Raw genomic sequence first — 71,630 nt, 5'->3', positions numbered from 1 at the left:
TTCGCCAGATCTGGTGCTAGCCAGTCTCTCAATACCAACTCTCCCATCCACACGGTCCTTCATGATCTGGTCTCCTTTTCATGAGCTTTACCAACTGCATCCTCATTTATACCTTCTCATTTTTTCTTTCTCCTAGTCTAGGTGGCACCTTATCTACTCTTTGGAAGGCTGAAGCACCCTGGATCTTCATCTTTTCTCTTTTATGTCTATTTTTATGGAGAAACCCTATGTCACCTTCACTCAGGCATTTGGCTTCTAATAGTCAAAACCAAACTTTTCTTGAAGAAAACTTTGGCCTTCAGCACATGTACTCTCTATTCTGTTTTTAAAAAATCATTCAAAACTGCAGCGGGCATCTGTTGGTTGCCTATCCTCCCTTCCCAACATTACCCTGATTTTCATTCAGGTATCCCCTCCTTCCCTGTGTAGCCCATAAACTGACCATACCTACAGCTCCAGGAGTAGGCCATTCTATTTCCCTGGCAACAGCACCCGTTTTGAGGATAGGCATGTGACTTATGCTAATCCAATTAGGGTGAATCTCAGGATTCTTGTTCGGACTATCAGGACAGAAATGTTCTTTCTCTCTTCAAAGGTGGATCAGGAAATATATAACCAAACTCAGGAAATTTGGCAGCCCTTTTGTTAAGGGAAACCAGACTGAGGAGGAAAATGAACTATACAGAAGAAAGAAGCCAAAGTCCTATTAAAGCCATGCAGGAATCCCATCCTCCTGCTGGACTCTTCAGTTACACAAGCCAGTACATCTCTATTTTTTAACTCAGTCTGTTAACTGCAACCAGGATATATTCAATTGAATTCTTTGTTCTGGGGTTGTTCTGGTCCTCCCTGGGGCAAATGAATGGCTCCATGAGGAATGAAGCCCCCCAAGAGAGAGAAAAGTCAGGGCAACAGGAAAAAAACCTTCAGGTTAATAGGTTTGGAGCTAATTCTGCAAAATGCATGCCTGTATATACACAGAACTTATGGGCAGACATAGAAAACACCAAAAAGAGATTTCTTTGGGGAGAAGGAGTAGGGACTGGGGTGAAAGACTCATTTTACTGACTTACTGTAGTGTTTGAATATTTTTTAAACCATGTGCACATATTACTTCTTTAAGTTAAAAATAACGAAAAATAACTTGCAAAAGAAAACTTAAAAAGCAGCTTTTTCTTGAGGGACTTACAGCATAGGCACAGTAGCAACATAAAGTGTTTTAATACTATTTTGCTCATATAAAATTGTTGTTGTTAAAAGTCCTGCTGTAGAACAAAAAGTCCTTAGTTGTTATCTTTCCCTTTTGTCTTTCTGTACACCATCTCTCGGAAACTGGCTAGAATCTTATTCTCTCTCTTTCGTCTCTCCTCCTGGTTAAAGGATGCAAGGGCTCTCTTCTCATCAGCACTGTAGATTTGGTTCTCTTTGCGCAGTCGCACAGCCTCCATTCTGCGATGCCTGCTACCACTCATAACATAACCGGAGCATTCAAATGAAGCAATCTCTTCACTTGTCAGCCCAATTTCACCTCTTCGTGGGATACGCTTTCCAGCTTTTACATACTCAGCCATAGCTGCACCTTCACCCGGGAGCAGAGCATGGCCATAGTTCAAAGGTTTCTCATCTTGAGAGGTGTGTATTACAGGTGCTTCTGGACCTATTAGAGCCGTGGTATCTGCAATCTTTGACTGCTTAATCCATATATGGTCTGGAAACTCTCCTTCTGAATCCTTACAGCTTGAATCACTGGAATCTTTTTTAGTCTTCTTATTCTTCCTTTTCTTGGTTTTTTTTGCTCTATGTTTCTTTTTCTTTTCTTTCTTCTTGGCTTTCTTGGCTCTCTTTTTATCATCAATGGAGCCAGAGTTAGTGTCAGAGTCTGAATCACTGTCACTATTATCGGAATATTTCCTATGTTTTCTTTTGGACTTTTTCTTTCTTTTTTTCTTGTTTTTTGAACGAATGGTCTTCTTTTTCTTTTTTTGTTCCAAGCTGGAATCTGAAATGCTGCTCTCCTGAGTCTTTACTTCTTCATCCTCAACTGGGCTGCGCTCATCAGAATCAGGCTCAGGAAACTTGGGAGACAGCCCCCACACCTCAGGAGCTCCCACCTCCCCAATCCTTTCTCGCTCCCTCAGCCGCCTCTGCCGATAGCTCTCCTCTTTATCCTTCTCGCAGTCCTCCGCCCACTGCCGGTCGCCCGCGTAGTGGTGGTGATGGTAGCGGTACCCGCCACAGTAGGTCGAAGATGAGGATGAGAAGAAGTAGTTGCGGAGCCCGGAGAGCCGCTCTCGAGACCCCGAGCGGCTAAGGCGGTGAGGGGTGTCCACGCCCGTCCCGCCCCACCGAGGCCTGAGGCCCTCGCGGCCGCGGGAGTGGGAGCCGGAACGGCCGCTCCAAGGGGAGCGCCTGGCCTGCGCGGACGGCGGGCTCCCGGACGAGCTGCGTCGCCGTCTCCGAGATCCCGGGGTGTCCTCGGGATAGCGGGACCCGGACGTTGGCGCCATGAGCAGCGCTTTCGCAGGCAGCCAGCTGGTCAACGGACGGCCGTTACCGCAGAGACCCGGCGGGCTTCCACTTCTCGTCCACGCAGGCGCGCTAGCAACGGTCCCGCGCGCGACTTCCGCTTCCGGCCGGTTGTCAGGCGAAGACCCAACCCGCGGGAGGGCCGTGAGGCGCCTGCCTTGGGTGAGGCTGTCTGGGGGCTTCTTGTTGGGAGTGGGTAAAGGGGCATGGTCGGATTTACATTCCCCAGACTGAGGCCCCTGGGAACATGAAAACAATTCATATCAATGAATCCCTCTAGTGTTCAAACACTCCCTTCTCTGCTTGGGTATTTAACCATCTTAGTACTTCCCTTCGTTCCTCCCATTCTCACTTCCGCCCTCTTTATCTTTACCTCTCAGTGGAGGTTCCTGCTTCCCACGCTCCTCTTGTTTATCCCTCAAAAAGGAGCTTGTCCACCATCTTCAGGGGGGAAATACGTTTATTAATAACTTCCAAACCCTGCTTATTCCTACTGGAAGCAAAAACCAGAATTTCTTTTGGAATCAAAGTTTGAGCTCAGCCTCTGAGCCAAGTGACGGCCAGGATCATGATTGTAATTCTTAAGTTCCCAGACTTTTCTACCCCAGCAGCACAGAGACGCATTCAACTCAGTCTTATCCAGTTACCTCAGAAACTTCGTGGTTTGGGAACCACTTTCTGCACACACTTTGTTTGCTCCGAAGCAGCAAACATTTTATGAAAGATCTTTTTCTCCTGATCTTGAGGTGTACATAGGCATTACGGTCATCTGATTCTCTGTAGTTAAATTGACCTGCTTGGTTAGTTGACAGACTTGGACAGAGACAGAAAAGTTGTCAGAACTTAGAAATGGTGCTTTCCTAATGCTAGGACTCTAAACAATAAAATGGAGAAATTAAATTGAATAGGACCAAATTAAATCATTTGATCTAACAAAAATTTTAGTAATGTGATTGAAGGACATAAGGACTGGCATGGTTTCCTGCCATAAACTACGCTAAGTTAGGAAGTGGCAAATAGGAGGGAGTATTATAAGTGAATAGTCACATGTATAGTGAAAATATCACAATGGATGTAGGACTAGAGATTCCCTATAAGTAAAAATGTCATACTTTATGTAAAAAAATTTTCTTTTGGAGTTATAAACTCCTTGGTGGGCCAATGAAATTAATCTGTAAATTTTACTTGAGATAACTGTAAAATTAAACCAGTTAGCATCTGACAAGGATTTCAAATATTAGCAAATTGATTGATGGAACATCTCTTTCAGGTAACATGGGAAAATGAGTTTTAGAATATATTTTTGTTCCTTAGGAAAACTATGACCTAGAACGAGGGTGGGAAAACTTTCTCTGTAAAAGGACAACAGTAAATATTTTAGACTCTGTGGATCATGAAGCAAAATTGAGAAGATTATGAATGTACGTATATATAACAAGAGAAAAAACAAATTTCCACACATTTTTATTGATAAAATATAATTATCTTATTATTCAAAATATAATAATTGAATACAATTTTTTGTAATACAGGTCATCTGAGGGGAAGAATAAAATTCTTTTTTGAGGGAATAACATTTTGCTTAATTGGCGTTCTGCCATTGTAGGACAAGAGCACCCACAGACAATATGTAAATGAATGAACATGGCTGTGTTCCAGTAAAGCTTTATTTATAAACACTGAAATTTGAATTTCATATAATGTTCACATGTCATGAAATTCTATTATTCTTTTGTTTTTTTCCAATCATTTTAAAATATAAGAACCGTTCTTCACTCAGGCCATACAAAAACAGACAGTGGGCCAATTTTGGTCTGTAAGCAGTAGTTTGATGACCCCTGACTTAGTAGAAAAAGTAGTGGTAAAAAGATGTGCTTATAGGAATAAAAATAAATACCTACCATACTTTTTTGGGAGGAAGGATCTTTCATTTTCTTAATTTTATTTGTAGATGAACAAATATTCGATAGTGTAGAACACAAAAATATATTTGAAGATCTTTAAGAAAATAAAGTTTTTCAAGTAGCAATACATTCTAATCATTAAGAAAAGCACCAGATGTTGAAAGCTCAGCTAAAATGAAATTGCTCTCACAGATAATATTTTACTGTATTTCTCAAAGTTTATCAAAGTTATTTTCCATAAATTTCCCCCAAATTTCTGTTTTAGAAACTTTCAAACCTACAGGAAAGTTGAATACACACCCATATATCCTTTACCTAGATTCACTAATTGATAAGATTTTTTTCTTACTCAATTGAAAGAAAGTTGCAGACATTATCATGCTTCACTCCTAAATACTTCAGTTATTGAGGCCTAAAAAGGGCATTCTCCTTCATAACCACAATACCATCTTTACTCTAAAGAATGTTACTATTATTATTAAACATTAGATAGTGTTATCTAATATGCAGGATATATTCAAAATTCCTCAATTTTTCCAATAATACCCTTAAAATGGGATTTTTAAATCCAGTTAAGGATCACACATTGCATTTAGTTGTCATTACTCTTTAATCTCTTTAATCTAGAACAGTTTCTCTGCCTATGCTCCCCCCTCCACTTTCTTTTTTTTATCACGTGACAGAGTGATATGTCCCACAAGTCGGATGTATCTGATAGTTCCCTCACAGCTAGATTCAAGGTATCCTGTTTGGCACATCACATAAGTGATATATACTTATTATTATATCTCATCAGGAAGCACATAACATTATTTTGTCACAATCTATACTTACTTTTAAGAAATTCCTAACAAGAAAACTATATGGCACTCTCAGGCAAGCTGGAATTAAGTATCCCTCCAAATTACTTTACATTGCCTTTACACATATATTTAGTGACCTTTACATACAAAACAAAATAAAGGCAGTGTTTTGCCTTATGTCAATTTGAGACATTCATTAATGAGAATCATTTTGAAGCACCTAAAAAAATAAATAAATAAATAACAGAAACTCTGATAAGTGGTAATGTTTATCAAGTTAAGTAAAAAATACAGAATCAACATTGTATCTGTTAAGTAATTAAAACAGTGCAAAAAATGTGTGCATTTTGGTGAAGACTAAATAGAAACATTTCTCCTTTTAAAAGATTTTAAGTCATTGATATTTGCACATTTATTTTTTTACTTTTTCTAAGAAAACTGTGTGATGAACTAATAATTATTTAAATGGTTTCCCAATGAACATGAATCGTTCAGATAAGCTTATTGACAAAGTGTTAATACTAGGAGCAGTCAATCAGGTTAGCCTGTGTGCCCTAATAGGGGCAGTTCAGGCGGTTATAGCAGCTCCATTGCATCACGAGTGGTCCAGGCTCCTTCTGTCTTTCTGCTTCAATATTCTCCAACAACTTTCTGCTTCCAGCAAATAGCTTTCATTTTTATGTTTACCTCATCATGGTGAGATGGCTAGTCCAGCAGTGGACTCCCTCTCTGAATTCCAGGAAGGAAGACGGTTGAAGGGCAAAAGATATGGGCTGGCTGAGTCATTCCTTTTTTTGTCAGAAAAAAATATATATATGGTCTTTCTGAAAACTCCAGTCAGTGATTTCTCCTTTCATTTTGTTGCCTAGAACTGGGTCAAAAAGCTGCCTCTATCTGTAGGAGAGTCTGGAGACGTCATTTCTTTTTAAGTGGGCACATTGTTGTCTGGACAAAAATATGTATCAAGGTTCTCTTAACAATACAGAATGGGAAACTGGACATTTTGTAGTCAACTGCAGTGTCCCTCACAGGAACTGACAGCTTTGAAGCACTGCCCGTGTTGTCACTTTACAGAAGTTATCTCAGTTACTCTTTATAACTTTAAGAGATATTGGAGCTTTATCATAATTCCACAATTCAGCATCCATCATTCAACATCTTTCGCCCAGCCTACCTCCAATTTCAATATTCTTGCTAGAAAAATCCACCCACTCTCAAAATACATGCAAAACTACAAGTCTCTACCTGTTTCTAGGAGAAATGAGAGAGAGGCTTGCCCCGTTTTGTCCTAAGCCCCTGTCTCCTGGGATTTCTTGAAAGCTACCTCTGATGTGAATTATACTGTAAAATCAGCCTGCTTTAGAGTGGAAAAACCAGGATGGAATTGTCCAGAATGGCTCTGGTTCCAGGATAAAAAACAGAAAACCGATTGTTTCCTTTAATTTCCTTTCCTGTCAGGTGGTGTCAAAGAAGCAGGAGGTGTGAGGCCCACTCAGTCCTGTTACGTTGGCAGCTCTGAGTTTCCCAAATGCCAGGCTCATTGGAAGATAGAAAAGGACCTGGCTCCCAGGAAAGGAAACAGGCTCCTGAGGGGAACCATGCAATTTGACCGTCTACTAAGCTGTGAGGTGGAGATGTCCCTGCTCAAAGCCCCTCTCCAGGGTCCCTTCCCGCGACGTGGCTGCCTAGAGTTCAGGACTTCAGTTTCCATCGAGAGATGAGTCCTCTCTTCTCCTGATGCCCCTTCGCACCTGAGCCACCATGGACCAACACTGTCATCTGCTACCATGAACCTCCTTGGCCCATTACCAGGTTTCTCTAGAACTGTTGAAGAACAGTGCTTTCCAACAAAAATAGAATACCAGCCACAATTTATATTTTCTGGTAGCCATATTGAAAAAGGTAAAAAGAAACAGATAAAAACTAATGAAAAAAATATATTTCATTTAAACCAATAGATCCAAAATATTATCATTTTAACATGTAATCAATATAAAACATTATTAAGATATTTTACATTCTTTTTTAAAAAAAGTACTGTCTACAAAATCCAGTGTGTATTTTGCACTTACAGCCCATCTCAGTTCAGAGGAGCCATATTTCAAATGCTCAATAATCACATGTGCCTAACGGCTACTGTATTGGGCAGTTCTACTTTGAAGTTGCCTTTTTCATTTCACACCATCACCACCAGCTGCTTGCTGTCCTCCATCCAAATTTGAGGGTGCTCTTTTTGGCAGGCACAATTCTAGGCACTAGAGATACAGGGGTGAACAAAATAAAAACCCTTGCCCTTATAATCAAAATAATTAAAACACAAAAGTAAGACTGCTAAATGCTAAAGAGAAAAACATTTTGCAAAGGGAAAAGAAATATGAATTACATATATGTGTGGAGTGGCGAGTAGTGGTAAAAACTTTAGGTGGGGTGGCCAGAGAAGACCTTACTGAGGAGGTAACCTTTGAATCAGAATCTAAAGGAAATGAGGGGTCTAGACTTGCTGATATAGAGGGGAAGGCCATTCCAGTAAAGAGAACACAAGTGCAAAGGCCTTAATCCAGCAGAATGTTCAGCAGGGAGGTCTGTTTCAAACAAATATCACAAATTTGAATAAAGATAGGATCAGTAATAGTGTTTTGCCTAGCCTTATTGGAGCCTGAGGCAACAGGAAAAATCAGTAATAATGATCCTAACTTTATTTAGAATTTTGATATTGATTCATTGTGGATTTATTGCATTAATTTGGACTTATTAAAATATTGTATTAAAAATTATTTATCTTGATTAATAAGTTGTTTGGCATCCCATTAGATTTTATACCTAAGGCAAGTGCCTCACTCACCTCACCTTAGTTCTGGGACTGCCTGTGTGCCTAGAGTGGAATGAATGAGGGAAGAGAACAGTACATAGATGCAGCCAGGGTGATTTTCCCACCTGAGAGAAACACCATGATAAAATAATGGTCCTTTCTGTGTCATCCCCCTGTACCCTACCCAAGACTCACCCTTCCCAACTTTCCTGGATGCAGCAGACCCAGGGGCAAGATACCAGTCTACATGTGTGGAAACACAACTCACTTAACACACCTTAAATCCTTTCTCAACTCTCATGTTTATTTTGAGTCTTGCCAACCCAGAATTTTGTAGAGTTGTTTAAAGCTAGTGTAGGTGCCTGTGTTTGGTGGGGTACTGGAAAGGGAGGGAGGAACAGTCTCGCTGTAGAGTTCCTGGACCAGCAGAAGCAGGTAGGTGGGCAACTGCTGCGAATAGCTGTAAGTGAGGGAGAGAGGAAGCTCCTGTTCACACCTGGGAACCCATGTCAATCATGCGTTTCTTGTCCAGTGTGTGTCAGCTCGAGGCATGACATTAGAATTAACAAAACTGAGGAAAGGCATATATTAGGATCTAATATATAAAAAAGAAAATAAAGCTGATGAGCCTTGTCGCTCACTTTTATCACACGAACAGGTCACACTTTTTCAACAGTAGATATTACTAGGACCATTCATAAGCTTCAGGGCTTCCACCTAGAATCTTAGAGTCACTGGTACTGTAGTAACTCTAGTTAATGACTTTGGTTGAAAAGCCACAAACTTATTCATGAAGGTCATGAACTCTACCACATAAAATTCCTTCCTTTTTCACATAGTCTAGTTTATGATTTGGGTATTAGGTAAAAATAACTAATATTTGTACAGTGCTCTGATTTAAATTTTACAAAGTGTTTTTCACAAAGATTTTCTCATTGGATATGCCCAGGATTGCCTACATTTCTGTTGAGAAGAGACAAAAACTTGTATTATGACTCTAAGACCTGTGTTCTCTTACCACCTCCACCCTGATAAAGGTAGATTTAATGGGACTAACTGAAGTACTGCCGTTTTAAAGTTGCATTCAAATACTTCTCCACACACTGCCATTTTGTGGTGTTAGTTTCTGTATTTTTAGGTCTTGCCTTTTAATTTCTCCCTGATAAATTTCTAGGTATCACAAGGTCAAGGACTACATTTTCCATATCTTTTGTGATTTCTCCCCAACTCTAATTTGTATCTGGTGTGAAATAAACAAACATGGATGAATGGTCATGTGCAAATTAATTGGGGACCCTCTCACTGTGGAAACAAGACTATTAGTTAAACATGCGCCTAGAAGTCATTCATTTACTTGTTCATCAAACACTTCTATCATGCTCTTGATGTGCTAGTACTTTCTATTTTCCAGGCACTATTTCTAACAGCTTTACAAATATAAACTCACTTAATGCTTATAACAACAACTCTACGAGCTAGGGACTACTATTATCTGAATTTTTGTAATGGGGAAACTGAGGGACAGAGTTTAAGCAACTTGCCCAAGGTCAGCCAGCTAATAAGTGGCAATGCTAGGATGGGAGCTTAGACAGAATGACTCCAGAGCCCATGCTCTTAAGCATTACTCTGTGCTCCCTCATTAAATATATTTGTGCTTTTATGAAAACTCTTTAGGAATTGGTGCTAAGTTCTTATATAATACTAATATCTTTTCTTATCTGAAAAATGAGGATAATAATTTCCAGCTTACAGGGTTTGGGGAACCAGTATATAAGATCACAGTATGTGAAATCACCTAACGCAGGGCTTAGCATATGGTGCGTCCTCATTAAATACAGGTTTCCTTCTGACTATTTGTAACTAATTAGTTTTCAAGTCATTTTCATGATCATTAGCTCACCTGCAGCTGAGAACGTCCCACATGCTCTATAAAGAATGAAGAGCCTGAAGCTAAGAGACTTGAAATGACTTTTCACTCTCACAGGAATCTGTCATCAATAGAAACTGCAGAAGAAATGTACCACTTGAGGGACTTTTAGAGACCTCAGAATATAATCAAAGATCCCCATTTATAGTTTTCAATGTAATGAAGAATTTCATGAATTATAAATGGGAGAAAATATGGGTGAAAAAAAAATGAGAAGCTTTGGGAAAAAGCAGAAGCTTTTACATCCATAATCAGTCATTTAGGAGTTAGGCACCACCAGTGAACAGTTGGCTCGCTAGCAGGTTTAAGTATGGGATGAAATAGGTTTTCTAGAAACTTTGATTCCCAGAAAACTCCCTCAGTGGTATGGACTTTAACTCTCCTCGTAAGGAGTAAGCTATATTGGGCATATTTTGGAGCCTCTGATATTAGCTCATCTCCTGTCTTTTTTAGTGTTTTGACACCTAAGTTTTGATAGAAGACATCCAAAACAGAGTGTTCTCCATCAACTTTTTTATGGTGAGCCAGGCTTGACTTTTTAATGAAGGCCTTTCTCCATTCTGTTGCAGTCATAAATTTTCTCTCCACTGTGGCATCTCTGATGTTGAATCCCACTGAAGGATGTCCACACTGACCACATTTATAAGGCCTCACTCCAGAGTGATTTTCTGATGATGACAGAGGCCCAATCATGGAGAGAAAGCTTCTCTGTACACTTTGTTTTTAAGAAGCTTCTCTCCCATGTGGATTCTCTGGTGCTGATGGGGTTTGCATTCTGGATGAAGCTTTTCCCACAATCATCACATTTATGTCATTTTTCTCCTGGAGGAGTCATCTGCTGATATTCTAATCTGATCTCAAGTGCATTGTTTTTCACACTCAGGATCCTAGTGAATGCTCCCATTTAGTATTCCACATCCCTCCCCATATAACTCTATATTTTCTGTAACATCCTCCTTTGGAGCTGCTGTCCTTTTATCAGTCCTGACATTTCCATCTGAAACAATGATCCAGTGAAAAGAATGGACCTTTCATAAGAGATAAAAATCTTCCAGATGAAATGCAAGAGTATGAAGTTTTATATATCTGAAAAGTATATGAAGAAGCCATAATATGAGGAGGTGAAATCTGTGGTGCCAGGGGCCCAAAGAAGATTTCGTAGCCAGAAAGTCAGAGAACATTTATGTAGGATAAAGAAGAAAAGTTTCAGAGAGTGGGCATCAGTCAGCAAAAAGAATGAAGATGGGCATAGGGACATATCCAGAATGGTACAGTATGGTTATGGATGTGTCAAGATTTAACAGTGTAGGGGAATTATGCAACGGTTAGCGTGGTATCTGTAGTGGATGGGGGATTATATGGCCTTTTCACTTTCCGTGTTATATACCTGTGAGCTGTGAATGTGCTTATCCTGCAGAGGCAATATGGACCCCCACCTCCCAATTGCTAGGGACGATGCCATGCACGTACACAAATGTGTATGAAAAATTTATTACTCACATCATGAAATTTTCTTGGGATAGCAGGGCAGCACCCAAGCTGGTCCAGAATCTCTTGAGTAGCTTAAGAGGGAGTGAGAGCTAGTTGTCCTGGTTTTCATTGTGCTTAGATGATGGGTCCAGAGAATAGTTCTCAGGCACAGCTAGGCCAGGGCTTGCACGGCTTGAACTTCCTTCAGATGCCAAGTAAGGAAGCACTTGGCTTTCTTATGAGCTTTCCCAGATGTGGGGCGGAAAGGAAGGGGAAGATGGAGGTTGAAAAATGTCAGGGATCGAGCATCAAAAATGGAGTCAAGATTTTTTAAAATTACAGCTGTTTAAAAAGAATCAATTCAGGAGATACTTTTACCATGTGATTCTGTTCTCTATGTCCTTATAAAGTAAGGAGTAATTACAAATTTAAGAACACAATCAATTTTTTAACAAATATGTGTAAACAGAAAAAATGTGTTAAAAGAATAAAAAGTCATACCTGTCTATTTGACTCACATCTGCAGAGTAGCTCAACTCCAACTGAGATCAGCTGAGGCTTTCTAGAAGACGTGAGCTCCCAGAGGCAGCCTGTGCCCTCACTAGCCTCTTAAAGGAAGTGGGGTTCACGGGTCTAGAGTTGAAACTTCAGGGATTTCTGAACTGTTTGGAGACAACAGTTCAAAACTGTTTTTTGCCCTTCCTGCCCAAGAAGATCAGCTGTGACCTAAGAATTATTAAGAACATTTAGACTCAAAAGGCTATCACTGTGGTAATGGTAAATTTTAATACACTAAGAACCCATGTATCTATCATATTTTCAAATGGATCTGAGAGCTAAACAAGGTTAAGAACCACTGATCTAGGAGTGGCGGAAGGACAAGATGGAAAGAAAGAATCAGTTGTGGTGAAGCCTATTCAGAAAGAACCCTCATTCACTCACTTTCATTTTGTGTGAAACACACACACAGAGTCCTACATCAATCTTCTCATCTGCTATCCTGACTCATCGAGTTCTCTCTCCAGATCCTTCAGAACAATCACTACCTCCTTTCTGCACGTTGGCTGATGTCCTCACATTCAGATCAGTTGCTAGTTATCCTATCCTTGAGTAGTCAACAAGATGATACCAAATGCAGCAGAGGCCAGTGTTTCAGGGGTACTTTTAAGGTATAGAAATAATTATTTAATACAAAGGAATTAATATCAGATAAGCTACAAGAAGTCTGTTACCAGGAGAGTCTCTGAAGCTCATATAGCAAGAAGTTAACTTAGAACTCACCCTACAATTCTGGAAATTCTAGATGTCTTCTACATTCTATTCACCCTTAGGAATCTTTCTTTAACTCACTCAGAGATAAAATGCAGGTATCTAGGGCAATGTTTCCAGGTTTGTCCCTACCCCCTTGGAGCAAGGTGAAGAAATGGAGAGAGAAGGAATATACTAGGCTTCTCTTGGAGGTCACATCAGAGGCTGGTTTTCGTCACAGCTCATGCTGTAGCCCTTTGCAGTGGTAATACCTATCCAAGTGCTTGGTGTCATTTACCACTTTCCAACTTCCTCAAATCCCATTATTTACTTTCCTGAATCTCTTTCCTTGGGTATGACTGAAATTGCCGTCTTACTGATGGGACTATAAACTCCCCAAGCCAGGAGAGTCACCCTTGTTACCTATACAATGGCTGATGAATAGTACAGGTGAGGGGCACGGTTCATGACACAGAATATGAGTGGGTAAAAGTCTTACTGGATAACCGAAGCTCTGGATAACAAAGCTTCTACTGCTAACCTTGCTACTAATTAGATGGGGAACTTGAGCAGTCCCTAAGTTTCTCTGTGCTTCAGCAGAGAAGTGAGTCTTTTAGGAGTCTTTAAAAGTGATCATAGGGAGGAGTTCACAAACTGAAATATTTTTAGAGGGTCTACAAATTAGTCATAATATCATGTCTTTAATTTTATCTGACAGTAAGGTGACTTCTCTTCAAGAAGTAAAAGCAGTGCAGGAGTTTAAATACGTCTATAGTGAGTACTGGCCTACTATGCCAACATATGTATATGTATTGAATGAATTGGAATTATTAAAAAATAGTTATGCATGCGAAGCTTTATCACCATAACACTGAAAGGGAATATGTAAGTCTAAAGAAGATTCTCCAAACCATGAGATGTATCAGTATGCGTAATCAAAGTCATGGACCAAAGAACAGATAAGACCAAAAGGGGCATTGACAAGGGGTTTTGGGTATATTTTCTCAGATTTTTTGGGTCTAGGATTTGATTGTACTCTACTAACAAGCTAATTAACTTAGCTTGTTATTGTTTCATGGCATATGGCATAAAATATGAGTTTCCTGGGTCAGAAACAATGGACTTTATATGATTCCAGGGAGGCCCTATGCTTTTCATGCTTTGCCTTCAGAATTTCACTGCCTTTCTCCAATGCATCAATGGTCCCCCTACTTAGCCACACTATTTCAAAGTCATTGTAATTGTTACTCTTTCTCAATTCCCAAAAACCTTATTAGGAGAGACAGTTCTCCTTGGGCTGTCTGTGCTCTGATGTATCTTGTTACTTGTATCAAGGATACAAGGCCTTGATCACTTTATTTTTGCCAGCCTATTTTTCATAGATAGCAAGCCTAATATTTATTACTCATAGATAGCAAAAAGCATGAGCGTCATCATATTTGCACCCACTGCTCTTGCCCCCAAGTCCCCAGGAGGTGACATGACAGGCACAGATGGATGCTATACCTACAAGTGTGTCTGTGTTGCATCCAGGGAAGCCTGAATTTAGGGGATCTGCAGCTTTTATAACAAGCAGTTAAGCAAGCCTGTTAATCATCCACGGGGATGCGTTATCACATCTTGCAAGATTACCAGCTGCATAAACAATCCTGAGGAATAGGCTGGGGGGAAAAATGATCAGGGTCTTGTATCCTGATTTTATTGTATTCTTTTATTTTAATCATTGTGCTCATAACTTTCTATTGAAATTTGTGTATTTATTCTGCTCATAGTTTATTTTTTTGTGTGTCAGCCCTCACTGGAATATAAACTCTATGAGGGCAGAGATCTTTGTCTTTTTGTCTCTGTTGTATCCTGAACACCTAAAACAGTTTCTGGCTCAGAATAGTGACTCAATTAACATTCTTGTTCTTGTACAAGAGCTCCTATAAGTTAGATAATTTAAAGCTATTGAGTGCATATGTATATTATTATCAACTTTAGTATATATTTTGAAATTGCTTCTTAAGATGACTGTACCTGCTTATACACCCATCAGCAGTGGATGAGAGTTCACAATTTCTCACATTCTTGCCAGCAAATACTATTGAAACACTGTAACATTTTGCTGAGGTGTAGGTATGAAATGACTTAAAATTTGCCTTTTCCTAATTACTAATGAGGTTAAGGATGTTTGCTTATGTTTATTGGCTGTTCCTAATTCCTCATCTGTGAATTCCCTGTGAGTATTCCTTGTCAATTTTCCCGTTTATTGGCTTTTTTCTTGTTTATTTGTAGAAGTTCATTGTATGTTCTGGGTATTGATCTTTGTTGATTATATGGGTTGTAAATATCTTCTGTCAGTCTTTTGTTTGTCATTTCTACTTGTTTCTAGTATATTTTGATGTAGTTTTAAATTTTAGTGATGTCAAATTTACTAATTTTTTCCTACACATTTTGTGCAGGTTGTGGATTTTAAAAGAAATCCTGCTTTACTCAAGAGCATCATGAACTTTTCCTGATTTTCTTCTAAAAATGTGAAAGTTATGCTTTTTGACTTTTAAGTCTTTAAACTACTGGAATTAATTTTTGTGCATGTGTAAACCAAATTTTTTCCCAAATTGGACATCAAAATATTACAGCACCATTTATCAAGTATACATCTACATGCCTACATTTATATTTATGTCTATAAGTAACTATAGATTAGGGGACATTGAGTTCATGCTGGCACCTTCGATTCCAATCCAACACTACAAGACTCATTTTGGCCTTTCGCTTTTCCATGTTTGTAACTCCGTCTCTGACCTGAGAAACCTGGCTCGCAATATCTTAAATATATTTACTTGTATTAATCCTTCCTGAGTGTCTTCTTGCTCATGTCTTCTCGCTCCTCTCAGTTGGGCTCAGACCTCAAGTCTTAAGGTTGCTGAAATTTGAATGGGGTCTGTGGAATAGATGGTAGTAATGTATCAGTGTCAATTTTCCTGCTACAGCGCCCTCCCCTCACCAGTGTGAACACTCTCCTCACTCCACTTGGACTCCTGACTCACTGTGGGTTGGGCTGCCACCTCCTCTTCCACTTCCTTTGGCCCCACCTAAAGGCTTTTGGACTGAATTATTCAGGAAGGAAGGTGGGATTTTGTTTAATTTCAAATAAAATTACTATGGAGAATTTCAAACATGCATAAGTGTAAAGAGACTATTACAGCGAACCCCCATATGCTTCTCACCCAGCTTCAACAACTATCATCTTTCTGCTATTTTCTTTGTTTCTTTCTCTATTTCTCTCTGAATATGTTAAAGCAAATCCAGACATATCAGTTCACCTACAAGTAGAAGCACAGCAGTATAAATTTCTAGCCACTGAGGACTTTTTTCCTAACATAACCATAATATCATTGGGGCAACTAAATTGATAGTAATTCCTTAATGTCATTGTGTTCTAGTTTTCCCAGTTGTCTCAAATACGTATTTTTATCGTTGTTTTGTTCTGATCAGGGTCCTAATAAGGTTTACAATCACTTGGGTAATTTATCTATTCAGTCTGTTTTAATCTATGACAGTTCCCCTTTCTCCTCTGTCTTTTCAAAAAATGCCATTTATTTGTTGAAAAATCTGGATCTTCTGTTCTGTATAATGTCCCACATTCTGGATTTCATTGATTGCATCTTTTAAGTATCACTTAATTCATTAATTCTCAAACTCACCTGCATATTGGAATCATCTAGGAAATTTTTTAAGTTATTCATGCTTGAGTCCCACCCTCTGACATTCTGATTTGATTGATCTTGGTTGCATCCAAGGTATCGGGATGTTTTATAACCTCCCCAATGATTTTAATGTGCTGCAGAGTTTAAAAACTCATACCTTAATTGGCTTCTGTATCTCACCTATACACGAGTATTAGGATCTAGAAATTTAACTAGATTCGGATTCACTTACTTTGCCAACAATACTTCCTGGCAGTGCCCGGTCCCTCCTGTGGCAGCTCATCAAGAGAAAAAACTATTTTCTAGTAATTTTCTTTTGTAGCAGCCTTTGGGACTTCTCATTTCTTAAGTTCTATCCATTCCTTATTATCCTTTCAACTGCAGAGGGATACACTGAGGGGTTAAAAACTCAGGCAGGTACCAGCATGGTATTTTCCACTTGGTAAACTTCTACCAAACTTGCATTTTCTAGGCTCTCCATTCCACAGGGTAGAAATGGGACTTACTGACATCTCAGGCCAGCAAAATAACTTTGCAGTCACTTTTGGCTTAAAATCTCCTCCTGTCTCTGGTTTAAAGGAATCTCCAGTCTTCCTTCCATTTGGGGCAGGCCTAGCTTATTACAGGCCAGGCATTGTTCTAAGCACAAAAAACACAGCTAATGCTCACAACATCCCTATCTACCATTACTATCTCTGTTTATAGATTGGGAAAGTCAGACACAGAGAGGTTAAGTAACTTACCAAGGTCACCCCACTAGTTAGTGGTAAAGCCAGGATTATGAACCCAAGTAACCTGGATGGAGAGTCTGTGGATCTAACCACTATGAGAGACTGTGAATGAGGGCTGGGAGGAAACAAAAAGAAGGAAAGCCAGGGAAAATAGAGTCCCTGAAGCCAGGGACTAGAGGGTGTCTGGAAATGGGGAACAGCATAAGCCTGGTTGCCTGAGAGGCCATGGAAAATGGAAAACGGTAGCTGGTGGGGCGCACTGCAGGAGGGGGAATCTCCAGCTGCTTTTGCAGGAGCAATCTCAATGGCTTTGTTGTCAGTTTGCCGCCTTCAATGTGTTAAGCATGAGTGGGAGGTGAGGACTAGAGTCAGAGATAGGCGGGTTTTCTTTCAAGAAGTTTGGCCTTGAAGGGGAAGAAAGAGAGTGCAGGCAGTTGGAGCCAGGCAAGGACCAGGGGCAGCCGCTGCTTTCTCCAACCAAGTGCCCAGGCTACGTTCTGCTTTTTGATGTTTCTGAGAGAAACTGAAGGTCCTCCTGCCCAGAGCTCTAAGGGCTCTGAGAAAGCCCTGCTTTCTTCTAAATTTTAATGTCAATTTTATGCCAGCTGTTTAGCACATCAGAGCATTGATGCAGTACCAGCATCCTACGGGATTTAAAGATTTAGCCTTATTTCTTAGTCTCTTCTTATTTCTTATGATGCAGAGCCTGTCGTCCTTTCTTTGTCCTTCCCTTATCCGCCTCCCACGAGCGGAGGCAAGGACATGGTTGCTAACGTGTTAACTCGGGGACAACCACCGAGAGGCGATTCCTAGAGAGCCCAGGAAGTGGTACTGATTCCCACCGAGGCTTCCTGTGCCCCAACCTCAATTTTTCTCCCGCATTTGGTGGGTATTCACTCTTCACTAGGACATCCTTTGAGGATACTTATTGTGGATTTCGGGGTGGGGTGCAGAGAAGGACGCTGCAAAGGCAAGGACTGCAAGGAGAAATCTGTGCAGCTGCGCCCCAGGGGTGTCCTGGGCATGGGGAAGGGGACCACTTGCAGTTTTACTGGCTAACACTGATTTCCCACCGTTCAAGAATTTTCTCGGGAAATACAGCTCCCAGCTAAAGTGAGGCCCAAGAACTGCCTTGACCCAGGATGGCCAGAGAATCGAAGGAAAGCGCAGCCTTGAACCCCCAATCTGCAGAGGACTTAACAGGGATCTTAACGGTGAAAGTGGAGAAGGAGGAAGCCTCCGCGTTGGCCGCAGAGGTGGGCGCACCCGGCAGCCCCGCTCCGGGCCCCGAGCGCTTGCGCCAGCGCTTCCGGGGCTTCCGCTACCCCGAGGCTGAGGGGCCCCGCGAGGCGCTGAGCCGGCTCCGGGAGCTCTGCCGACTGTGGCTGCGGCCCGAGATGCACAGCAAGGAGCAGATCCTGGAGCTGCTGGTGCTGGAGCAGTTCCTGACCATCCTGCCGGGGGACCTCCAGACCTGGGTGCGGGAGCAGCATCCCGAGAGCGGGGAGGAGGTGGTAGTGCTGTTGGAGTATTTGGAGAGGCAGCTGGATGAGCCGATGTCGCAGGTAGAGAGAACAGGTTTAGTATCTGAGAGGTGTGGTCTGTTTCTTGCTGAAATCTCAAGATCCAAGCGAGAGGCATTTCTTTAAGATCAGAAGTTCTCAATCTCTTTTTGTGTCATGAACCTCTTTGGCAGTAAGGTGAAGTCCAGGGATAATAATACTTTGAAATACATAAGGAAAATATAAAGGATTACAAAAGTACTCAACTATATTGAAATACAGTTAGCAAGGCATTAAACAAATTTATGATAAAGTTATGTGTTTTTAAAAATTAATGCATTAAATAGTAATATCTAGGGACAGGCCCAATAACTCTGGTACAATTTTAAAGTGGTGATGAATGACTTTGACAGGCATGAATGACTTTAACAATATTTACGTGGTTGTAACGTGATGTGAAAACGTCTGCAGTTTCTATTGGTGACAGATTCCTGTGTACTGTTTCTAATACCGTGGTTTGTTGCTTCCATTCATAACTGAAGGAAATTCATAAAGGAAGCTAAATTTTGCTTAAAGGCTAGTAAAAATAAAAATATTTTTCCTATTCCCTTTCATGGAACTCTTGAGAGGGAGTCCACCGACCACAGGGTAGGAACCCCTGGGTCATTTTTATCTGCATCTTCCTGCTTGTTGTATGAGACTCTTTTCCCTTTGCGTTATCCTGTGTCCTTGTGCCTTCTTTTCAGGGGATACATGACCAGAGTAAAGGCTTCTAACCCCATAACCAGGAGCCCAAGGTTCTTGAGTTGACATTAGTGCCCCCTAGCCCTGTGACAGTGAAAAATCATTTCAAGTCTCTTAGCTTCAGGCTCTTCATTTTTATAGAGGATGTGGGACTGTTCTCAGCTGCAGGTGAGCTAATGATCATGAAAATGACTTGAAAACTAATTAGTTACAAATATCCAGAAGGAAACCTGTATTTAATGAGGACGCACCATATGCTAAGCCCTGCGTTAGGTGATTTCACATACTGTGATCTTATATACTGGTTCCCCAAACCCTGTAAGCTGGAAATTATTATCCTCATTTTTCAGATAAGAAGAGATATTAGTATTATATAAGAACTTAGCACCAATTCCTAAAGAGTTTTCATAAAAGCACAAATATATTTAATGAGGGAGCACAGAGTAATGCTTAAGAGCATGGGCTCTGGAGTCATTCTGCCTAAGCTCCCATCCTAGCATTGCCACTTATTAGCTGGCTGACCTTGGGCAAGTTGCTTAAACTCTGTCCCTCAGTTTCCCCATTACAAAAATTCAGATAATAGTAGTCCCTAGCTCGTAGAGTTGTTGTTATAAGCATTAAGTGAGTTTATATTTGTAAAGCTGTTAGAAATAGTGCCTGGAAAATAGAAAGTACCAGCACATCAAGAGCATGATAGAAGTGTTTGATGAACAAATAAATGAATGACTTCTAGGTCCCAGGTGGTGACCAGGGGCAAGAACTGCTCTGTTGCAAGATGGCAGTGTTGACACCAACTCAGAGGTCACGAAGTACCCAGTTCCAGCCGATGAAGGCTCTGCACAAGCATGAGTCTCTGGGATCCCAGTCCTTACCAGACAGGGGTGAGTATTATCTTCTGGGCAGTGTGAATTCTGCAGACTTCATCCAGTTTCATTGAAGGATCACCTGAAAGACAGATCTGTTGACACGTCCTGTATATGCCCATCACAGATCTACTTGACTTTGAGACTGCGACTAAAAGGGAAATTTCAGACAACCACAGCCTCTTCGCCTGCAGTACGGGTCCCAGCTGCCTGTCCCCAGCAGTGGGGCCAGCTGGACAGGTGGAGCCCACAGGGACCCTCCCTGGAGAGCAAAGGACTCCCCCGGGTGCTAGCCAGGGAATCCTTGCTTCGGCTATGCTCTTTCCCACGCGTGCCTGAGAAGTAGGGAGGGGTGGTAGCCAGGCAAAATAAAGCCCGCAGCCAGGCAACCATAGCTTTCAGGTCTGGAGTGCATGGGAAGGGGAAAGACAGAGCTGAAACCTCAGTGTTTTCCTAAGAATATCATCTTTGGGGCAGAGGGAGGGAGATTTGAGGGACTCTGGAGAGAGAGCTGAGGTACAGAGTGGATGCTATGAAGAGCTAAAGGCTGCAGGGGAAGAAAGAGGCCTGGCAGGCCACAGAGGCAGGATCCGGGGCCTTTCTTTGGGGAACCTGGATGGAACCTGGGATCTCCTAGTATTTTATTCATTCCTCTTTGGCAAGGCTGGGACCCGAGCCTGGTCTTCTTACTCCACACTTATGTTCTTTACGCTCTTGGATTTCACCTCTAGGTATGAAGGAGCTGTGCCCACTAGCCAGGTCCATGGGAATGGGCATTATCTGTCAGTGCTGGCGTTGGTGTGACCAAGGGATGAGCCAGACAGCACCAGCATCCGTGCCTCCTCCACTTCCTGTGTGTGACCTGTGTTGGTCTTGGGTCAGCATGAAACAGCCAGCACTCACCTTAGGAGGCAATCTCCTTACCAGCTAAATGGGAGCTGCCTGATCCCTGGGCTCTTGGTTTGTTTGTTGGGAGTTACCAATAGACCACAGAGGAACTCTAGATTCAGAGTAGAAGAATGAGGACAGTCCAAGTAGAAGAGATGACTTTGAAAACACTAGAAGTGGGGGTCAGCGAGCTAGGATGAGGGAAACAGGAAAGAGATACTCCCTCAGGGAAAGCCTGTGGAGAGCTTTCCCAGCAAAAGCTGGAGATAGTAAATAAGACATTATTAAAATTGGTGATTTGAAAGAATTGATTTTTCAACATCACAGTGATCTCCATTCATTTAACATATATTTATGGAGGCCCCTATATGATAGCCAGTGTTGTAGGCACCAGGGATCGAGTTGTCAGTAAGATGGATTTCTTGTTCCATCTCGTCTAGTAGGGAAGATAGTAAATAAATTAATAATACAATTTTAGATATTGGTAAGTGCTATGAAGACTATAAGGCAAAATATGTAAAGCCAGCCAGAATATTCCAGAGACTGTGGGACTGCTGCACATCAGAGTATAGATCTTAACCCTCAGTGTGTGAGTAGAACAGGGTGAAAATTGCTCAGTAGGAATATGTTCCAGGGTGTTCTCCATGTGCTGTGAACATTTGGGCAGATTCCCAAGACACGCAGCACTGGGACACACCAGCCAACATGCCATCTTTATTTCTCAGCAGAGGTACCAGCCTAAACTAACTTGTTTTCTGTCCTTTGCAAAGTTCACCTCTTATAGGAAAACCTGAAGTTCCCCTTTACTTCTCTCGAATTCGAGCAAGTTCTGTATAAGCAGACTTCCATTTCTTCCTTTCTGGACCCAGCTTCTTCTGACTCCTCTTACTTTCTTAAAACTAAAGCAGAAAGCACCCTAAGAGCTACTCAGGAGATTTTAACAATAACAACAAAAATCCTCTTGTCCCCTCTCTTAGCAAAATTCAAGAATAAGGGATTTTCAAATGGGAAGCTTTGTTTTGTTTTTATGTTGCTTTCATTTCATTCTTCCTGCTGAGGATCCTGCCCATCGATTTTGTGTATCTGCAGGAGCACAGCACATCTCTTAGGCCCTAGGATTTGAACTGGTAGGGATCAGGATGTTTAGAAGGGAGCATACTCTATAAACTTCTTGGCAGGAATTCATCAATGCAGTGTTTGAACTTGGGTTCCACAGGGCAGGGAGGCCGAATGCCAGGGTAGATCTCATCCAGAGCTGCTTTCCTTCTTAGTTCTCCAGGTTCCTGGGCTTGCCGCAGGAGGGCGCTGCAGAGAAGATGCAGCCGGAGCTGCCAGGCTCTCCCCAGAGTCCCAGGTGAGCTGGAGCCCCTCTCCCTCCCCTAGCACTCAGCCTTTTTGCTTCTGTTGGATTCCTTTCTCCCCACTCCTCCCCCTTCATCCTAGATACATATGGAGTTTCAGTTTTCTCATCAATCCCAAGGCTTGTTATTGTTGGCCTTTATTTGGTGCCCAGTTAAGAGGATTTTCCTGTTTTACCTGTGGCTTGAGGGGGTGGGGGGTAGTCTGTGCTTCCCTGATAGTCTTTACCCCATCTGTTTGGTCAGCGCCTTCATCAACAGGATTTTCTTCTTCAACAAGGGCAATTTAGCAAATACAAACTGAAGATTTTGTTGTGATAGTGATTTAGTTTTGTTTTTTTTGAAGTGTCATAAACTGTGCTGTAGTGAGGGATATAAGACGTGCCCTCTGCCCTTTAGGAACTTACTCGGAGGAAGAGATCTGGCATGTTCTTTGGGTCTGAGGATTAATATTACAACCTGAACAATCTTTACTTAACTTGGATTTTAATTTCTTATCCAGTCTTTTATGTCCTGCTTGAAGATTTCAGTGTTTGAGGCTCTGTAATATTTATGTTTTCCCTGGTTATTTTCACCTCAGACCTAGATTTCATTGTATTTTAAAAATCATTAATATAAATGAACCCCCACTACCACTTTGCCAAAGCACACCACAAATCTTTTGGAAGGTTTGGATGTGGTTCCACTCCTTTCACTGCATTGGTCCTTGTTTTCCAAATCTTTTCACTTTCTGGACTGTTTAGATATTTATATGAAAGTACTTATCCTAATGTGTGTAATATTTCTTTCCTTTGATATTTACTTTTTGGACAAAGGTATTCTTAGAGACAGGAATAAGGGTGCCACTCTTGCTCTTTTTTAAAGAGCCCCTTTATAGAGGGTGTTCCTTCATTGCATGTACCCAGCTTTGGGAATGATTTTGGGCCAGAGGAACTAGGTATGATTACTTATTGTTTCAGGGGCTGCTGAAAATGGAAGATGTGGCCCTGACCCTCACTCCTGGGTGGACCCAGCTGGATTCACCTCAGGTGAACTTCTTCAGAGATGAAAGGCAGAACTGTGGCGGCCTGATCTCCCTGGGTAAGACTGATGGGCACTGATTTCTCATCAGGTTTCTTGGCTTCCTATGTGTATGAGAACCTCCTGGGCTGTTAGCAGCTGTTTGAATTATGTTTGGATTCAGAACCACCACTTCTGAACCCCAGCTCCTAACCAGCTGTGTGACTAGCTCCTTAATCCTGACCTTGCTTTCTTCTCTGCCCTGCCAGTATTCTAGTCAGTTTAAGTGGGATCAGGTAGGTATAACTCTTAGTACAGGTCTGGCTCATAGTAGATGCTTAGTAAATGTTGCTAGCCCTGACAGAAGAGGAGGCCTGAGGGGTCTCTTCAGGAAATGGGCCATGGGACCGTAGATGTGAGAGCTAGCAGTGACCTAGAGATTGACTACGGAGCCTGACATTAGAGATGAGGGTGCCTGACAAGACTGCCTGACTTGTCTGAGTTCACATAGATCATTGGTGGCACAGTGGGGGCTCCAACTCAGATTTCCCAGCACAGAAGCCAATTTAATTTGGGGGACTGCCTCTGGCTGATGCACAGTGAGAGAGGACTGCACTTTTCATTGGTTAGTGACTAATTTCTGAGTCCCCACTTTCCCTGTTTCTTACAGAAGGCTTCAGAAGTCCTTTCACTTGTCTTGTTTACTGTCACCTTCTGCTCAGCTCTTTTAGTATCTAGTCTTAGATGCATGGCCCTGCCTTACCATCATTAGAACTTGGAGCCTCTCTGTGTGTCCCCAGCACAGTCCTCAGTTCTCACCACCTTCCCTCCATTCCCAGTTTGTACCCTTCTTCCAGTGGCCCCATTCTCATTCTCAGGTCTCCCTCCTCCCCAGCACCCCTGTTCTTTCTCCCTCTTTATTTCCATCCTTATTCTTGCACCTCAATCTTCATCCATGGCCTATATAGACCTCTGTAATTCTTGCCTCCCTGGGACTCATCACAGAGCTTTCCTCCTTGGCAGAGCATAATTGACAGTTGCTGGCCATTTGTTATTTCAGGTGGTGAAATACAGACTAAGATCAGGGACTTGCCTCCAGATGAGGACCATCCAGAAGAGGAACCTGGGAAAATACCATCCCACCTGGGTGAAGCTGTTGGCCAGACTCCTACACGTGTAGAACCTGGTGAACAGGAGGGCAGGTTACAAAGAAAACAGAAAAATGCCGCTGGGAGTAGGCGGCACTATTGTCATGAATGTGGAAAGAGTTTTGCTCAGAGTTCAGGCCTGACTAAACACAGGAGAATCCACACTGGGGAGAAACCCTACGAATGTGAAGACTGTGGCAAGACCTTCATCGGGAGCTCTGCCCTTGTCATTCATCAGAGGGTCCACACTGGTGAGAAGCCATATGAGTGTGAAGACTGTGGCAAGGTCTTTAGTCACAGTTCAAACCTTATCAAACACCAGAGAACTCACACTGGGGAGAAGCCCTACGAGTGTGATGACTGTGGGAAGACTTTCAGCCAGAGCTGCAGCCTCCTTGAACACCACAGAATCCACACCGGGGAGAAGCCGTACCAGTGCAACATGTGCGGCAAGGCCTTTAGGCGGAATTCACATCTCCTGAGACACCAGAGGATCCATGGGGATAACAACGTTCAGAATCCTGACCATGGAGAGAGCTGGGAGAGTCAGGCTAGGATGGAAAGCCAGGAGGGACATATTGAGGCTCCCGTGTCTTATAAATGTAATGAGTGTGAGAGAAGTTTCACTAGGAATAGAAGCCTTATTGAACATCAAAAAATCCACACTGGTGAGAAACCCTTTCAGTGTGATGCATGTGGAAAAGGCTTCACCCGAACTTCGTACCTTGTTCAACATCAGAGAAGTCATGTTGGGAAAAAAATTCTGTCACAGTGACTCATTGTCTTAACATGCCAAAGTTGGTGCTCATTCCTACCGAACTGAAGCCACCCTGGAGCCCTTCTGACTGCAGAAATTGTGGGCTGGGGCTTAATTTACCACTACACGTCATCGGGTGTTTGTTTGAAAAAGATAGAGTCTGGCTGAGATGAACTATCTTCTACGTTCTATAAGGTGACTGGAAAAAAGCCTTGTTTGATAGGACGCTATGGGAGAGTTGTCTGGAAGAGGTAGGACCTGAAATAGTTTCTTCCTACCTACTGGACTTCCAAGGCGTCCAGACTGGCTCCTCACCCTCAGCCAGCACTTCATGATGTCTCCTGGGTGGAAGGCTCTGATTTGGAGACTGCTGCTCTGACTATTCATTTTGCCTATATTGAGTCCCTCACCAGTTGGTTGGATCGATGATGTCTTATACCCCCCATTGTGCCTTGCATATAGGTGCTATAAACATTTATTAAACAGACCAGTGAAATGACCTTCATAGCTCTGAAAATCTAACGTTGTCTAGATTTCTGAGGACTTTCTAACTAAGGCCATTGTGTTTGTGTCTAATTCTCTGAGTTCTACATTCTTGGTGAATCTAATGTATTTATTGCCAAGTACATAAGATAGTCAGAGTTGGGTGAAGGAGTCCATATTTCTTCACCAGCATAGTACTTATGGTAAGAATGCCTTAAACAGCTTCTTTATCATTAAGACATTGAGACTGCTCCATCCTTACCACTCCATTCTTTACTCAACATTAATCACGTTAGTTCACATTAATTTTGCTATCGTTTAAGGGGAAACCTTTCACATTCAGGTAAATAAAAATCAATTTATCAAGTCAGCTCAAAATGATTATGAATTGTGATATAAATTCTATGATGCTCAACAGCTTGTTTCTTAGTTATCTTGGGCCTAACCAAATGCCAAGACACCATCTTTATCTTTCTTTCCCAACTTAGAGTCAACTGTGTGTCAAGGCTTATGCCAACTAAGCTTGAACTTCCTCTAGATCAGAGGATTAACACCAAATATTTATAACAAGTATCATTCATGTTTTCAAAACTGCCCTATGGGTTGGGAATAGGAAGATGGGGTCAGAGGCAACCAATGAGGATAGGAACCTGAGTATGGGCGGTAGGAAAAAAATGTTTCTTTTCAGAAATACATTGGGAATCCTGAGTATCTGACCAAGATGATTCCACAATATCCTAAGTATCAACATAAGAAGACAAGGCTCTATGCTGTGAGTTAATCACAATAAGAATTTTGTGATAGCTCCTGTTTTCACCCAAATCACCTTCTACTGAGTTCTTCAGAGGCTATCTTCTTCCTAGATGCCTAAGTGTATCTCACCAGCTTCCAGCTTTACCAGCCTGTGCCGAGAATGGATTCTGCTTCTGATGGAATCCATAACCATGTTTTGTTCAGTCACCAGCATAGTGTTCTCTTCTGTTCCCAAATACCTTTCTGGATTCCTGCTCTGAAGTACCACAGCCGACTAGGGACTTTGCAAACCATAGAGCTCTCCCTTTATCACTTCCCTACAACCTTCCATTGCGTTCATGATCCCCTCCTTGCAGTCTAATTTAAAACTTCTGTAGCTTTCCAAAATCCTGTAGACTTTCTCCAGTTAATCTTTTCTAGCTTTTTAAAATTTCCTTTTAAATTAACCTTATTTTTGTTACTTTCACAAAGCTAGCCATTTCCTTTTCTCTTCTTATCTTTATTTTTCCTAAATATTTGCTAGTAGCCTTGATCTTAGAGGCTGTTCATTTTTCTTTGGTATTTAATTGTTTCTTATGTCATGTGAAGAGATACATGTGAAAGCCTTTTACAAACCAGAAGCATTATACACGTATAACTTACTGAGATTGAAAAAGGACCACTGTGCCTCCTTTCACTCTACTCCTGAGCCTGAAAGACTTCTCCTTAGAGGAGGGAAATATTGTAGAAAAATACTTCGGAGTGCCTGATAATGAAAGGGATAAAGCATACACGCACACGCACGTACATACTTGGGCTTAGGCTATAACCGAGTTGGTAACACTTGCCCGTAAATGAGGCAGAGCCATGGTAAATGCCTCATGAGTGGTCAGCTGAAGGCTGTGCATGTTCTGAGGAGGGAAAAGTTACTTCTGGCTGTGTGCTGCTGTTATTACACGGACAAGGTGACCTGTTTGAGAGCTGAAAAGACTAACAGAATTTGTCAAATTTAGTAAATACGGCAAGTTTGAAGAGGCGGATACCTTATAGGGGCCTTCAGTGCCAGAGCAAGGAGTTTAAATTTTATTCACTAAGTACCAGAGAGCCCCTGACATTTTATGGTCAAAATATTATCTGCGAAACTAACTGGAAGTATGGTGTAATTTCAAATTTAAAAATTATTTTGCAGATAGTCTATTTATAATAAGACACTTCACTTTTGTATAAAACAAAGGTGTGTTTATAAATAAGTGAATTATAAAATGAGTTTAATTCTAGCCTATTTAAAAGGATAGTAAAAACATATTATTTTCAGATAAAATCAGGTCCAGTAAAATAAGCTGCTTAAAGATATAAGCAGTATATGAAGTGGAATAAAATGCTGTTTTTCAAAATTGTTTTTAGGAGTTTTAGTGTTGATTAGTCAGCCATTCTACTTCAATTCTCCAACCAAAAGCAATGCAGAAATTCTCCATTTTCTTTTTTCTTCCTTTGTGTGAATAAGTAGCTGGTTATAGCATTTTTTTTCTACTTGGGTAGAATGAATAGTTACAATGAAAAGAGTTTTGATGAATAGTTCTCCTAGATGTGTTCTTAATTTTGGTAAACAGTATAACCCTGGAAAAGATTCTGTTTCTCTGCCTTTTCCTTTAGTGGGGAAAAAAAAAAAAAAATAGTAGGAGTGACAGCTTACCTCACAGCGTTGAAGGATCTGCTGATACTAATAAGAAGTGCTTTGTAAATAACCTGAAGATGTTGACATTGGTAGAGAAATGGAGATTAAACATTTTATTAGCTGAAACCTCTATATATTGGAATGAAAATTGTTTAATAATAAAGACTATCTAAAAAAGTGTCCTGTAACTACATGACAGTGTTGATCTTCTTATCTTGTAACGATGTCCCAAATCATCTGTGTGGTTCCATCTCAGTTATTCGTAATGAGAACTTTAACAACTAAGTAAACTCAATTATCTACTTTTCTCTAAACCGTTTTTAGTCTATCTTTTGTCTTTCCTGACAACAGCTGAAATTGGGTCTGACAGATTCAAATAAGGAAACTTTTCTTAGCTAGCTTTGTATACGTAGCATCTATTTTGTACATTTCAAATGGAATTGTTACTAAGGAACTATTTCAGGATGACTACTTTCCTGTGGACTTTTTTGTTAACACATGACTTGTATTGTCGAAATAGCCTTTCATTTCTGCATCTACTCACATTTCTCACTTGGTTTCTGGCATTAGCGATCCCTCTCTACTTACATCAAACTAAGACCTTGGAATGTGAACATATCACGATTTCCTGCTCTCCTTTCCCAATTAATAGCTGAACTCTATGATATATTCCTGCCTGTTCCATGTATTTTGTTTATGGGAATTGGGTCATCATGTGAAATCCTCTGCACACCTTTGCGAATCCCTGTTTTTATTCCAATTTTTAAGGTTGTTCAAGATTTTCAAAATCTGAACAATCCTTATGTAACTCATTTGTATAAACATAATAAACCATGTGGTTATTCCTTTCGTCTGAGTGAATTCTTAAACAGATAACGTGTTGCATGATTTCCATGCTGTCAGAAAATAACTGTACTTCAGTTATTAGCTAAAGCATTGAAACTTAACCATTTTCTCCCTTCTGCTCTCCCGCCAGCTCTACCCATTGGCATTAGGAGCCTGGGAAATGGAATCTGTAGCCTTGCAGACCCACTAACAGCACAGGGTATAGAAGGGCTGAGACATGAGATAAATGACCAGCTCGCCCATGTATCCTCAGCACCTAGCAGAGTTCCTATTAAATGAATGAATCTGGAAATTGATTGATTCAACTCGTTCTTTTGTACTATTAAATCAAGATTCCTTGCCACCTACTGCTAGAACCCAAAGCATGTACATTCCCACTTCCAGAAGTAACAGTCTTCTTTCCCTATTTCTAAACAAGTTTTTTAGGTATGCTTTTTTTTGGTGAGGAGGATTGGCCCTGAGCTAACCTGTTGCCAATCTTCCTCTTTCTTTTTATCCCCTCTCTAAAGCCCCAGTACATAGTTGTGTATCCTAGCTGTATGTTCTTCTAGTTCTTCTATGTGGGATGCTGCCACAGCATGGCTTGATGAGCAGTGTGTAGCTCCACACCCAGGATCTGGACCAGTGAACCCAGGCCAGTGAAGTGGAACAGATGAACCTAAGTGCTATGCCATCGGGCCTGCCCTCTAAACAGGTTTTTCACAACCATTCATTCAGCAAACCTGACTGTTTATGTCATGCCTGTGCTCAGACACTAAGGAGTTAAAGATGACTGAGACATTGCCTCTGCCCTTGAAGAGGCTGAGAGCTACTCTCTGTTCTTCCATGCTAAGTTTTCATGTGTGGCTCTACTCTTGAAGCAGATTTAGCAGCTGATCATTTCTCACCACCTCCAATGCCACCATCCTGGCTGAGCCACTATTCCTCTCCCAAGGTTACTACAATAGCCTGCAAATGAGTCTCCGTGCTTCTGCTCTCCTCCCTTTAGGCTCTTCTCAACATATCACTCAGAGCAATTATTTAAACATCTAAGTCAGATCACACACAGCATTCTTCCCCTCAACACCCTGCAATGGTTTCCATTTTTGTCCAAATTAACAGCCCAAGCCCTTACAGAGATCAGAAAGGCTCTTCACAATCTGATTCCCTACTACCTCTCTGACCTCATCGCCCACCCTCCCCCCTCACTCACCCAGCTCCAACCACACTGGCCTCCTTGTTTCCTGATCACACAAGCAAACACCCACTTAAGGCCTCTGCTCTAGCTATTTCCTCTTCCTAGAATAATCCAGTTAGCTAACTTCCTCACCTACCTCTTTTAATTCCACTCAAACGCCATCCTTTCAATAAGGCTTACTTCAACTACTTTGTTTAATACTAAACCACAAGCTAATACTCCTCATCCTCCCTATAGCCCGCTGTTTTTTAAGTTATCATTTCATCACCTTCTAACAGACTCTCTGATTTACTTATTTATTAGCTTCATTGTCTGACTTCCTCAACTAGAAAGATAAGCTCCAGAAAGGCAGGAGTATTTGTGTCTTGTTCATTGATGTATCCCAAGCACTTAAAATATTTCCTGCCACATGGTGGGTGCTTAATAAATATTTGTTGAATAAATGAATGAATGTAGCAGTGCTTTTTTTTGTTTTCACAGACTGTGATCAGGCTCAACATCAAATAACTGCAGAACACATCACTAGAAACTCTCTTACTATATCAAGCCTCAATTTCCTCTAACCTCTGGTTTTCCAGTGTAGTTGTGGTCAATTGTATTATTGTCATAACCACTCCCTCCCTCCCTCCACAATAACAGGATTGTGTTTCCAGGTGTTTGCCATGTGTCCTGCCTGCTTCCTGTAGGAATAGGCGTATCCATGTCCCATTGACTTTAAGCTTGGTCTTGTGACCTACTTTAGTCAATGGCATGTGAGCAGAAGTGACAGTGTGCTAGTTCTGAGCAAACTTTACAAGGCATTATGTTTCCACTTGCCTCCTTCAGTTTCTTCTCTCTACCAGGGGAATAAACTGCCCCCGGTCATGCTGATCCTCTAGAATGCATCCCTGAATGAGAAAACCAGTAGGGCAGATCTGAACCCAAGCTATAGCTTGGGAACAAGCCCAGTTGAGCCCAGGAAAGCTTAGTGGAGGCAAAGCAACCTGCACATCCATGAGTGAGAAATAAATATTTATTGTTGTAAGCCTTTGAGATTTAGAGCTTGTTTGTTACCACCTTCTTTGCCATTCAGCAACTGTGTAAACTTGGGACAGGTATCGTCTGTGGTGGTTTAAAAATGTACCTGCAAAGTATTTCACATTCCTCTTCTATAAGGTGGAATCGAATGCCTCTCCTCTTGAATGTAGGCAGACTTTGTGATGGTTTCTGACAAAGGAAACATGGCAAAAGTGAGGCTAGGTGATTTACAAGACCGAGTCATGAGAAGGATCACTTCTTCCTGGCTCTCTCTCACTCTTGAATTGCTCACTCTTGAGGAAGACAGCCACCATGTCTGAGGACACTCAAGCTGCCTGTTGAGAGGAGGAATTGAGGCTTCCTGCCAACAGCCATGTCAGTGAGAACTGCTGCCTCAACCAACATCTTGGCTGCAGCCTCGTAAAAGATCTCATGCCAGAATCACTCAGCTAAGACCCACAGAAGAGATAAGGAATAATAAATTACCTACTAAATTTTGACATAATTTTGTACACATCAATAGATAATTAATACACATTCTCTGAGGTTCTGTTTCTTATCTTCTAAATGGCAATTGATGTTGACCTTGCCAAGTTGTAGATGTTTTACTGATTTATTGAATGGTCTGAACCAAGTAGAGTACCAACGGGAAACACTTTTATTTTCCAGTTGAAGGCTTCAACCATGCTCTGATCTTTTCCTTTTCTCTGCATAATGTCTAGACATGTAAAGGCTGGGTTGAAGGAAATGTGCACTTAAAATATTTGACAGCCATTGCCAAAATGCCTTGCATGTTGGTTGTAATACAAATAGTGAATATTTATTGAGTGCTAAGTCTGTCAGGTGCTGTCTAAGCTTTATCTGGATTACATTTTTAAATCCTCTCAACAACCTTATGAGGTAGTTATACTATAATCCATCTTTTACAAATGATAAAACTGGAGCATAGAAAGGTAAATTACTTGCCAGAATGTACACATCCAGCATTCAAACCCAGCATTCAAAATGGCTCCCAAACCATTGCTCTCTACCATGGCTCCACTTATCTCAGTATAACATTGTGTGAGGCTGCCTGTTTCCCCCACAGCCTTGCCAACAGGGTGCTGTCAAGCTTTTACTCATTGCCTAGTCAATCAATTGAAGTTTTAATTAGAATTTCTTATCTACAAATGAGTTTGAGCATAGTTTTATATCTTTAAATTTTTTTAATTATTTCTTTTTTGTGAACTGTTTGTGTATGTCCTATGCTTAATTTTTTTATGTGGTTGTTGATCTTTTTCTTACCTATATCGAAGATGTGTGTGTGTTTATCCCTATGTTTTAGACTTACTCCCAGTATATTGTTTCCTTTATCTTGTTAATTGTTTTCTCTTTAAAAGTTCATTCATTAGATTATTTTTTACATTCTTATATAGGTTTTTAATTTTTTTTTCTAATTTTTTTTGGTGAGGAAGATTGGCCCTGAGCTAACATCTGTTGCCAATCTTCCTCTTTCTGCTTGAGGAAGATTGTCACTGAGCTAACATCTGTGCCAATCTTCTTCTATTTTGTATGTGGGATGCCGCCACAGCATGGCTTGATGAGGGGTGTGTAGTTCTGCACCCAGGATCCAAACCTGTGAACCCTGGGCCACCAAAGCAGAGCCCACAAACTTAACCACTACACCACCAGGCTGGCCCTCTACATTTATTTTTTAATTTTTAAAAAATGTTGCATTGATTATACATTCACAAATTTCAAAAATCAATATATTATCTATCATACCATATATTTTATATATTATATATATATATGGTAAAAACCTCTCTCTGTCCCCCATATTCCCAGTTTTCACCCTGATAACCTCTGTAAAATTTTTCTGGTATATCATTTCAGAGTTTCTTTATGCAAACATGAATGTCTATTCTCAATTTCCTTCCTTTTTTATACAAAAAGTAGTCTATTATTCCCACTGCTCTGCATCTTGCTTTTTTCCTCTTAATGTATCTTGGAGATCTTTTCATATCAGGATATAGAGAGCTTCCTTTTAGCTCCTTAGTATTCCATTATATGGATGTACCTTAAATATTTAACAAATCTCCTTTTGATACACTTATGTTGTTTCTAGTATTTGCTATTTCCAAACAATGCTGCAATAGGTCATCTTGTACATCCATCATATTGCACATGTGTAAGTATATCTGTAGGGTAAATTGCCAGTGGGAAGTAGGATTGCCAGGTCAAAGGGGATATGCATAATCTTGGTAGATATTGCCATATTGCCTTCCATGGGTATTTTTGTCAAACACATCCACCAGCAATGAATAAGAGTACCTATCTTCCAACAGCTTATATAAAAAATGTGGATTTGTTTGAATTGATGCCAATCTGATACATGAAAAATGACAGCTCAGTGAAGTGTTATTTGCATTTCTCTTATTCTAAATGAGAATGAGCATCATTACATGTATGTAAGAGCCTTTTCCATTTTATTTCCTTTGAACTGTTTGAATTCTGTGTCCATTTTCTTTTGAGATTATAGTCTTTTTCTTCTTGACTTCTAGGGACTATTTATATATAAGTAGCAAATGTTTTTCTATATTGTGTGTTTGTGCAGATTTTTTGCCATGCAGAAGTTTTTTCAATGCAATTAAATTTATGAATCTTTTCTTTTATGGTTTCTGGATTTTCAATACTAATATTTAAAAAGCTTTGTCCCCCTTCAAGATTATAAAGGCATTGTTCCATGTTTATTTCTAGCAGTTTATGGTTTCATTCTCTTATATTTAAATTTTTGATAAATTTAGAGTTTATTCTGATGTAGAGGTAAGGATCCAACTTTTTAAAAAAAGATGGTGACCCAATAGTCCCAACATCACTTTTGATGGTTCCTATTTTTCCTACTGATTTGATACAGCAGCCTCATCATTTACTAAATTATTTTAGGTATCTGGTCTATTTCTGGAATTTCTATTCTATTCTATTGGTCTATTTTTTCATATACTAGTGACACATAATGTAATAATTCATATAACAAACATATTTATATATGTTTTTTAAATTTTTAAACAATTTTGTGAAATATATATACAAAGGTATTTATAATCTTTTAATCTTATTGGGGTTTGTAGTGAGTTAAATGGTAGCTCCCCAAAAGATATGTCCATGTCCTAATTTCCAGAACCTGTGAACATTAGCTTATTTGGAAAAAGGGTCTTTGCAGATGCAATTAAGTTAAGAATATTGAGATGAGGAGATCATCCTGAATTACCTGGGTGGACCCTAACCCAACAATATGTCCTCATAAAAGAAAGGCAGAGGGATATTTGAGACAGAAAGAAGACAAGAAGATACTGACACACAGAAGAGTAGACAATGTGAAAGAAGCAGAAGTGGAGTGATGTGGATACAAGCTAAGGAATCCAAGGATTGTCAGCTGGCCAGCAATGGATTCTCCCTCAGAGCCACCATAATGAAACAACTCTGCCACACCTTGATTTTGGAATTTGGGCCTCCTGAACTGTGAGAGAATCAGTTTCTATTGTTTTAAGATGCCAAATTTGTGCTAATTTGTTACAGCAGCCTTAGGAAATTAATAGAGTTTCACTATATGAGGTCTTTCGCTGCCTTCAAGATTGTCTCCACGTAAAAAAATACCTGGAGACAAATGAAAATGAAAACAGAACATATCAACTCTTATGGGATGCAGCAAAAGCAGTGCTAAGAGGGAAATTTATAGCAATACCGGCCTACCTCAACAAACAAGAAAAATTGCAAATAAGTAATCTTAAACTACACCTAACAGAACTAGAAAAAGAACAAACAAAGCCCAAAGTCAGCAGAAGGAGGGAAATAATAAAAATTAGAGCAGAAATAAATGAAATAGAGACCAAAATGACAATAGAAAGGATCAATGAAACTAAAAGCTGGGGGGCTGGCCCCATGGCTAAGTGGTTAAGTTCACAAGCTCCGCTCTGGCAACCCGAGGTTTTGCTGGTTCAAATCCTGGGCACGGATATGGCACCACTCGTCAGGCTATGCTGAGGTGGCATCCCACATGCCACAACTAGAAGGACCCACAATTAAAAATACACAACTATGTACTAGGGGGCTTTGGGAGAAAAAGGAAAAAAATGTTTTTAAATCTTAAAAAAAAAAAAAGAAACTAAAAGCTGGTTATTGAGAAGATAAACAAGATTGACAAACCCTTAGCCAGACTCACCGAGAGAGAGAAGTTTAAATAAATAAAATTAAAAATGAAAGAGGAGAAATTATAATGGATATGACTGAAATACAAAGAATTATAAGAGAATACTATGAAAAACTATATACCCACAAATTGGATAATCTAGAAGAAATGGATAAATTCTTAGACTCATACAACCTCCCAAAACTGAATCAAGAAGAAATAGAGGATCTGAATAGAACAAGCACAAGTAAAGAGATTGAAACAGTAATCAAAAACCTCCCAAAAAACAAAAGTTCAGGACCAGATGGCTTCTCTGGAGAATTCTACCAAACATTCAAAGGAGATTTAATACCTATCCTTCTCAAACTATTCCAAAAAATTGAAGAAGATGGAACACTTCCTAACTCATTTTATGAGGCCAACATCACTGTAATACCAAAACCCAACAAGAACAACACAAAGAGGGAAAATTACAGGCCAATATTGCTGATGAACATAGATGCAAAAATCCCTAACAGAATATTGGCATATTGAATACAGCAATACATGAAAGGATCATACACCATGATCAAGTGGGATTTCTACCAGGGATGCAGGGATGGTTCAACATTTGCAAATCAATCAATGTGATATAGCACATGAACAAAATGAGGAATAAAAATCACATGATCATCTCAAAAGATGCAGAGAAAGCATTTGACAAGATCTAACATCCATTTATGATAAAAAGTCAATAAAATGGGTATAGAAGGAAAGTACTTCAGCATAATAAAGGCCATACATGACATACCCACAGCCAACATCATACTTAACAGTGAAAATCTGAAAGCCATCCCTCTAAGAACAGGAAGAAGACAAGGGTGCCCACTCTTGCCACTCCTATTCAACATAGTACTGGCAGTTTTGGCCAGAGCAATTAGGCAAGAAAAAGAAATAAAAAGTATCCAAATTGGAAAGGAAGAAGTAAAACTCTCACTGTTTGTGGACAACATGATTCTATTTTTGGAAAACCATAAAGAATCAATCAGAAATAACAACTACAGCAACAGTGCAGAGTACAAAATCAACTGACAAAAATCAGTTGCATTTCTGTAAATAATAATGAACTAGCAGACAAAGAAGTCAAGAATACAATCTCATTTACAATCACAACAAAAAGAATAAAATACCTAGGAATAAATTTAACCAAGGAAGTGCAAGATCTATACACTGAAAATCATAAGACATTATTGAAACAAATTGAAGAAGACATAAAGAAATGGAAAGATATTCCATGCTCATGGATTGGAAGAATAAACATAGTTAAAATGTCCATATTACCTAAAGCAATCTACAGATTCAATGCAATCCCATCAGAATCCCAATGACATTCTTTGTGAAAATAGAACAAAGACTCCTAAAATTCATATGGGGAACAAAAGACCCCAAATAGTCAAAGTAATCCTGAGAAAAAAGAACAAAGCTGTAGGCGTCACAATCTCTGACTTCAAAATATACTACAAAGATGTAGTATTCAAGACAGCATGGTACTGGCAGAAAAAGAGACACACAGATCAATGGAACAGAAGTGAAAGCCCAGAAATAAAACCATACATCTATGGATAGCTAATCTTCAACAAAGGAACCAAGAACATACAATGGAGAAAGGAAAGTCTCTTTAATAAATGGTATTGGGAAAACTGGATGGCCACGTGAAAAAGAACGAAAGTAGACCATTATCTTATACCATACACAAAAATTAACTCAAAATCTATTAAAAAATTGAATATAAGACCTGAAACCATAAAACTCCTAGAAGAAAATATAGGCAGTACACTCTTTGACATCCAGTATCTTTTGAAAACCATGTCTACACAGGCAAGGAAATCAAAAGAAAAAATAAACAAATTGGACTACATTAGACTAAAAAGCTTCTGCAAGGTAAAGGAAAAAAAATGAACAGACAGCACACCAACTGGGAGAAAATTTTTGCAAATCATGTAACTGACAAGAGGCTAATTTCCAAAATATATAAAGAACTCATACAACTCAACAACAAAAAAACAACCAACCCAATGAAAAAAATGGGAGAGGATATGAACAGACATTTTTCCAAAGAAAATATACAGCTGGCTAACAGGCACATGAAAAGAGGTTTAACATCACTAATTATTAGGGAAATGCAAATCAAAACTACAATGAGATATCACCTCACACCTGTCAGAATGGCTCTAATTACCAAGACAAAAATAACTAACGTTGGAGACGATGTGGAGAAAAGGGAAACTCAGACACTGCTGGTGGGATTACAAACTGGTGCAGCCACTATGTAAAACAGTATGGAGATTTCTCAAAAAATTAAAAATAGAAATACCATCCAATCCAGCTATCCCACTACTGGGTATTAATCCAAAGAACATCAAATCAACAATACAAAGAGATCTATGCCTCCCTACGTCATTGCAGCATTATTCACAATAGCCAACATATGGAAGTAACCCAAGTTACCATCAACTGATGAATGGATAAAGATGTGGTGTATATATATACAATGGAATACTACTTAGCCATAAAAAAAGACAAAATCATCCCATTTGCAACAACATGGATGGACCTTGAGGGTATGATGTTAAGTGAAATAAGCCAGACAGAGAAAGACAAACACCATATGATTTCACTCATATGTGGAAGATAAAAAACACAGAGATAAAGAGAACAGATTAGTGGTTACCAGAGGGGAAGAGGGTGGGGGAGGTGGGCAAAAGGCACAAAGGGGCACATCTCTATGGTGACAGACAAAAACAAGACTATTGGTGGTGAGCATGATGCAGTCTATACAGAGCCACTGATAAATAAGAATGTACACTTGAAGTTACACAATGTTATAAACCAATATGACCTCGACAAAATTTAAAAAACATTGTTTTTAAGATATATCTTTTTTATTATCTATTTCTAGTTTAATTAATAATGAGTGTTATCATAATCCATTCTTCCTTTAATGTGCTATGGGTTTTTTTTGCTAATATTTATTTAGGATTTTTGCATTAATATTTACAAGTAAATTTGGTTGGTAGTTTTCTCTTTATGCTGGTTTTGACAGGTTTTTTTTTTCTTTCTGCTTTTTCTCCCAAAATCCTCCCAGTAGCTAGTTGTATATTTCAGTTGTGAGTCCTTCTAGTTGTGGTATGTGGGATGCCGCCTCACTGTGGCCTGACGAGTTGTGCCATGTCTGTGCCCAGGATCCAAACCAGCAAAACCCTAGGCCGCCTCAGCAGAGCGTGCGAACTTAACCACTCCGCCACGGGGCTGGCCCCTGAGAGGTTTTAATATCAATGTGATATTTACTTTATAAAAAGAACTTGGAATCATTTCCTTTGTTTCTCTATACTCCAGAAAAGTTTAAATGAAAGTATCTTTATATTCCTTAGAGTTTTTATAAATTTTACTTGTGAAATTCTCTGGACCTGGTGTTGTTTTGGGAGTAAATCTTTGACAATTTTTCTGTTTCTTCTCAGGTTATTAGTCTGTGGCAGAAATTGTTCATTGTCCACCCAAGATCCATTTTTTCTTTCCTTCTCACAGAAATAATCCTGATTTTAGCTGGATACATTGCCACTGGAATAAAGGACATTTTTCAGTCTCCATTGCAACTACTTATGGTCTTGAGACTATGTTCAAGTCAATGAGACGTTTGTGGATGTATCCTGTGGGACTTTCAGAGAAGAGTCTAAAGGGAGTTGATTCAGCTAGGGCTGGACTTTTATTTTTCATTTTGCTTTTCTCACTCCTTTATTCCCACACTGCAGATGTGAGGGATGGAGCTCTGGCAGCCTTGTTGGATGCTAAGTTGATCTTGAAGAATGTCACCAGACACCAAGGTGGTTTAGCAGAAATGTATGAGCCTATATATCTCCTATATATCCTATATCTCTATATGACATCATGGAGCTGCCATATCAGCCCTAAACTCTCTGTCTCTACACTTCTTTTATAAAAGAGATAAATGAAGTTTTCCTTTAGTTAAGCCACTAGTACTTAGAACGTTTCATCATATTCAGTTAAACTTGGTTCTAAGAAATTGTAGTTTCCTTAAATTCTCTATCTTTTCTGAAGTTAATTGTAATAATTTATAATTTTACGGAAAATTATCATATGTTAATATGGCCAAGTGACACAGGTAAATAATAAAGTATAATAAAAGAACATTTATGTACATAGCTGAGCTCAAAAGAATGAAAGGGAAACTTCCCAAATGCCAGTAATGAGGAGAGAATTTGATGGTACATATTGTGACAAGCTTGTGAACTGGTGCTAAAGAAACTCTCAGAGATATTTACCTGGATACTGGCCATTAGGAAGGCAGTGTATTAACTATTTCTGTATAACACATTACCTCAATACTCAGTGGCTTGAAACAACAGCACTTATTATATGTCATAATTTTTATAGGTCAGGAATAGATTAGGTGGGTGATTCTAGCTCAGCGTCTTCCATGAGGTTGCAGTCAAGACGTCAGCCAAAGCTGCTGTCATCCTTGACTGAGACTGGAGGATTTCCTTCGAAGATGGCTTACTCACATGGCTAGTAAATCACTGCTGGTTGTTGGCAGGAGGCCTCAGTTCTCTCTACATGGGCTCTCCACAGGGCTACTTGAGTGTAATGACATGGTGGCTCGCTTCCTCCAGAGCGAACAATCCGAGAGAGAAAGAGAAGAGTGGAAGCTGCATTCTTCTATGATCTAGCCTCAGATGACATGCAGCTCCCACCACATTCTATTTGTTAGAGGTGGGTAATCAAACTTAGCTCACACATATTGTCCAGTTTCTGGTTTCACATGTTAAGAAGTTTGGAAGTTACCACTCACTGCTAACAACAAGTAAAGAGCCGAAGACATTGAAAAATTAACTCTTCTTGGATCCATAAAAGAGGGGAGGACACAGGGCAAACTGCTGCCCCCAAGACTGGAGAGACAGACAGGCAAACACAGGGAGGCAAGGCTTACTGAAGCAGAAACTCGAGCAGAAACGACTGTGAGGCTGGCGCCGGGGTAGGAAACCCTGAACTTCAATTGATGCATTGCTGGGGGTTCAGTGTGGACAACTCTGAGAGTTAATAACTCCAGGGGGACCCAGTCATAAGGAAGCCTGCACAATATTGTGAGATTTACCTCCAGGAGCTCGACCAGGATCCCTCAATAAATGTCAGACAAAAATCCCCTTGTGCTTGCAGCAGAGAGGAGGGGAAAAAGAATCATTTTTAAATAAACCAGGCACTCTGCTCTTTTTAATAAGGCCTGCCCACAGGGGAAACTAGTTAACCAGAGTCTAGCCAACTGAAGTACTATCAGAACATAACTGACCTGGGGGAAGAGAAATACCCAATTCCAGCCGGCTCTAGCCTTCCTTGTGGGAGAAGGGAAATAACTGACTCTAGCGACCCTGTCCCATCTACGAGGGAAGGAAAAACCTAAGAAACAATCCAGAGACACAGGCTCACTAAAAGACTGGGACATAAACAAAAGACTATAGAACACTTCTCTTACCCTTACCATCACATTACTAAAGGCCTATTTACAGCAGTTTCTTTTACCCAGTACATCTTGTCCAGCTATCAAGAAAAAATTACAAGGCACACCAAAAGGAAGAAAACACAATTTGAAGAGACAGAGCAAGCATCAGAACCATACATGGTGGGAAGTTGGAATTATCAGACCAGGAATTTAAAACAACTATAATAAATATACTAACAGTTCTAATGGATAAAGTAGACAGCATGCAAGAAAGATGGACAATGTAAGCAGAGAGATGGAAATCCTAAGAAAAAACCAAAAAGAAATGCTAGAGATAAAAAACATAGTAAGAGAAATGGAGAATGGCTTTGATGGGCTTATTAGTAGACTGGACATGACCGAGGAAAGGATCTCTGAGCTAGAGGATAAAGTCAGCTCACATTTCAGGGGAATGGAATTAGACTCTACCCTTAAAAGGGAGAATCATTAGGGAATTTGTAGATACATTTTAAATCCACAATAAAAAGATATAGGGAGGCGGCCTTAACTTAGCATGAGGAAGAGAACTAGAAATTAGATTCCCTACATAAAGCAAGAACACTAGGACTATATAAAACACTCTACACACTAATTCAAGAAGATGACTTGTCTCTTCCTAAGCCTCTGGGTGGAAATTAAAACCCAAGATTCTACCATTGGAGGAGGGGGTGGGAGGTAAGAAAGGGAAACCAGAATTCACAGTACCTACATTTTGTAGGAATCTGAAAGTCAAAAAAATAACATATTTTAAAAATTAACACATATGGTCTAGGGTCCAGGAAACCCTTGGATTATTTAGGTTCACTAGGAGGAAATGCAAAACAACTCTGTAAGGACCCTTCCATAACCTGCCACAGGATACAGTGGACTACCACAGATAAAAAATAATCCCTCTTGAAAATTAGCATGTGACAGAAAATCAGAAATTACAGAAGGAAGCATTTACCCTGGAAAAGGAATCAGTAGAAATGAACAGCAGACTTGGCTCCTTAGGAACTTCAAATAATACAATAATCTGAAGAAAATTATAAACTGTATTTAGAACATTTAAAGATTTTTTTTTTTCCTTTTTCTCCCCAAAGCCCCCCGGTACATAGTTGTATATTCTTCGTTGTGGGTCCACCTAGTTGTGGCATGTGGGATGCCGCCTCAGCGTGGCTTGATGAGCAGTGCCATGTCGGCGCCCAGGATTCGAACCAACGAAACACTGGGCCGCCTGCAGCGGAGCGCACGAACCTAACCACTCGGCCACGGGGCCAGCCCCCTAAAGATTTTTTTTAGAGATCTAGAAATCACAATGGGAGAACAGGACATAAAGTGAAAAGAGCAGACAGATTTGAAAAAGAACCAAATAAAACATTAAGAAATGAGGGCCTGGCCCGGTGGTGCAGTGGTTAAGTTCGCACGTTCCGCTTCAGTGGCCCGGGGTTCACTAGTTTGGATCCCAGGTGCGGACCTATGCACCACTTGTCAAGCCATGCTGTAGCAGGCGTCCCACATATAAAATAGAGGAAGATGGGCACAGATCTTAGCTCAGGGCCAATCTTCCTCGGCAAAAAGAGGAGGATTGGTGGCAGATGTTAGTTTAGGGCTAATCTTCCTCAAAAAAAAAATTTAAAAAAAAGAAATGAAATAGGCATTGAAATGAAAATCTTATGCATTAACATATTAAATATAGCTAATAGAGAATTAGTAAACTATAAGATTGATCTGCAGATACATATCACAGGGGGATAAAGACCAGCAAAACACAATAGAGATGAAGAGACTCGGAAGAAAGTCCAATACATATACGTAACAGGAGAACCAGGAAAAATTACATTCTTCAAAGAGAATTTTGAAAGAGACATTGACTGAGAATTGCCAGAAGTGATGGAAGATACAAATCTCAAGTTGGAAGAAGCACACCAAGTCTGGAGCAAGTTATATAAAAATAAACCTAGATGCATTGTAGTAAAGCTTCAGGCAAGAGGAAAAAAATCTTAAAAAAAAGAGAGAGATTACCTACAATGGAATAACAAATAAATTGACAGTAGTGTCTTTCTTATTGTGTGCTGGAAAATAGCATTTTAAAATCTTCAAACAACTATCCACCTTCTAAGGAGACTGAGTTAATGAGGGCTCTCTCACTACAAACACATGGAAACTAATATTCAAGGGTGAAAATGAAATAAAAACATGTTCACACTAACAGAAGTTGCCATTGCTAAAGAAACCACTGCAAGATGTACTTCAGTGAGAAGAAAAATGAATCTTCAAGATACTACCCAGTGGGTAAAACTAATTTGTTAAAACACACATATGAAAATATAATCAATCATTGATTATAAAAACCCAGTAAAAACAGTAATTATAATGACAATGTCAATTTGGGGTCAGAGTATCTTAAAAACAAGTGGAACTAAAATACTAATGAACAATGCTGTGTAATATTAGAGGAGGTTGACAGAGGCATCCAAGTTTTGTACAGTATCATGGAGAAGGGCAGGGACGGAGATGAGTTTCATAACCTCACAAGTCATGTGGGCATATTTAAATTTTCTGTGTAACCAGTAAAAAAAAAGTGTATAATTTTCAAACATGCAAATGGGAGAAAAGGAAGAAAATATAAATTAATCAACATAAGACAGGAACAGAGAAAAAAACTCAAAGAAAGATCATGAAAAATAGAAAAGACAAAGTCAGGTACCAGACATAAACCAATAATCATAATAAACATAACTGGATTAAACTGATGAGTCAAAAGACAAGATTGAACATAGAAAGTTTTATAAAGGGTTATTAAAATCAATTAAAATAAAACTTACAGTTCTTAGGAATGCATATATATGCAATCAAAGTATATAAATAGGAAAGCAAGAAATTATAAAATCAGGATTCAGAATGACGTTCCTTTAATTGGGAGAAATCAGACGGCTGAGATGAGCAGCACCAAATGATTAGATATATAGATGTTTTTCAAGGTCTTACTTGCGTTTTGGATGGCACATTAACAAGTGCTAATTATTAAAATTAACTACCTAAATTTCCAAACTAATAATCAAAAGCATGGCATTCATGGGGCTGGCCCAGTGGCATAGTGGTTAAGTTTGCACACTCCACTTCAGCAGCCTGGGGTTCATAGGTTCGGAACCCGGGCGTGGACCTAGCACCACTTGTCAAACCATGCTGTGATGGCATCCTACACAAAACAGAGGAAGACTGGGACAAATATTAGCTCAGTGACAATATTCCTCAAGCAAAAAGAGGAAGATTGGCAACAATTGTTAGCTCGGGACGATTCTTCCTCACACACACACAAAAAACGCGGGGCATTCATGGACCAATGATGACAGTATGTCATGAATCATATCAAGGATTATAATTAATCTAATTCTGTGCACTTGATGTCCAGAGGAAATTATTTCTTAAATAAAGGATAGGAAAGGTATACTAGGCTAATATTTTCTAAAAGATTTTGTACTAGCTACATTAATATCAACAACATAAGCATTGTTAGATATAAAGACTTTATGATTAAAGGAATAATTCCACAAGAAGACACATAATTGCTGAACCTCTGTATACCTAAAATCATATCCTTGGAATCTATAAAGCAAAACCAACAGAATACTAGGAGAAACGGACAAGTCCCCTCCCACAGCATAGTATTAACAAACCTCTCCCAATAATCAATAGATCAAATAGACAAAAACTTAGTAAGGATGTAAAAGAATTTGAACAATACAATTAACAAACTTGAGAAACTAATATTTTCAAAATAGAAAATCTGCTAACATAATTCTCCACACTAATAGGTTAAAAGAAAAAATATATTACCATTTTAACATATGCAGAAACATTATTTGATGACATTCAAGACCCATTCATGATGAAGACTTCTAGTACATGAGGACTAGATGGGAATGTTCCTAATGTTATGAGGATAATAATCAGAAACGCACAGCAAATATGCTATTTGCAGATGTATCCACTCAAAATTAGAAATAAGATAAGGATGACTATTACTATGACTTCTCCTTGACATTGTGCTGAACAGATGACTAGTGCATCAAGATAAGAAAGAGAAGAAAGCAAAGGAAGAAAGAAAACTCTCCTTATTCATAATATGATTGTATAAAAATACAGTTATGTTTGGTTCTCAAGAAAAGATGATGAAACAATGGGGGAAGTGTGTTGAGAGCAGTCACTGGAGGTAGTGGGGTGGTATTATGGACTGAATATTTGTGTATGCCCAAATTCATGTGTTGATGCTTTGACCCTCAATGTGATGGTATTTGGAGATGGGACCTGTGGGAAGTAATTAGGGTTAGATGAGGTCATGAGGGTGGGGCCCTCATGATGGGATCAGTGCCCTTTTAAGAAGAGACACCAGAGAGCTTGACCCTCCTCCCTCCTTGGACTTCCTAGCCTCCAGAACCGTGAGAAGCAAATTTCTGTTGTGTAAGCCACCCAGCCTATGGTATTCTGTTATGGTAGCCCAAGCAGACTAAGTCAGATGGGGTGAGATGAGCAGGGAAGGAAAGAAGTTGGGATGGGAGGACTTTTAGATTGATTTAGCTGAGAGACTGTTGTGGAACACATTTACATTGCACATACACTAAATGATTAGTTCAGGATAAACATATATGGAAACAGACAATTTCATGCAATACACAAGGCTTTACTTTTTTCTTTTTTTGAGGAAGATTTGCCCAGAGCTAACATCTGCCAATCCTCCTCTTTTTGCTGAGGAAGACTGGCCCTGAGCTAACATCCATGCCCATCTTCCTCTACTTTATATGTGGGATGCCTACCACAGCATCACTTTTGCCAATCGGTGCCATGTCCACACCTGGGATCCGAACTGGCAAACCCCGAGCCGCCGAGAAGTGGAACGTGCGCACTTAACCGCTGCGCCACCGGACCAGCCCCAAGCCTTTACTTTTTAATATTAATTTACTTTTAAAATCCAAGTGAGTGCAGTCTATAATACACTTTTTTAAAAATCTGAGGTAAAAGAAAAAGTCCCACAAAAAACTTTAACTTACAAGAGAAGTCTCTCACTGCTATGTCAGATGATCCTTTTTCCTTGATATATCATTTTCAAACTTAGTAATATCACCTTCTATTTGTTAAATGTAGCATTTATAGATTACAGTGTCCTTTCACATAATGGCTATTTGCTGTTCCTCACAACAATCTTGCAAAGTAAGAAGATAGGTGAAGAAACTGGGGCCTTGAGAGGTTAAGTACAGTAATAGATGCCAGTGGTGTCCTGCCGGGGTGCCCTTCACCCAGTCAGTACACCCATTTCCTGATTGCAATGCACCCACCCTTTGATTGCTGAGTTGGCGGCTAATGGCTCAAATCCGCCCCTTCTCTGAAGAATTACCCTTGGACAAAGGGGCTGCTCTCCTCTCTCAGGGCAGCCTTCAGTCAATGAGTGACTCACTGAGGGTACAAAAGGCTGGCCCTCGCCTCAAGGGCAAGTTTTATTCGAGGCCGGTCTTCCAAATCAGGCTAGGGCTAAACTTTAACTGAGACCACATCTTGCTCAGCCCATTCCTCTCCCATATCCTGCTTCCCTCACTGCCTTGCGTTTTTTTCCCTGCAGCTTATTTCTCCTCAGTAATTCCCCTGGACCTGAATCCCTGCCTAGGTTCTGCTTTTTGGAAACCCAACCAAGTGAGGTCCACACTCTAGAACTCACTGCGCATGGACTCCATCCCTGGGACCTGACTCCTGGCCCCCTTTTTCACTATACCATGTGGTATGGAGACACAACAAAGGATGAGAAGAGACTACTTCAATATTTGAACTTTTGACCCTTAACTCACTCAAGACAGGGGACTCTATCCATGACAATTACTGTAACCACTGATAGCTAATCCCCAGACCATTTCTGTTTGGTAGGGGAAGGTATTCTATACTTAACATTTCTATCAAATGATCCCAGAGCTTTATCCTTTACACCTGCTGTGATGTGGAAATTCATCTTGTGCTGCCCCCCAAAGTGTAGAACTTTTCTCTGATAGAGAGGGAAATGGATGCCTTAGTTTAAGCTGACATTTTATGGAATTCTTAGGTGATGCTGTGTATGAGGTAATTTATCTCCCTGTGATGGGAAACTTAATACGGGCTTTGACTTAAAATCCAACTTCCTAGGCCACTCACTCAGTGGAGAAACAAGAAAAAAGGAGATAGAGACTGGGATCGAGAAAGGACTCAGTCACCACATCCGCTTAATGATCTCAACCTGAATCAACATTTACATTTCAAATTTGCTTCAAAGTTATCCAAAGGAAGTGAGTATAATATAATATATATAATAAACAATAAATACATAATAATATAATACATGTTATATATAATATAAATAATATGATATGATATAATATAAGGTATAAATGAAACAAATGGGCCATGAGTTGGTAACTGTTGAAAGTGGGTGATGAGTACATGGGGGTTCACTATGCTATTCCACTGTTGTTTGTTTGAAATTTTCCAGAGGGGTTAAATTATATAATCCCCAATTCAAGAGTTGGCTGCCCCGTGCAACACATTTTGGAGTTACTGAAAACGGCACAAAGCTCAAATCGTGTATGCACAGGGACCATCCTGAGCAAACTGCAGGATGTTCCTGCCTTCACTCCCATCTCTAGGGAAACTTCCAAACATCAAATACATTAAAGGAAAAAGATGGAGCTGCAGCCTTGGTGAAGAAATCATAAGAGGGAACAAGGGAGGGGAGGCCAAGAGAGCCTTTCGGATCAAGCCTCAAGCCTGTTTTAGTCCCAAGAAGAGTGGATTCCTGCTCCCCATGAGGAAACTTCCCTGGGAAAGAGCTTCCTTTGGGTGCAGAACACACAAGGTACATAAGTCTTCTTTGAGCTGCTACCAACACATTCTCTCACCCATTATCCAAACTCTAGGAAAACTTCCCAACAACATACAGGGAGGCAAATTTTTCTCCAGACCTAAGCCAAGCAACAGAAAGGAAAGATTCAGGAGACTTCAGACAGCAGTTTTTAAAGCATCTTATCTGGATGGTGATCCCATTCTCTGATGTGGCCTTGTACCCAGGATACAGAGGACTTTTTGTAACGCTGAAGACGTGACGGAAAAGCACTAAAGGAGTTTCAGGTGACTAAGCTTAAGTGAGGAAATGTGAGAATACCAATATGAAGCATGACACTATAAACAGATAGGGATTTGGAGTCAAAAGTCAAGGGTTTAACTAAAAAGATCTGATGTTAGATGTTAACATTAAGGGAAGCTGGGTGACGGATATATGAGAACTCTATTTTTGCCACTTTTTTATAAGTCTAAAAGTATTCCAAAAATAAAAAGGTACTAAAAATAAAAATCCAGGGTTTAAACCCTGGCTCTGATGCTTGGATTTTCTGAGCCTCAGATTCCCCATCTGTAAAATGAGATCATGATAATACTCATTCTCCTGCGTGGCTGTTGTAAGGACCAAATGTGGTTAAGTAAAGGGAAGAACTCTGCAAACAACAAAACACCCAGCCAATGCTGGTCACTATTCCAAGGGAGTGTCATGTAGGAGCCAGAGGGAAGCAGTAAGGCAGAAAAGATGTTTACCATGTCGGTACTGGCCATGGGAACACCAAAGACCCATTTATCATAAAACATCAGCAGGGCTCTATGTGATCTTTAGGAATTAAACACAGATACAGACCTTTCAGGCAAGTCGGCTACAGCAGCACCATTTATTACAATATTGGAAAGGTTTAGCAGCCATCTCAATGAGAATAAATAAGAGATGGGGGTAGTAAGAACTGGGAAGGGGTAAAGGAACCAAAGGGAAAGCAGCAGCTTCAAAAACCCAAACCTTCCTCTTCAGATGCCCCTGGACCACAGGTCAGCATTTGTTCTAAAACACATTTAGTGGAGACAGGAAGAAAGGCATTTTCTAGTCTTAACCTACCCCCACACGACTTGGCCAATGATCCAGAAAACTTGCACATAGCAAAGTTTAGACCAGCTCAGCCACCATGTGGATCTTTTGATGGCGGATGAGATTGCAGTGGCGATTAAAGCTTTTCCCACATTCGTTGCACTGGTGAGGTCGCTCCCCGGTGTGGCTTCTCTGATGCTCGATGAGAAATGAACGCCGACTGTAGCTCTTACCGCACTGGCTGCACTGATGGGGCTTTTCTCCCTTGTGGATTCTCTGGTGCTGGATAAGACCTGCACTCTGACTGAAGGCCTTCCCACACTCCTTACAGTGGTACCGTTTCTGTATATTGTGGATTCCTCGGTGATTAAACAGGCCAGAACTGCGACTGAAGGTTTTCCCACACTCGTTACATTCATAGGGTCTTTCTCCAGTGTGAATTCTCTGATGTCGAATGAGACCTGAGCTCTGAGCAAAGCTCTTCCCACATTCATCACATTTGTGCTGTCCTTCTCCTAAGGGCTTTCCCCAGTGCCCTTCTATCCGACCCTTGTGTTCACCAACTTCTCCACGTTGGTGATTCTGGTGTGATACCTCCCAGATCCGTCCATAAAATATTTTCCCATGTGGCTCCACTACCTTAGGACAGTCTTTCCTTAGCACCAACTCTCTGTCCTCAGTCTTGGTCATTTCATCTGAAACAAAAAAGACCAGGTAAATATCACTTGTTCCCTGAGTCTATGGGAGGGTCACTATGTGCTCAGAAATACAAGGTGCTTCTAACCTGATGTAACCCTACAGCAGAGTAGGGAGGTTAGAAACAGAAGGGCCAGGTGGTAACACCTTCCTCCAGGTAATACAGAAGCCTGCCTTCTTTGGCAAAATGCAGCTCAGTCCATCCTTACGTGGACTGGGCCTGGAAAGATTTTTTTATACTTGCTCAAGGGAAAGAAGGGTCAGAATCAGGTGGCATCTCTGGAGTTTTCCCTTAGAACACTCTCCTCATTTTGAAGTAGGGAGCCTTAACTTCCCAAGGAAAGTTACCTCATGTATACATTCATTCATTCATTCATTTATGGAACAAGTATTAAGCTTGTACTATTCTAGGTGCTTCAGGAAGTACTTTATGACTTTCAAATCCACAGCCATCCTAGGTGCATTCCCAGTACAAGGCCTGCACTCTAGCATTTCTCTCTTCTGAAAAGCTCTCACCTCAGATAACAGCAAGGCTCTCTCTCTCACTTCCTTCAAGTTTTTGCTCAACTCTCACCTTCTTAATTCTTTTATTTAATACTGCAATCTGTTTGCCCCATCCACAGCATTCATAATCTCCCTTATCCTGTTTAACTTCTGCTTTATTCCAAAGCACGTGCCACCTTCTAACATACTATATCATCTCCTTATTTGTATGTTTTTTCTTTGTCTTCCTCTTGCTACAATCTAATCTCCATGACAGCAGTATCTTTCTGTTTTATTCCCTGAGAATCATGCCTGGCACATAGTACTTGCTCAATAAATATTTGTTGCATGAACGAAAAAGAAAGTATTGAAATCAATCTTATTACTATGGCCTCAACTGACTGGCCCAGGGACTGGCACCTGAGCCAAAGGCGGCCCCATAGGACTGGCCCATATTGGACAGGGTCCAACCAACTCAATCAGACCCTCTTTACTTGGAGGAGTTTAAGGTGAGAATGGAGATAAATAGACAAAAACTGTCTAAACACTAGAGTGCAGCTGCTGTGGTGTCCTTAGGATGTCTTAGGTTCCCTGGGTGTGATTCCACCTTGTAACCCAGAAAAGCCCAAGGAAAACAGCCCCCGACCCCTTCTTTTTACAAAACATCTGGCTCTTCCTCTCACATCAAACTGCATTGTCCCTCATGCTCCTGGATAGGTACCTCTTAGGACTCCTCTGTTGTTAGACCATGGCTCTCTTCCTTCTTTTAGCTGAGATATGACAACAGGTTTGGAAAACAGAAATGTGTCTGCAGAGAAGAAACGGGCCACAAGTGGGATCAGTCCTACCCTTTTGCCCAAACTTCACATTTATATCTGAAATGTACAAGGGAATTGGGTAGAATATAAAAACGAAGACATTTCCCACCTTTCGGTAATTACCATTTACACAGCCTTCCATGACTTACAAAGTCCTTTCACAGACATATCAAACTAACTCACCACAAAACCCTTTAAAGTTATTATCCCACCTCTTTAAGAAGTGGGGAAAAAAAGAAAGATAAATATATAGGTAGACATATATAGCTATATATTTAGAAAAAAGTCTGGAAAATACACAGCAATTTGGTAAGAGTGGTTATTCCTGGGGAGTGAATTTGGAGGACAACCTCCACTTTTACTATATAAACCTTTATTATTTGGATTTTTTACAATCAGCATGAATTCAAAAAGAAACTCAAACTCAGTGATCTGAAATAACTTTAAATGTTGCTTAGCTGAAAAACAGAAGAGCTGGAACTTGGATTTGGTGCTTGTAATCTCCAACATTTCCTCTGTCACTATGTTGCTTTACAAAATTGGCTTTTCCTGAAAGTATAACACACAGCTGCACTGATGGTCCTACAGGGAGAACTCTCCCATCTGTAGATGCCCTCTGGATACTTTCCAGTAGCCATAGTAAATGCTTAATAAATATTTGCTGAAGGAATGAATGACTAAATGGATGGATGGATGTGTGGATGAACTTACTTAGATGTGCCTCTTGGAAGAGGGGTTCTCAGCCACATTCTGGATGCTGTCTAGAAGGCAGAAGAAAGGAGAAGATGGCCAGAAAACGAAAAGTCCAAGTTCATGAGGAAATGAAGAAGAAAGAAACAAAGAAACTGACTGGAAAGATACTCTTAAAGGAAGAAAACAAAACCAGAAGAAATTTTAATCTGATGAGATCACGGGAGCCAAAGGAAAGTCTACAGTGGGCACAGAATTTACTCAACAAGTACATTTTAATTTAAATCAAGAGATGGGTTCCAAGTGACAGAAATCTGTGATAACAGTATGATTGCTAGGGTAGATGAAATAAATAGAAGCAGAAGACAGAGAGGCAACGGAAGGTGTGGCTCTGATACATATGGGGTAATGTGGAAATGAAAACAGCAGAACTCTGCTGTAGGTTGATTGTCAGGTAACAAAAAGTCAGTGAGAGGCTGTGATGGTAAGTGTGGGAAATTAGACAGAAGCTGGAGCCAATGGCTGCAGGCAGAGCTAGAAAGGGAAGGCAGCTGACTCAGACCCAAGTGTCCAGTTCTGCCCCACTGGTACTCAGTACTGCCACCACTAAGATCACATATAAGGAAATGGCAAGTCTGACTCCACCAGATTCTCCAACCACCTGCCACCTACCGAGCATACCTCACACCTCTCTACTCTGAGTGTAAACCCCAGTCAGCAAGGGTGGCACTGGCAACTTCTGATAAGAACAGCTACTATGTACTAAGCATAACGCATGCCAAGTGCTCCTCATAAATTGTTTGTATTCATTGCTCACAACAACCTTCTGAGGTACATACCTGTTACAGTCTGAATTGTGTGTGCCCCCAATTCATATGTTGAAGGCCTAGCCTCTGAGAGACTCTCTTTGCACACAGGGCCTTTAAGAAGGTAATTAAGGTTAAATGAGGTCATAAGGGTGGGGCCTTAATCCAGTAGGACTGATGTCCTTACAAGAAGAGGAAGAAACACAAAAGCTGGCGCGCTCTCTCTCCACACGCATGTGCACAGAGAAGTGTCCATGTGAGACACAGCAAGAAGGTGGCCTCCTACAAGCTAGGAAGAGAGGTCTCCCCAGAAACCAACTTGATCTTGGATCCCTAGCACGCAGAACTATGAGGAAATACATTTCTGTTGTTTAAGCCCCCCAGTCTGTGGTATTCTGTTACGGCAGCCTGGGCGGACTAAGACAATACTACTATCCACCCCATTTGGCAGATGAGGGAACTGACATCAAGTAGTTAAGAAACCTGCACAAGTACAAGCAACTTCCAAGAGGCCAAGCCAAGATGTAACCTATGTCTGTCAAGCCTCGAAGCCCATTCTCTAAAGCTGCTCTCCATAGCGATTTCTGAAAGTCTTCCTAATGTATCACGTGCCAGAAGACCAGAGAGCTTCCAGGATGGTACCAAGGGGCAAGACTGCATGCAGGGGGAGGGGACAAAGATGACCACCCTAGACGCTTAGAAGCACTGAGCATTGTTGCTATCTGGTAAAGTCTTCTGATCGCCTGTCTCCCCAGCTCTAGGTTTTGTGTTTTTGCTTGACCAGGTGGGATACGTTCAACATCAGATAAACTCTGTCCCTCACCTGCCTCTCCAATAGAGCGGGGCTCCTGAGCAGGGTCACATAAGAGCTGGGGCTCCTTAGGCTCAGACTCAAGGCTCAGTGACGTCTGCTCTCCAAGAGGCACTGTCTCTTTAACGAGGTCTTCTTGTCCCCGTCTGTGGGCTACCATCTGAGGACAAAGAGACAAGATTTGACTTCTGAAGAAATTAACTGTCTATAGAAATGCTTCCCAAAAATAAGCGGGAAATTCTATCACCAAAGTCAAGGAGATACAAAGCAGAGGATACAAAGGTCCTTGGTAACCAGCACATACTTCTTCCCTAGCAAATCACTTTTCCTACCTCATGCTGTGGTTCATCAAGCTCTCTCTCCAGATCCTCCAGCAAAGTCACAGCCTCTTCCCCACTCTCCGGACAGTGTTCCCTCACCCAGCCCTGCAGCTCCTTCGGCAGGATGGACAGGAACTGCTCCAGCACCAGCAGCTCCAAAATCTGCTCCTTAGTGCTCACATGTGGCCTCAACCACTGGTGGCAAAGTTCCCGGAGTCGGGTAAGAGCCTCCCTGGGTCCAGGGGTCTCCTGGTAGCAGAGCTGCCGAAAGCGCCTCCGGAAAATTTCCCTTGCCAGTGGATTATTGCGTTTCAGTCCGGATTCCTGCATTTGGAGGTGACTTTCTGTCTTCATTTTCACTCTGAGAAGTTCTTCCCTCACTTCGGGAGCTTGAACATCCAGGGATAAAACCTCCTTTGAGTCTGTATTCATCTTGACCTTGAATAACTTAAAAAGTACCCTCCAGCTGGAGCTTGTTTCAGAAGCACCTCTGAAGGTTTCCTCCTAAGCAGTAAAAATCATTTATATAGAAAAAAGGCAATAGCCGAAGACAGCAACTGATGATATAAGCAATTATCCTAGACCCTAAAGCCCTTCAATGAAAGTAAAGTGACTTGGTGACCAAAGGATGGGAATGATGGAAAACATAAGGCATAATGAGCACAGGCTTTCAAGCTATCCAGACCTAGGTTTTATTCTGATTCTAACATTTACTAATTGTGTGCCAATTCCTTAGCTTCTTTCAAGCTCCAGTTTCTTAATGTGAAAAAGAAATAGCAAATAATACCTTATGGAGTTCATGGAAGAATTAGGCACCACACAGACCACTCAGAATGGTTAAAAAGTTCAGCCCCACTGTATAAAAGCCAAAGCAGAGAAAAAAATAAATGGAAATATTGTTCCTGTCTTTGATTAAATGAATGAACTCACTTTTATTTTGAAATCTTGAGTTTTTAAAATTAATCTCTTCAAAACAACCATTTAGAGTTGGTATCATTTTCACTAAATTGACAGAAAGGAAAATTCTGGTAGATTCCAAGTCCTGTGAGCTTTCCACCCTGCTCGGCTGCTGCCTGCGAGTAATGGTCAGCACTGCCAAACAGTCACAACATGCTTTCTACACAGGACCATATTTAATCCTCACAATCACCCTCTGAGGTTTGATGACCACAATCACTATGTCACTACATAAGAAATGCAGGCCAGGGGAAGTTTAGCAGGGAGCCTAAGATCAAATTCTTTGTGAGGACAATCCTAAGAATCCACAGACGCCGGAAGGAAGTCTTCTGCTCATACCCAGGCGGTGCCTGAGACCCAGGAGACCTGTGTGTCTCCAAAACCTCAGGAAGTGCAGCCCAGCAGCTGAATTCCAGCTTGACCAGGCAGGCCTGCCACAGACATCTAGGGAATCAGAATTGGGGATGGGGGGGGGCGGGGGAAGAGAGCCCCCGAATATGCATCTTTAACAGGCTCCCCAGGGATCTGCATGCACTCTGCGGTTTGAGAATCAATGAACTATGGGAAAGGGAATCGGGAAGTGTCACATTCCGCAATGAAAATCGGTCCATTCAACGCCCCTTCATCTGCTTTTAGAACCAAAATGTTCTGTCTGAGAGGGTATACGGGCTCTCCATGGCGAAGGCTGCACAGTCATTTTTAATTTGTTCTTGACTTCCTCTCCCCGAAGGTATGTCCCCAGACTCCAGGCGTTTCCTACTCTGAGTCCTAATCCGGCTGTGGTTATTCACGGTCACGACCCTTCAGCCTCGCAGGCCTCCCACAGCCCTCTCCCGTGCCCTGTCCCCACAGCCGGGGATGAGGAGCCTGGTCCAGGGGGCGCCCGGAGCTGCCGAGCACAGGCCACAGCCTCCCCCTGCTCCGCCCTCCCCGGGGCTGAGGGTCACCGCCCACACCCCTTTCTCAGGCGCACCAACAGACCGTAGGTTCCAGGGGCGGACTCACGAGACCTGCAAACGGCGAAAAGGGAGCCTGGCGCTATTGCCTGGGCGTGGGAACGAGCGCCCAGCCCGGACAATGGCCCGCCCGGAAGACGCCTGCCCACCGCGCGGGGCCCACCAAGCAGAGGCACTTCCGGCCGGTCTAGGATTCCCTGTCTCGTTTCCTACCTCCGGCGCTTGCCTCACCGGGGCATCAACCCCCGATTTCCTGGGTATCCAGTTCTTTTTCAGCAGTGAGTCACGTGATCAGAATTTCATACATGTGTGGGCCCCATACAGGTTTAAACTGCAAACACAGATGAAGCATAGACTATTGAAAAATTTATTTTTAAAACATTTAAAAAGTAATACATTACCTATGGTTTAAAAAGAAAAAAAAACTCAGACTGCCAAAATTAATAAATTAAAAGGTGAGATCTCACCCTTAGTCCCACTTCCCTCTCTTTCTCTCTCTCTCTCTCTCTTTCTTTTCTCCCTTCCTATCTTTTGTTTTTTTGCTACAAAAGTTGTCTGAATTTTAGTAGTAATAAAAAATCAGTCCAAAACCAATTAAATTAGTTTTACTGGAACAAACAAGCGTGTTTATAAGTACTGTTAGTCAGTGATCAATTTTATTATGTCAACCAGAATGCTGGTATAGCTTAGGTTAAACTATGTTTTGTTTTGTTTTCAGAGACCCTCATTATTTTACCACGGCAGTCAGAAACTATCTCGTGTGTTAATGGAGGTTTTGTAATGCATTTAAACTCCAAAACTGTAGCTCTGTAAATTTCTTTAGTTATTTTCCTCAACCCAGCCACCTGAGGGCATTAAATAAACTCAAGCTTCATCCTTTACTTCAGCTTCTTCCAGATTTCCAAAGTGTGTAATCATTAAGAGCACCAGCATGAAGAAAATCAGCTCAAAACCCTGATCACTTTCTCCCACATCGTACCTCACTTGCAAAGCCCTCAGTACAAACTTTCCTAACTAACTGGATTTAGAGCATATGATGAGTAAATGCTCACCTTCTCCTGGACTTGAATAGGTTGTTTAAATATGTTATTCTCTTCTGTTATGGATGCCCATATGTGACAAGTAATCACAGTTTTCATATTTGTATGAAACTCCCAAATGTCTCACTGACAGTTGGTTAGGCTCTCTAACTTGTTTATGTGTGTTTGTTAAGTAGGTCAACTATAAGACTCAGGCAGCCTCCACTCTAGGGTCAAATGAACAGTGCATTGAACTTCTCTGTAGTTAAACGGCCCTGAGAAAGACTGGCTCCTACTTGTCTGTTTGGGAGAAGATTCCCTATAGCAGTACTTTGATAAGCATCCTGAGACAGAACGGATTATTTTTAACTTAGAATTGGGAATTCTTACTGAAAATATTTAAATTGCCAGTCAGCTCAGAGACAAGAAGAAATATTGACTGCAAGTCTAACTAGATTAGTTATCTGAATTGAGGGTTATCTGAATCTGGAAGCATGCATATTGGGATACTGACTCTGCTGTGGGTTACACCATAAGGAGAAGGAGGAGAAGGAGGAGCAGGGGAGGCGGGGGAAGGGGAGGAGAAGAAGAGAGGGGGGGAGGAGGAGGGAAGGGGGAGAGCGAGGAGAAGAAAAAAAAGATTTGGAGGATTAGTGACAAAGAGATTGAGGGAACTAGCTAGTATGTGGATAGACCCAAGTGTAAAAATATTTGTGGCCCATATGAATCTTCATTAACCTGCTGTGTAAGAGGGTTTCAATAAGCAAGTGGGCAAGCTGATCTTCCCTATGGATGTTAGCTGCTGTTTGTTCAGCCAACTCTATTTGCTCAAGAAGCTTTTGAACATAGCGACCATGGCTGCCAGGATGGAGGATGTGCATAGGCTCAAAAAATTTTTTTCAAAAGCCTTTCTTTCACTAAGACTAATCTAGATACCATCACTGTTGAGAGTCCACTTTGCAAGAGCCGCAGCCAATCCTGGGACAGGCAGTCATCTGGTGCTAAGTTGATTACACTGAACTCTCTCCTTGATGGAGAGAGCAAAACTTTTCTTGAAAGCAGTTATTTGTTTTGGATTTGGATTGGCTTTCCATACCCACCATGCTTCTGTCAGTACTGACTTGATAAAAGCCCTGCTCATACCAGCCCCAGCTTAGCTGGACGTTAAAATGAGATGATTTGTTTTTTTCAATGTCTACTTTCAGCTGGGTTCTTGTGACTCTTTCTTCCCTATTCCTTAATGATACCTTGGGCAGATCCCATAGCTTTCTGATCAATTTTAAGTATTAATGTTCCTTAGTTTATTTTTAATTTTAAATTTTATTGTCTATCGAATAAGTTACAGAGTCAAAATACAAGATGCACAAAAAAGCATACACTGAAAAATCTCTCTCTGATTTTTCCTTTTGTTAGGTTTGGGAATGATATTGTAGTTCCATAGGAAAATGTCCTAATTTTTTAGAGATGGCTACTGAAATATTCAAGGGTGGTATGTCATGACATCTATAGTTTACTTTAACATATTTCAGCAGAGAGAGAGAAAGCAAATGTGGCAGAATGTGAACACTTATGAAATTGAGGTGAGTATATGAATGTTCATTATGCATTATACATAAGCCTTTGGGAGTAGATGTGTTTCAGAATTCAGATTGATTATAAGGAACCTCAGTTCAGTTCACTTCATGATTTGTCCCAGGTGAGTTTTAGTGCCAAATTTATGGAAAAAAATAATTTTCAGAATGTTATGGATTTTAGAACTGTGGATAAGGAATTCTGGATATGTACTAGATCTCTATTTAACATTTTCAAAATAAAACATTTTTAAAGAAAAATCTCTATCCTACTCCTACCCCCATTCACCTGATTTCATTCTATGGAAACAGCCAAAACTATTGATTTCTTATGTAGCTTTTCAGAGATATTTTATGCATGTAGAAGCAAATATTTATTTATAATTCATCCACATTATTTTGCACAAATGGTAGAAAATTATGCGTATTGTGCCCTATTTTGCTTGTTTTATTGAATAATAAATCTTGGAGTTTTTCCTATTGCCATAGACATAGATCTACCTCTATTTTTGACAGTTGCATAATATTCCATTATGCAGATTCATTTAGCCAGTCCTCAGTTGCTGAGAAATGAGGCTATTTCCAATTGTTTTCTATTTATATAAACAGTGCTAAACTAAATAGTTTCATACATACATAATCTTACACATGTCTCAGATTATCTCTAGAATAAATTCCTAGAAGTAGAAATTCTGAGTCAAAGAATATATGCATTTGTAAAATTGATATACACTACTAAATTGCCCTCCAAAGTGGTTTTAAAAAGTTACAGCTCTCTAACAATTTCCAAAGTGATATCGCCTCCAATCTCACCAAACTTTTTGATCTGTGCCAACCTGATAGATAAGAAATCGTAAGTCATTGTAGCATTAATTAGCATTTCTTTAAATATGAACCAGATTGAGTAAATTAATATTCATGTATATTTTCTTTCTGTGAACAGTCTGTTCATACCCTTTCCCTTTTTCCTTTTGGTCTTTCTCTTGTTGACTTGTATGATCATCATATATTAAGGAAATTATCCTTTTGTGATAATTTGGAATTTTTCTATTCTACTTTGTAGCGGTTTTAGTTACAAAGAAATTTTTAATTTTTAAGTAGTTAAATTTACTAATATTTTATGGTTTTTGTGATACTAAGAAAGCCCTCCCTTGTGCTAAAACTATAAAATAAAATTCTCAGGTGACTTCTTCTAGTACTTTTATGGTTTTATTTTTTTTCTATTTAAATTTTTGAACCACCTGGAAATTATCCAGTTGTAAGATGTGAGGTGTGGATTACACTCTGTTTTTTTCAGATATCTACCCAGATGGCCCAGTACCATTTATTGAATAATCCATATTTTCTCCACTGACTTGAAATGTCATCTTTATAATATTTGTGCTTAAATATTTGTGCCTACTTCGGGATTTTCTATGTTGTTTGTACTACAATGTTTTATTCACTGTAATGCTAAAAGATAAACTGAAGCATATTACAAATTTTAAGAGTTTATTTGAGCAAAAATTGATTCCAATGGGCAGTGCCAAACCAGAAGTGGTTAGGAGTGCTCCACCAGCAGGAGCTCTGGAAAAACTTTTATAGAGAAAAGGTGGAAACAAAACAAGGAAATTATTGATTGGCTATAGCTTAAAGCCTAGTTTGTGACTGGCTGTCCTTAGGTTTTGATTTCATAATCTTCAGGCATTTACAGGTTTAGATTTTGGTTTGCTTACATAGGCTGCTACATACGGCATTAGAGCCACCTCAATCTAATGGTCTCCTTATTTAATTAACTTAACAGTAGCTTGTAAGATGTTTTAATACCTGGAAGGCCTATGTCTTCCTTGTTATTATTCTTTTCTGAGTTTTCCTGGCTGCTAATGCTTGTTTACTTTTCACATAAACTTTAGAAGCAATTTACCCAGTTCGAAAACAAAATTCCACTTTAATTCTTGTTGGCATTATATTAAATACCTAGAGTAACTAGTAAGAAAAAATTGATATGTCTCTTCCTCCATATCTTGGGTCAGGCAACAACATTTAAAGTTTTCTTATTATTGATCTTGTAATTTCATCAAATTAGTTTCTCAATATTTTATCTCTTTTGCTGCTGTTGTAAATGGGGTCTTTTGTCCAGTGTGTGTGTGTGTGTGTGTGTGTGTGTGTGCATGTGTGTGTAGGAAAGCAAGTGACTTCTCTTGTTTATTTTTACAAATATATTTAATTTCATAAACAAATCCTGGGGTACCTTTGTATATCTAATATGATGATAATTTTTACTCCTTCTTTCAAGTGTATTTATTTCTCTTGCTAAATACATTGTCTAGTTCCTCCAGAATAATATAAAACAATAGTAATGAGAGTGGACAGCTTTCTAGCATGTTGCTTACTTCAAAGGGAAGGCATATAATGTTTTCTCTGAAAAGCAGGATGATGACGGTTGATGTAAGTTACGTATGTTTTATTATGTTATGTAAGGAACCATCTATTCTTTTTTATTAAAATTTTTTCAAATGTCAAAACTGGATGTTAATGTAAGCAAATGTCTTTCCAACATCTGTTTAAATGCTTATATGCTGTTTCTCCTTAAATATGTTAATATGGTGAATTATGTTTAAAGATTTCTTAAAGAATTTTTCTGCTCATCCCCATTTTGTCATGGTAAATTATTTATTCCTTTAATGTGCTGCTGAATTCTGTTTTCTACTATTTTATTTAAGATTCAGCATAAGTGAGAATAAGAATATGTGGTTTTCTTGTTGGTAATATATTTTGGTTTTCAAGATCAATATTCAGATTGTTTCCCTCCAAAATCTAGTATTCTTTTCTTTTTCTCTGTTCTGGAACAGTTTTAAATGCATTGGAATTATCTGTTCTGTAAATGGTTTCTTAGAATTCACCTGTGAAACTGTTATGTCTGATGCTTTTAGGGAGGTAGTTTGTTGACAACTTTTTATGTCTTCACTTGTAACTGGTCCGTGTGGATTTTCTTTCTTCTAAGGTTCTTTTGGTATATTATATTTTCTGGAAATATATGCATTGAACCAGGTTTCTAAGTTATTTTGCATAGCGTTTAATAAAGTGGTATTTTTAAATTTCATCTGCATTTGCGGTTACAAACACTTCTGGCTGTGACCAGCGACGGAGAGCGTTGTAAGAACTCGTCCCTGAGAGAAGAGGGGACCTCAGAGTTGAAACTGGAGCGGAGGGGGCCACACGTCTGCCACCTCACTCACACCGTTTCAGCAGCGCGCGCCGTTTCAGCCAGGGTATTTGAAAGTTCTCGGGAACTGGAGGTGCCAGAGAAGGAAGGAACCAAGGAATTGGACACAGAGCAAAAAGGAGACTGACAGAGCGAAAGGCCGCAGCCGCGGGATTTCTCGAGGGGTGTGGGAGAGCAGGGGCCGCAGGATTGTGCCCCGAGTGTTCCCCTCCCCCGCGCTCCCAGCCCGCTCCAGCGCCTGGTTCAGAGCGCGCAAAGCCTAAGAGGTGCCAGAGGAGTGTTTATTAAACAGCTCTTCTTTCCCACTGTGTCGTTCTTGCTGCTTCGGACTCCACTGATTCCTAAATTTTGTTCTTTCTGATTCAGAACATTTTAAGCCTAGAAGGACCTGGGAACTCATCCAGCAAAGATTGGAGATCAACGCCTCCATTGCTCTTTGCCCTGAGATTCCATCCTATCCATCCCCCCAGGTTAGGGTCCTGCCTTGAGTTTTCTGAGTAGTCGCCAGAAAATCCCCGAAGCCATGAATTTTGAGGGTCTTTGCTAAGGTTCTTAAAGGGGTGACCCCCCAAACGGTTGAAAATCTCTAGGCCCAAGGTGCGGGCGGGGGTGGGGGGGGAGGGGCGGTGGTCCTCTCCTTGCCCATCCACTATTAAATGCACACACCCCTGTGCGTTTTAGCAGCCCCCACCCCATCTCCCCCAGCCGAAAGGACAACACATTTTTGCAATCTGGGATTTTACCTTTTAATTCTTTCATATTGTTCCCTCTACTGCCACCACAGAGCTCAGCCCGGTGGGGGGTCAGCATCGAAAAATGACTCCTGAGTCCTATATAACTGGCCATTAATTGTCTTATGCAGATGTGCTTTAAGAAAAATGATAAAAGTTTATATGCTCCTCTGCCTGCCACCCTCTTCAAACATTGCAACAGCAAATTCTGTAGTAATTGAAAAGTGCCTGGACCCCCAATTCAATTCTTAAAAAAAAAAATCTGCACCAACAGTTCGACGTGTAGTCCTCCAAGCTACTTATAAATGAATATATAATTGTATGTCTACTTCTAGAATTATATTTACAAAAATAGAAACTGCTATACATTACTGTTCTGCAGCGTACTTTTTATGTCAGTTGCCATCTGTTTTATAGGCCGCATAATTTGTGACCAACACTACTACTTTGATCATTCCTTGACAAACACCTTGATGAACTTATGCAAGTATTTCTAAAGGATAGAGTTTTAGAAATGGAATTGCTGAGTGATGATATCCTTTTTTTTTTTAAGTTAGTTTTATTAAGACACCACTTGCATATGGTAAAAATCACCTTTTTATGTGTACAGTTAGATGAATTTTGACAAACACTTATTGTCATGTAAAGGCTGCTACAATCAAGGTGTACATTTCCAGCGCCCTCCAATATTCCCCTTGCTCCTTTTTAGTCAGTCTTTCCTTCCACTCCCAGCCCCTGATAACCACCGATCTGATTTTTCACTCATATTCTTTGCCTTCTCTGGGATGGAATCATATACCATTAGGATTTGGGTCTAGTTTCTGGTTTCTTTCACTTCGCATACTGCTTTTGAGATTCCGCTATGTTGCTGTCTGTATCAGTGGTTTGTTCTTTGCATTGTTGAGTAATATTCCACTGCACGAATGTACCACAATTCGCTTATCCATTCACCAGGTGATGGACATTTGGGTTGTTTCCAGTTTTGTCAATTATGAATAACGCTGCTATAAACATTCACTCACAGGTGGACATATGTTTTCATTTCTCTTGAATAAATACTCAGGATTGTTGAGTCATAGAGTATTTGTTTAATGTCATAAGAAACTGCCAAACTGCCTTTCCAAGTGGCTGTACCATTTGGTATTCCTAGTGGCAATGTATGAGTTCCAGCTGCTCCACATCCTCATTAGCATTTAGCAGTTAGGTTTATTATTTTTTTAAATTTTAGCCATTCTAATACATGTGTAATGGTATTTTATTGTAGTTTTAATTGAATTTCCTTCATGACTAATGACGCTGAGATCTTTTCATGTGCTTACTTGCCGTCTATATATTTTCTTTGTTGAGGTCTAAATCCAAATCTTTCCCCCATTTTAATGGGGTATGGGATTGTTTTCCTATTGTTAAGTTGTAAGAGTTCTTTATATAATCTGGATACAAGTCTTTTTATCAGATATGTGCTTTGCAAATATTTTCTCCCAGTCTGAGGCTTGTCGTTTCATTGTTATTAACAGTGCTTTTCAAAGAACAGAAGTTTTAAATTTTGATAAAGTCCAATTTTTCTATTTTTCTTTTATGTTTTACATTTTCTGTGTCCTAGTTTTAAAATATTTTCCTAACTCAAAGTCATAAAGTTTTTCTCTTTTCTTTTAGAAATTTTAGAGTTTTAAGTTTTAGTTTTAGGTTTTATTTAGGTCTATTAGCCATTATGAGTAATTTTTGAATATTGTGTGAAGTAAGAACGGAAATTCATCATCTTTTCCCTCCCATGGCTGCTGCCCAACTATTGCAGCACCATTTCTTGAAAAGACTCCTTTCCTTCTAGATTCACTAAATTACCTTGGCACCTTTGATGAAAATCAGTTGACCGTAAATGTGCTAGTCTGTTTTTGAAGTCTGACGTCTACTTTTAAAAGGGTGATAAATGATGTGCCAATTTGCTCTCTGAAAGGCGTTTTACTCTCCCTCCAGAAGTATGCGACAGCGACTTTACAGACGAATCCCGGTTCATTTGGTCAGTTTTCTCCGCCAGGAACAGAACTTGGGACCTACCCTCCAGTTTCCTTTATCTTGACCCAAACCCAGCTCTTCTGAGAGTCTCAGGAGCTGGTACCACCGCAGAGCTTGGTGGTAAACGTCATAAGAACGTCCGTTTTCGTCAGAAACTCTTTAAGACGCTGCCGATTCATTTCAGTTAATCACGATACACACCGCAAGGCAGCTGTCCTCTTGTGGAACAGTCAGCATTATGGACTTTGAATCCCACGATCCGAGTTCACATCTCCCTGCGGCCTTGGGGTCCGGTTTTGCCTTTACCTCTCTGGTAAATGACTTGGAGCAGCCCATTTCTCCCCTCTTTTGAGTAAAACTCCTTTCCGACTTAATGATATGCTCAGCTTCAAGGGGTGAGAAAGTTGTATTTCACAGCGAAGGAGTTCTCAAGTCAAAATTTAATGCCTCTCTTCTGTGACCCAAAGCGGGCTGAGGGCTGGAGAACTCAGAAATGGACATTTCCCTTCGGAAGTTTACAGACTCCCCGGGAGCCGGGCGGAAAGGGCGGGATGGTAACATTTCTCGGGGAGCACGGCTCCGGCCTCCTGATCCTCCCAGGGAGGACCCTCTCCCCGCCCCCGCCCTGCCCAGAGGCCCGCTCACCGACACGCGGAGCCACCGGCTAGGTTTGACAGATTTGTCCATAAAAAATTCTTCGTTCTTTATCTGAAATTCAGTTTTAACTGGGCGTTCTGTATTTTATCTGGCAACCCTACCGCCGACCTCCGGCCGGCGGCGGGTGCGCTTTCTCCACTGCGGGGCATGCTTTCAGGTCATTCCCCACCTCTGGGGGAGGGGATCTCCCCATTCACCCAGCAATCGCGCTAGTCCGCCTTCGTCCTTCCCCACCGCCCACCCCAACCCCAACCCGAGGCTGGAAACGCCTCGAAAACCAGCAGAGGACCGAGAATTGGGGAGAACAAGTTCCGGCTGTCCAAGCGCCCAGTCCTCCCGGAGGCGGGAAAACTCCTCACCGGTCCGGGCCGGGAGACGGCGGGGCGGGGCGTGGCCGGGAGGCGGGGCGTGGCCGGGAGGTGGAGGGGCGTGGCCGGGAGGCGGGGCGGGGCCGGGAGGTGCGCGGGGCGGGGCGCGCGGGGCGGGGCCCGTCTAGACAGGTGGAACGCCCCCTGCGGCCTTCAGTGCTCCCGCGCCGGGGCTTCTGGGCCCTCGGGCCCGGGAAAAACGGAGGAAACCTCAGTCTGTGTCCTCTCCAAAGTCTCCTAAACGCCCACAGCCGGAGCACCGGAGAATGATTCCCCGAAGCCGAGGCTCACGGACAGGAAATGTCCACTGGAAGAGTAAAAACCTGTCTAGACGGAAAGGAAGGAAATTGGCTCCGACTGAAAAAGAAAAAAGCAACGCTGCTGTTGTCAGGCTGGAAACAGACACCGGCAAAGACAGCTGCAAAGTTAACAGGAACACGGTTTGCCCCGGATCACGCAGCGGCTGCAAAACGCCACAGCGGCCCCCTCCTTGAGAGTATGATTACCGCCTTACAACGCTCCAGACGCGCCCTTATGCACCCACCTATTATTGGGGATACCTAAAGCCGCCCTCTTTTCATGACAATACCCAATCCCTAGTTAATCCCCGGTTCTCCTCATCCCGCTTTTGCAACAGCCGCCAATCCAGCTCTCCGCTTCACTTAGAGCCTCCTCAGAACCAACCCTTCAGCGGAAACTCAATCCTTAAGCAAAGACGCTTCTCATTCCTCTTGTTGAGCGGCACTTCCCGGTTACTCTGGAGTATCCTGTCCCTGCGTTGATTCAATAAACTGATTTTGTCAGACTACAGGTTTGTTCCTGGTGGTGTTTGGCTGGTGTCTTCAACATCACGTTAGTTTGCTCTGTGGGTCCTAGCTTTGGGGACATGGACAGAGTAGGGGTAAGAGTGAGTAATCCTGGAGGAGCTGAGAGGGTTCAGCATAGACACTCATGCTGATGTTGGAAAGATGGGAGAAACGCCGGTCTTAAGGAGAAAAGATGTTACTAAGATGGACAGAAACTAGGTTAACCGTGTTTTGAAACAAAACAAAACTAGAGCAGCAGTGTCAAACTTTAGCACAAATCAGGATTACCTGAAGAGCTTGTTAAAGCATAAATTGTTGGGCCCCTGCCTTGGAGTCTGTATTTCCATCAAGTTTACAGGTGATGATGATGCCATTGTGTGGGGGAACCACACTTTTGAGAACCACTTTTGAAAACTAGAGTAATCTCATCTGTTGCATAAGAGCTGATGCTTTGAATCCAGCGATCCAATTTCAGACCTCTGATTTAGACATTTTAAATTTTCATTCTAATAAAACAAACGAGTTCTACCCTCAAACCACACAAAGGCTCAACCTCACGAACACTAGAATCCATTAAATCTTAAATATTTAATCAGCCCAATTTATAAATTGCTGGTGGTTATATAGAAAACTTGTAATTCAATATGTAAAATTAAGGCCACCAAGTTTATGAGAACTCAGGATTCCTAATTTTTTCCTTTTCACTGCGGGTGTTTGTGCTTCCATTTAGATGACCTGTGACAATGCTAGTTGAAATAATAATCCCTATTATAAGGCTGCCTAAGCAGCTATGGTCTGGTCTCCTTTCCACCTTGTTGATTGGGAGTGTAAATCATACAACCTCTATGGAGGAAATGTGGCATTATCTTAAAAGTAAAAAAATCATAGAACACAGCATATCTACTTCTAGATATTTATATTTCAGATATAGATAGACACACATGCAAAACGGCATATCCAAAAGGGTATACGTGACACTAATAGGACCCAACCTGTGGGAAGGATAATTGGTGACAAAACTTTGCTGTATAGCTTTTTATACTTTTTGAATCATGTCAATGTAGTACATATCAAAGAAATGGAAATAATAAAATAAATAAAATGAAGAAATATGTTATTCTTTTTTTTTCCTTCTACCGGTCTGCCAAGATGGAAGTCACAGGTAGAAACTACACAATACCCACATTTTTCTTTGCTTTTCTCAGGAAGAAATACTTAGCCCTAACTGGAACTGTATGGCGTGTACTTTTTAGTTATGTCGTATCTCTAAGAGACACATATGCCTCCTTGTCAAAGACAGGGGTCCTTAGACAATAATGTTTGCTTTTAAAATTAGCATTAAAGATATAACAAAGATTGCAGTAGAGATAAAATTAGCCTGAAAACGCCTTAAATAACCATATAGTTCAGTATACATAATTTCATGTACATTACTCTATGGACAACTTTATCAATTCCTTTAAATTTGTTAGGCAATGTTTCTTTATGGTCCTCAATTAATTCGTGAGTTGTGTCCTCAATGGGGAGTCTCTGCTAAGCAAAACTTCGAATGAAAATTTGGTAGGGGAATGAAAGATAAATCAAATAAATCAATTGATAAATTAAGTTCACAGCCACGGAAAGTGCTACTGAGAAAGCAGAGAACAGGGAGGATTAGAGGAAATTACTCAACTGGGTGGTGAGTAAGGAATTAACTCACCAAAAGGAGATGCTTTCCCACTGTAATGCTCAGTCAGCCGACGAGGATGGGATTCGAACCCACGCGTGCAGAGCACAATGGATTAGCAGTCCATCGCCTTAACCACTCGGCCACCTCGTCATGCAGAAGCACCAGCCGTTCAATTTCTTCCTCCCTGCAGTACTCCCAGACAGTTGGTAGCAATGTATCTCGTTGCCCTTTCCCTGGCTTAATCTTCACAACCACAGTCTGAGTCAGGTATCTTAAAGTGCATTTCACCACCACCACAAAACTGATGGACGACGCTTAGAGTGGTGCAGTATTTGGCTCATACCTAATAACAGGTAGAACCAGGCCTGGCACACATTATTAGACGCCAGTCGACCCTGACTCGCCGACTCAGCTCCAGCCCGCAGCCCTGCGTGCTTCGGAGGCAAACTCTCCGACCTCCACAGAGTCCCTCAGCCGCTGCGTTCGCGTTCGAGGAATTCATTTTCTTGCCTCTTGATCAAAACGTCTGGGATTCCTGCTTTCTGAGCGGTACCAGAAACCTGGCTCTGCGATTCCTTCTGTTTGCGTTTGTAATATGCCCGACGGCCAGAAGACGCTCTCATTTCTCTTTCGCTACCCTCTCTAGGACTTGGCATTGATCAGTCTATGATAAATCAGCAACGGGCGAGAATGTGTTTCGGAAAAAAGTAGAGAAGTGCAAAAGCCCTTAGGGGGAGTCGTTTGTATCATAACTCAAAATCGGCAGCACCGGGCAGGGCGGGTGGGGTGGGTAAGGCCCGATGCAGGAGTCAGAGTGCAGGATTCTGGTTGTGGCTCTTTCCCGAGCCACATCACTAACTCCAACCCTGACTTGGGGAGCCGAACTGGGTAACCCCTAACGTCCCTTCCGGCTCCGAGAACCTCAGTGGTAATGTGACCCTCAGGAAGCCTCTTCACTCCTGAGAGTTTGTGTGCTTTTTTATATTTAGTGCAGAATTTTGGAAGGGGGAACTTTCTTTTCTACCAAAATGTTGGTGCTTTTTCGCTCCCTATCAAACCTCTTAGCTCTGTTCTCAACTTTGTTGGGAGGGACTCTTTTCTCTCTCACCCATATTCACCGAATTTCAAAATGTCTTCGGTTAGCACAAAACAACCATTAGGGGTACTTCGTCCACAATACTAAACTAAACAGCCTTATTTATTCCTTTGAATGGGGCGAGCATATTGTTACATGTCTCATCATCCAGTGCCACTCACACTCACTCTTCAGAGACTCAAGGGCAACCTCATTTCACGCCAGTAACTTCAGAATTGGTCCTAGAGGAAGCTTTGAGGGGGGAATTTCTGCCACTAACACAGAAAGAGTTTCACTGAAGTTTGGTTTAGACCATTCTCCGTCCAACTAGAGGGCAGGAAATATATACTTGTTTTGGTAATCGTATTACACCAGTGCAAGAGTACACCAACAATATAACTAAATGAATGGATAAAATCTTCTAGATTTAACACAAAATCTAAGCATCAGAATAAAGGTAACTAGAATGAATATGTTCAATTAAATCTCTTGGGTTAATAATCCTAGTAGTTTTTTTTTTTTAAATCCTGAGTTTGTGGTGAGTATTAAATTAGTTAATATCAGTAAAATGCTTAGAAAATTGCCTTGCAAATAGTAATCACTGTGTAAGCCACTTGACATTATTGTAGTTGTTTTTATTACGAATAAAATAAATAATAAGCTGATAATTAATTACATGAAATTACATTCAATAAGAAAAGAAAACCCAGTTGGAAAAAAATAACCAAAAAACACATATGGTCAATGCACAGAAGAAAATCAAATGATTGATGAATCTATTTGAAGATACTCTACCTAATTTATCTGTAGGGTATGCCATTTAAAACAATAACATATCATTCTCCTTCCCCTGCTCCCACTCCAGATTTCTGAAATACTGTCCGTACAGGTGTAAATTGGCCCAATCAAACTGAAGAACAATAGCGTAAGACCTATTAAAATGTGCAAAGTTTATGTGCTTCCTTCGTCCTTTCCTTAAGCCCAATAGTCAACCAACTAGTAGAGAATTATGCTAGAGAAATGCCACCACTAGTGTGAAAAAAATACACACACACATATTATGCATAGTTCATTGGAACACTACTTATAATAGTTAAACATTAGAAACCACCTGATGCCCACCAAAATGGAATACTTAGTTAAATAACTTATGATTAAACAAAACATTAGAGTAGTATGTTACCATTAATAACAATAATACAAATCTACATGTAGTAACTTACAAATATTTTCCCACTTAGTTTAAAAAAAGGCAAGTTGCAGAACAGTATATATAGTATTTTTGTTTAAGTGATAGACTGAGAGGTTAGATATTTAATATTAGTGAGAACCATTTAGCTTCAGCCCCAATTTTTCCTTTTTATTTTTATTTTTATTTTTGTGTGTGTGTGAGGAGATTGGCCCTAAGCTAACATCCATTGCTAATCTTCCTCTATCATGTATGTGGGATGCTGCCACAGCACGGCTTGATGAGTGGTGTGTAGGTCCATGCCTGGGATCCAAACTCCTGAACCCTGGGCTGCCGAAGCAAAGATACAAACTTAACCACTAGCCAATGGGCAGGCCCCTCAGCCTCAATTTTATGAAGGCCCCAAACTTAGACTTTTTAAGTTATCCTCAAAGGAGTACTATGTATGTATAAGTCTATGTATGTATTATACATACCACCATTGTGTATGGATGAAGAATTTTAAATATATCCCAATATGTTCAAATCTTATTTGGCATTTTTTTATTTTTTACATGTTGGGAAGAAGATGATGTGAACCTTTTGCTATTTCTGGAAGCCTCTGATTGATATAAAAATAAGCATCCTGAAGACGTATGCCAGTTGTTAACAGCTATGATCTGAAGGTTTTAAATTTTCTATATTAAACATTTTTCCAAGATTTAATTTTTTTCTTTACCATGAGTATGCGTCACTTGGTAATTTAATTTTAAAAAGTAAAGATAAATTTAAAGAAATTATTTAAAGGCAGAAAAGTGGTGGACAGAGCCAAAGGCTGCTCAGAAATGAAGATATTAATTAAGAAATGACCACTAGGTTTAACAACAATTTTTATACCTGATAGGATAGAGTTTCATCTTGACATCTTATAGATCAAGCTGACAGGCATTACCTGCAAGAGGTCTGATTCCACAAACTACTTCAGGACAGTGGAAAGCATCCTTGTAATTGTGTTCCGTAGCACAGTGATTGTAATCGCTGTTTCGTACCTCAAACTCCTGCATGGGCTTTCTTCCTACCAAAGCTTCCCAACCTTGCTTCTTACATCTCACCAAACTACAGAGGATCAGGGCTGTACTTCTCCACCTTTTCTCAGTGGGGATCTGGGTTACACTTTCCATTTCCACAGGGAGGGCATATAAAGTCCAGAAATCAAAACTTGATTACAAACCCATCTGAAGCAGAATATGAGCAAAATTCTCATTAGGTGCCCTGCATTAGTCCCCTGTGTTTCAGGCCAAATGTCTGAAGTAGCATGTCTTTTGTTTCATTTTAGAGTTAGCAGAAGAATTTGGCTTTTTAAAGAATTGTAAAAAAAATCAGATTTACATCCTTAATGAGTAATTCTCTCTCCTTGTTCAAGATTTTAACTACAAATGGTAAAGATTCCAGAATTTTCTCTTTCTTACAGTAAATCTAATTCACAGGAAATTATTTGCTAATTCCTTGGTTTATTTCCCATTTTTAACAACTCTATTCTTTCTTTTGTCCACTTATTTAAATACTGCAGGGGTAAGGTGTACATAATTTATTCAAAGGAATAGAGAAAACTTTTAAGAAAACTTCCAATCTTGCAAAAGTTTTGACAGCCAATTTGTTTGAATCTACATTCACCAGAATAAAAATAATTTATTAGTAGATGTGTTCCTAGCAAAGGTGGCAGAGCAGTCTTGAAAACTGAATATCGTAATTGCCAGCTTCTGAAAAGTGTGTTTTGACTAAAACAACGTGCCGGGTTAAATATAAAGAGCACTATGAAATCTGGGGAAAGGAGACTTTTAGGAGACGATTGCAAGGCATTAAAGCAGAGCAGAGAAATGAGGGAAGATATCATACATCGCCATGAACGTGAAGATT

General features: G+C 40.6%; 3 protein-coding genes and 1 non-coding gene across 17 annotated transcripts; 1 reads left to right on the top strand and 3 right to left on the bottom strand.

Annotated features, from left to right (window-relative positions):
* Positions 1–1,153: 1,153 nt before the first annotated feature.
* Positions 1,154–2,617, bottom strand: NKAPL (NFKB activating protein like). The gene has a single exon (XM_008542217.2). The coding sequence runs from the start codon at positions 2,505–2,507 to the stop codon at positions 1,284–1,286; it is 1,224 nt and encodes a 407-aa protein (XP_008540439.2). The 5' UTR covers positions 2,508–2,617; the 3' UTR covers positions 1,154–1,283.
* A 15,297-nt stretch (positions 2,618–17,914) lies between these two features.
* Positions 17,915–29,108, top strand: ZKSCAN4 (zinc finger with KRAB and SCAN domains 4). Of its 2 annotated transcripts, XM_070585142.1 has the most exons (6): positions 17,927–17,995; positions 18,192–18,675; positions 20,090–20,237; positions 22,379–22,461; positions 23,425–23,545; positions 24,525–29,108. In XM_070585142.1, exons 2-6 carry the CDS (start codon positions 18,253–18,255, stop codon positions 25,385–25,387), a joined length of 1,638 nt encoding a protein of 545 aa, XP_070441243.1. In that variant the 5' UTR covers positions 17,927–17,995; positions 18,192–18,252; the 3' UTR covers positions 25,388–29,108. The 2 variants fall into 2 exon arrangements, with proteins under 2 accessions (XP_008540447.1, XP_070441243.1); XM_008542225.2 differs by having other exon boundaries at positions 17,915–18,675.
* Positions 29,109–31,276: 2,168 nt separating this feature from the next.
* Positions 31,277–55,681, bottom strand: ZSCAN9 (zinc finger and SCAN domain containing 9). 13 transcript variants are annotated; one of them, XM_070585209.1, is made up of 7 exons: positions 55,460–55,612; positions 54,309–54,376; positions 53,534–54,025; positions 53,214–53,361; positions 50,798–50,884; positions 48,928–49,592; positions 31,277–31,488 (listed from the first exon to the last, which is right to left on the bottom strand). In XM_070585209.1, the coding sequence occupies exons 3-6, from the start codon at positions 53,951–53,953 to the stop codon at positions 48,976–48,978; spliced, it is 1,272 nt and encodes a 423-aa protein (XP_070441310.1). In that variant the 5' UTR covers positions 53,954–54,025; positions 54,309–54,376; positions 55,460–55,612; the 3' UTR covers positions 31,277–31,488; positions 48,928–48,975. The 13 variants fall into 13 exon arrangements, with proteins under 13 accessions (XP_070441310.1, XP_070441309.1, XP_070441315.1 ...); XM_070585208.1 differs by lacking the exon at positions 54,309–54,376 and having other exon boundaries at positions 55,460–55,608; XM_070585204.1 differs by lacking the exon at positions 31,277–31,488 and having other exon boundaries at positions 48,680–49,592; positions 55,460–55,611.
* Positions 55,682–67,538: 11,857 nt separating this feature from the next.
* Positions 67,539–67,620, bottom strand: TRNAS-GCU (transfer RNA serine (anticodon GCU)). Its single transcript has one exon. It is a non-coding gene; the product is annotated as a tRNA-Ser (tRNA).
* Between the last annotated feature and the right edge of the window lie 4,010 nt (positions 67,621–71,630).

Source organism: Equus przewalskii, chromosome 19 (assembly GCF_037783145.1).
Source record: "Equus przewalskii isolate Varuska chromosome 19, EquPr2, whole genome shotgun sequence".
Classification (NCBI taxonomy): domain Eukaryota; kingdom Metazoa; phylum Chordata; class Mammalia; order Perissodactyla; family Equidae; genus Equus; species Equus przewalskii.
This window is presented reverse-complemented; position numbering and strand designations above follow the sequence as displayed.

Bases quoted from the DNA above. Each gene is read 5' to 3' on its own strand.
- ZKSCAN4 (XM_008542225.2), top strand. From the start codon at position 18,253: ATGGCCAGAGAATCGAAGGAAAGCGCAGCCTTGAACCCCCAATCTGCA. The intron at 20,238-22,378 runs GTGAGTATTATC...TTTCCTTCTTAG, and splicing joins CCAGTCCTTACCAGACAGGG to TTCTCCAGGTTCCTGGGCTT. The intron at 22,462-23,424 runs GTGAGCTGGAGC...TTATTGTTTCAG, and splicing joins GGCTCTCCCCAGAGTCCCAG to GGGCTGCTGAAAATGGAAGA.
- ZSCAN9 (XM_070585202.1), bottom strand. From the start codon at position 53,953: ATGAATACAGACTCAAAGGAGGTTTTATCCCTGGATGTTCAAGCTCCC. The intron at 53,362-53,533 runs GTAGGAAAAGTG...CTTTGTCCTCAG, and splicing joins TTGATGAACCACAGCATGAG to ATGGTAGCCCACAGACGGGG. The intron at 49,593-50,797 runs GTACCTATCCAG...TTTTTGTTTCAG, and splicing joins CAACAGAGGAGTCCTAAGAG to ATGAAATGACCAAGACTGAG.
- NKAPL (XM_008542217.2), bottom strand. From the start codon at position 2,507: ATGGCGCCAACGTCCGGGTCCCGCTATCCCGAGGACACCCCGGGATCT.